This window comes from Helianthus annuus, chromosome 4, assembly GCF_002127325.2.
Source record: "Helianthus annuus cultivar XRQ/B chromosome 4, HanXRQr2.0-SUNRISE, whole genome shotgun sequence".
NCBI classification, from domain to species: Eukaryota; Viridiplantae; Streptophyta; class Magnoliopsida; order Asterales; family Asteraceae; genus Helianthus; species Helianthus annuus.
The window spans coordinates 69782175-69854263 of record NC_035436.2 but is presented as its reverse complement, the minus strand read 5'-3'; the positions used below and the strand labels follow the sequence as shown (position 1 = coordinate 69854263).

The 72089-nt window shown below is 35.7% G+C and overlaps 2 protein-coding genes across 2 annotated transcripts; one reads left to right on the top strand and one right to left on the bottom strand.

Annotated features, from left to right (window-relative positions):
- The first annotated feature begins 60393 nt into the window (after positions 1-60393).
- Positions 60394-65572, top strand: LOC110873021 (bet1-like protein At4g14600). The gene is made up of 5 exons (XM_022121941.2): positions 60394-60784; positions 63064-63169; positions 63383-63506; positions 63583-63639; positions 65242-65572. The coding sequence occupies exons 2-5, from the start codon at positions 63111-63113 to the stop codon at positions 65401-65403; spliced, it is 402 nt and encodes a 133-aa protein (XP_021977633.1). The 5' UTR covers positions 60394-60784; positions 63064-63110; the 3' UTR covers positions 65404-65572.
- Positions 65573-66051: 479 nt separating this feature from the next.
- LOC110873020 (serine/threonine-protein kinase PEPKR2) lies at positions 66052-69401 on the bottom strand. The gene is made up of 4 exons (XM_022121940.2): positions 69218-69401; positions 67983-68830; positions 67019-67315; positions 66052-66564 (listed from the first exon to the last, which is right to left on the bottom strand). Exons 2-4 carry the CDS (start codon positions 68761-68763, stop codon positions 66215-66217), a joined length of 1428 nt encoding a protein of 475 aa, XP_021977632.1. The 5' UTR covers positions 68764-68830; positions 69218-69401; the 3' UTR covers positions 66052-66214.
- Between the last annotated feature and the right edge of the window lie 2688 nt (positions 69402-72089).

Genomic DNA, 72089 nt, shown 5'->3' with positions numbered 1-72089 from the left:
ATCTTTGTTAACCCATCAACAACTGAGGAGGTTACACTCCAGGAGTTACAAGTAACTCCTGTCAGTAGTTCAAGTGGAGCAGCCACTACAAATGTTGAACCCACTGGTTTACATTTGGACAGTGGTTTCATTCATAAGACTCCCTTGAAGGCAATTTCTTCAATAGCACCTCTGAGAACCACCAGTGAGGTTGTATTGCCCACTGGTACACTTAAAAGGCTATCAAGTGCTGAAAAAAGAAGTCCCCAGTACCAAGAACAAGGGGCATCAATGAATGATTTTTGGGATTCAGTCCCTAAGTCACACATTGGTAAAACCACTGCTGGTGGGGATTCAGATGATCCCATTAACTTGGGTGATGATTCAAAATATCAGGAATTGACGGGCAGGGTTGAAAACCTAGAAACCTCAGTTGCTGAAATAAAGGATATGGTGCAGCAGCTGTTAAAAGCTCAGAAAGCCCAATCCACTGCTGCTCTAGCTCAAGCACCTATACAACAGGCACCTGTTGCAAATGCGTTATGGAACATGTTCCCACCACTGCTGGAAAGACAAAAGCAGATGGCTGATCAGCAGCATGCCATACATGTACAAAAGCTGATAAACATGGTGGAGTCAAGATTTAAAGATACTCAGGCAGATATTAAAGCTATCAAGGCTCATATCCAAAGTGCCTCTGGAAAAGTTCCTCCCACTGTCCTCTTCATGGATGAACCCTTCCCAGATAATGCCAAAAAGGGGGAGAAGATCAAGTGTAAGAAGAAAGGAATTGATGATGGCATCTTTATTGAGCCAGAAAATAGCCAAACCAAAGCTACTGTATCAACACACATCACATCACCACACACCATATCACCACACACCACCATAACCACTGCTCCACCATCATCTGAGATCACATCACCAACAACAAATTCACCACCAAAAATAGCCACCCCATCATCACCTCCTGCCAAAAGGCAGAAGACAGCAGATATACAACATCTGCTGTAATGACAACAGTGGTTGAAACAACAGTTGTTCATACTACTATTAGTCAGTCACTCATTACCACTCAAACCCCTGCCATCACAACCCCTGCTCAAAAGCAGAAGACATCTGCTGACATATCAGTAGTTGTAATGACAAGAGCGGTTGAAACACCAGTTGTTTCAACCACTGTTAGTCAACCATCCACCACTGCTCTCACCATTCCCACATCACAACCAGCAAAGCTCTATACCAGAAAAAGAAAACTTACTCAGGCAAATGAGGACAAATATGATCCCATTGCTGCAAAATATCCACTGGAACTAGAAGCTATCAAAAATGAGATGAGGCAATTCTACACTGATGATGATCCTTCAAACAGAAGATTTCCTTCACTCGTTGGCTTCATAGTCCCAGAAGACATGGATGAATACCTTGAGCTTAAAGCAAGACAGGCTAAGATAAGAGCCAAGGTTGAATGTGAAGGTCAAAGTGATGAAGCCATTGCTGAAAGATTGGAATTTCTGCTCACAAAAGTCAAACAGATAAAAGATTTTGCACAAGAGCTGAGCAAAGAAAAGGCAGGTCAACGAAAAGAGATGAGAAGAAAACTTCTTGCATACATCATGCAAGAAAAATTTTATCCTGCTGAAGAAAACCAATTTGAAGAATGGCCAATAGTGGCTTTAAAGCATGAGGCTGATAGGATTGATAGAATCAAGAACGATCCTAGAAAGAAGAAAAATGCTCCAAATTGGAGTAAATACAAAAAGCTCATCACTTACCTAACAACTAAGTACAAAAGAAAGAAACAAGAGCCGGTTGAGGCAAAAGTGGACACTGCCAATGCCATATCAAAATGGTCAAAGCAGCATATTGATGAAGCCTATGAAAGGCTGAAGAAAAGAAAGATAACTGTTTCAGGCACTTCAAAGAAGCATGAACAAATGATGAAGCTTGAACAACAGATTGAAAACCTCCAAAAACTGTTCAAATCAGCAGATAATCCTATTCTTGTGTCAAACCAAGAAGAAGGAAAACAGCTGTCTAGTGAAGAGGTAAAAGAAAAGGAAGCTGAGTACTTCAAGGATACAATCATAAAAATGGGTCTAAAAGAATATACCTCAGCAAAACTTCAAAACCTTTTTAAGAAGGTGTTAACTAAGCCTGCATCACCAGATACTTCAGAATTTTCAGATATTGAGTCAGATCAGCAAAAGAGACAGGAGCAGATAGAAAAAGAGACTGCAGAAGACATAGCTGCAGCTAACAATGACATTGAAATGGCTCTCAAACGAATGTCTGAAAGTCTGCAAGTTTTCACAAAGCCAACATCTCCAAATCATCTAAAAATAAATCTCTCCCAAGAAACCCATTAGGATTAAAAATACTAAAGTGGACGGCTGATCAAAAGACCCACGTATTGACCTTGGTCAGATCCAATGGTGAAGTGAAGTACATATCAAGGAAAGAAGCACTAGGCCTTAGTGTTGAAGATTTGCAGGATCTCCTTGAACTTACACTGTGTAGGGATGAAGATGACACAAGTTCCAAGAATTTTCAAGAAGAATTTAAAAGACAAGCTAAGGAACTTCTGATGAGGAATAAAGGTCCAGAATAATGAAGGGTTTTGGCATTATCTGTTCCAGGGGGAGATTATTGGGATTGAACCCTACCAGAGGAACAGATAATGAAAGCCAAAACCGGATCACAACAGTGGACTCAAAATAAGCAGCTGTTTGCACTAGGCTTTCCCCTTGACAGTGGTAATCTAACATCTGATAGATCTTAAGTACTGCTCACTAGAACAACTGATGAATCAAGCACTGATGAAACTCTAAAGACTGCTGGAGACAAACACTGTTGCTCTATCTACTGTCGTTTCCTAAGTACTGCTGAAGACACAAGCACTACTCATTCAAGGACTGATCACCTTTGAAGAAAGCACTGATGCTCAACATCAGTGCTCAGGCTACAACAGCGGAACGTGAAGCAGTAGTTTTCTCTTGTTATGTATTGTACTTATAATCAGTTGTTAAACATCAGTAGTTTGTATAGAACAGTGTTTATAGGTTGTTAGGTTGTTAGATGTCACTATTATGATGACGTCAGCTGAGATGCCTCAGTGGTTTGGTTTGCCTATAAATGGAGCAGTACCCTGTACTGTTACATTTGATTGACTGAGTGGACTCTTCTTCTCCAGTCCAATCCTTTCATCTTGTGCAACCAACCTTGGAGTATCAGGCTGAGGGGGAGCTTAGTTCTGTAAGCATGCTTGTAATCATTTGATTTGTAATTGAATCATTCAACTTAATGAGAAGCATTTGTTTACTAAACTATTTTCTCTCTTGATTGTGTTTACAAAGTTTGTTTTTCATTTCCGCTGCACTTAATCTTATTTTATATTCATTAATTTGTTAAATTTATACAAACAAGCACAATCATGACAGCCTCCGATCCTAACAGTTTTCGATTGGTCTACGCTTTGACATTTATTTACATGTCAATATATCTTCAAGTTGGTTTACGTTTCAACGTAATGACATTATGACCCTCTTGAGTTTACAAGCTTATTTTTATGTACGTGTCAATATTAATTCAAGTTGATTTATGTTTTGATATAATTTATTTCGAAAATAATTCATGTCAAATAAAATATGTACTTTTTGCTTATCTTTTTAGACGTTTTCCAGTTTGGTCTACGTTATGATAGATAAGCTATTCAAAAAAAAAAATTGATTCGCTCAAATCACGTTAAAAAAAGCAATCCCGCAACGCAGGAAATCAATTCTAGTTTTATAAAAGGCTTCAAATTAAAATATCTTACACAGTTAAACTTCAAGTTCTTTATAACTTACCTTCGGTTTCTAGTCAAAACTAAATATGTAACAATAATTTTGATTTTTAGCTTTCATAATTGATTAGTTCGGTCGTTCGGTCACAAAATGCTTTATTAATTATGGGAAGATAGTTCATTTAATACAGCTAATTGTATCGTGTGTTAACTGGCTAACTGCGAGTTTTAGACGTAAGTTAATTCAAACTCATTCTAATTAATAAATTCAATCATGTTCTCGGTAAAAAGAAAAATAAAATAAAAAATAACAAGCATGATATAATTAAATTAAGTTCACGTACAAACAAAAGGCATGAAAAAGTAAAAAAAAAAAAAAAAAAAAAAAAAAAAAAAAAAAAAAACACGGTGATATTTTCTTAATTATTTGCTCGAAGGGTAATTACCAAAATTACTTTACAAATGATCTTGTGGTGTAATTTTGTAAAATGTTCTTGTAGGGTAATTTTGAAATTTACAGAGTAATTTTGATACACTTGTAGAGTAATTATGATAGTTTACAAAATTACCCTACAAGATTAAAATTACCTTAGACCATGCGTAGTGGTAAGGGTGAATAACGCCCCACTCTTAGGCGTTTTCCGCCATTGACAGTACAGTCAGCAAGGGGCATTATTGGGCGTTTTTTTAAAATGGGTTTAGTGGGGATGTGGGCATTGTGTTAAAGGGTGTAAAGAATTAAATAAAAATAAAAAGACCAACAAAACAAGCTATTGGACTAAAAATTGGAAGATTAAATGTTATTGGCAAAAAAATTGTTCAAATCGTGATTCAAAACACCCCGGGGGGGGGGGGGGGGGGGGGTTGCGAAAACACGCCGGATCACGCCGGTGGGGGTGTGAGGAGGGCGTTTTGGGGCGTGTTTGGGGGGGAGAAAACGCCGGGATCTAGCCCACTACGGGTGGTCTTACAATATCAAAATTACCATACAAGATCATTTGTAGAGTAAGTATGATACTCTACAAAATTACTCTACAAGATCAAAATTACCATACAAGAACATTTTACAAAATTACCCTACAAGATCAAAATTACCTTACAAGTCATTTGTAGGGTAATTTTGATAATTACTCTACGAGTAAATAATTACGAAAATATCATCACATTTTTTACCTTTTCACCATATTCGTATGTTTTATATGATAAGGGTATTTATATTTGATCTTTGCTCATAATTTATAATTTATAAAGGGGAAAAAGAGTGCTAGTAATGTATTATTTGAAAGCCATAACAAAACTTTTACAACCCATAATATATAACTTATAAAAAGAAAATATAATAAAGGTTGGTTTTAATAATTGTTTGTTTATGTTGTTAGTTATAAAGAATTTCTTTTAATGACAAATTTATCATGGTGTCATCAGCAAAGCTGAGAAAAACCTATTTGTGAGAATCAAACTCAAGACCTAATGGTTGTTAAGTTTTATCACATCACTCTTTTGTTCATGCTCAGTCGCCTCAAATATTTGGTGCATGATCAGTAGTTGGTGCAAGATCAGTCCTATTTTCGCCTTCTCTATCCAAGACCTTCTCCTTATTCACGAACACGCTGGCTTAAACAAGGTTGCTAGTGAAGCTCTCCATGGTATTATCATTACTGCCTGCTGGTGTATTTGGTCGGTGAGGAACAATAGGAGATTCAATAATGGAAGAAAAGAAATCCTTGATATTTTTCAAGATATTAAAATTTTAGGCTTTCATTGGTACCATAATAGATCTAAGAACAGAAGTATAGTTTGGAGAGATTGGTGCTCTTTCAATTTAATGTAATTTGGTTCTTTCGTTTTGGGCGTCCCTCGGTTGAGGGTTGCTTGTGAATAAAAGTTAATTTTCAAAAAAAAAAAAAGTTTTATCACATCACTAAAATACCACTAAACTTAATGCTATGTGCGTTAGTTATACACAATTAACCATTACCAAAGTATAACTAAAAAAAGTCATAACTGAACCAAACATTTTTTAAATCCCTATATATTTATTATGGCAAATTGGATTTCAATAATCTCAATTTTTCAATTTGGCCGATAATAATCCCAACTCAGTTATTGGCCGATAATAAATCCGAACTGGTCCACTTTTGTCCGATAATAGTCCGCCGTTAAAAATAGCTTAACGGAGTTAAGCTTTTTTCCGAATTACAAACTGATGTTTTATGGATTTTGATCAGAACGAGGATACGAGTCGATTTATGTAAAACTTACCTCGAAACGATGCTTCAAACGATTTAATTTTTGTCAATTGGAAGTTTAAACACCCGAATTGAAGCACCGTTTTCGTCTTTTTGGGCAGTATTTCAAGGTAAATTTTGCATCAATCAACTGGTATCCTCGTTCTAATCAAAAGTCCTAAAACATCGGTTTGTATAATTTGGAAAAAAAACTTAACTCCGTTAAGCTATATTTAACGCAGACTATTATCGGCTAAAAGTGGACCAGTTTGGATTATTATCAACCAATAACTGAGTTAGGATTATTATCAACCAAATTGAGAAAGCAGGATTATTTAAATCCAATTTGCCATTTATTATTGGTTTCAGTTTTTTATTATGCTTAAGTTATTTCGTCCTCATACTCGAGGTTTGTCCTTTTAGACATCCGATAATATTGGATTTTATTCTAGTATTAGATTATTATTAATTGACTGATTGTAATTTGTTATGTATATCTTTTCCTATTTTACGGTTGTACTATTTTATAGGTATAGTTTTGAAATAACCATGAAAAACCATATTTTTTTATCATTTATTTTTTTTAATAATTATTTTTTCTTTTTTTTAAATTATCTTTTTTTATCAATGAATTTTATATTTATTTAATAACTTATGTATGTTAATTTTTTTCTAAAAATTTAATTACACAGTTGTGTTTAATTTTTACCCTCGATCAGTAAGTTTTATTAAAAATGAATTTATATAAAAAATAAAGTATTTATTTGCTATAGTAAAATGATACGATGATAAACTGAACCGATGCTAACGGTTTGACTTTCTAAACAACATGCTACATTTTCAAACTACATTTTCAAATAACGTTTGTTTTACATTGTCATTTTCTCCGTTTCGCCGCAACGCGCGACAGTAAAAAAATCTAGTTTCTATTTAAAGGGCATTTTTATCAATAGATATGATTAAGAATTTACACCATAAACATGGTTTATGGTATCAAAGCTACGGTTTTGAATACACCTTCTCGTTCCCACAACTTTTTTGATCACCAGATAAGTCTGATAGCTAGGCATGACCAAAGACGGAACTAAGTCTTCATCATAACCTACTCCCCTACACCCGGCCTATTCCGTCACTAATATCCAGACTAAAATCCGAACTTTAGATGGTATGAAGGTGACTAATTAATAAGATTAACTAATCCAAGAGTATGAGAAGACATAGAGATTACAACCATATGAAACACTTTTACCAATGGCGATTACCACATTTCATGATCTTCAAGCTCTAGTTCCAGTGCAAGTATGTGTGCAACAAAGTGTCTCTCATTCTCATTTATTACTTATATTTAGTGAACTAATCTAACGATGTCTTATTCTTATCATGGATGATCAATGGTAGGGTGTAGGATCCTAGCTTTGGATAGGTCTTGGTTGGCATGAAGGCATCCTAAGGATTAACCTCTCACTTCTATGCAAAGGGGGCTTTGGAGTCATCATGATCATGGCATACTTGAATATTGATTAATCAAGCTCCATAGATCATCCACATTTTCTCCAAAGGACTAGAGCCTTTAAGGGTGAGATAACAAGGCCAAGAAGGCACAAGTCTATTAGCCTTGGGGTTGTAATCATGGTTGTAAAAATCCCGACTAGTCTTCGAGTAATCGGTGATTAATCACTAATCGTAGGTTCACCTATTAATCTTTAGGCAGTCAATAATGGTCCTATTCTAGCCAAAATTTGGCTAGATCCTGGCTAAATTTCGACCAAACCTTATAAATTCCCGCCAATTACTTAAAAAGATGGGTCACGAGCGGTTAAAACATGTCTACTTTAACAAACTACATATAAAAATGTTTGTGTACATATATAACTAAAAAATATATATAAATCCCAATCTAGTTAATCCCTATTAATCCCGATAAATCGCTAGTCGGTACTCCAATGACCTACTAGAGCCTACTGATTCTTACAATACTGGTTGTAGCACACTAGGGAACAAAAGATTAAAGAAGGGCATTCCTCAAATGGCCGAATGATGCCTTTATATATAGGTTGGTTGAGGGCCGGTAAGCACGGGTGTGCTTCTCGTTGAATCTGTTGGAAGCTTCGAGATCTTGTCTTTCTTGTCTTCCGATAGCACTTGGGCACGGGTGTGCCTACCCATGCACGGTCGTGCATAGTGAGGTGTCCCGACAGGGGCAACAACGGTTGTATTTTTGGTATCTAGTATTTGTCTTGCCCGGTTTGTCTTTAGCGTAGGCACGGTCATGCATCCTTGTGCACGGGCGTGCCCGTTGTTTTTCTTTCTTACCCACCAAGTTGTTCTGATTCTTCCAAAAGGCGGGCTAAGGCAAGAAGCACGGTCGTGCCTAGTGTTGTGCATGGGGGTGCTTTTTGGAAACTTCGTATTTTTGGTTCGTTTTCATTGTTTTTTGCTTCTTTTTGATCTTTGACCTTTAAATCCTGCTAAAATTGAAAAGGAACGATTTAGGTAGTGTTTTCTTCATAACTTGCCTCGAAACTATTCATAAATGGGGCCAAATTCGTATTATAAATAGGTATAATTGATGGTACATCAGATACCTTGTAGGAAACTGCGTGGAGGCGAAAGAGCTTAACCCATGATGAGGAAGAGTATGGGCATAAAAACGGGAAACAAGGGGGAACAGATGTGAAGGGTACTGCATCTGTAATGACTCTTGTATCACCACTTGTATAAAAAATTAAATCTTGCTTCTTTTCAACTTCAGTTTCTTTCCCACACTTCCCATGTTGCTTTGGCGAGCTTTCACTTTCATTTATATTAGAGTTTGTTTGGTTGGTTTGATCTTTAGAGCTTTCTTCATCAAATTCTTTTCTTTTTCCGGTAGATATACCTGCACCACCTTGACCTTGATTGTCGTCATCATCATCATCACTTTTATCATCGAATGTCCTATCCACATCATCATCACCATAATCAATTTTTTTCTTCTTCATCCCCTTATCTTCATCATCTTGATTTATAACTGGAGGAACAACTACAGCTTCAATCATCACCACTTCTGGTTGTTCTTCTGTAACTACTATTTGTTGAACGGTTTCAACAACTGTTTCTTGAACTTTAGGTGATTCAATATTATTCTTTAACTTTTCTGCTTCCTCATTCTATTTCAGCATCTCCTTCATCATCTTGATTTCATCATCAAATTCACATTCAACTTTTTTCTCTAACACCTTGAAATAATCAGTGAATTTGATCAATAAACTAGCATAATGTCTTCTACCATCTATATTTTCGTCAATCTTCTTTTGTTTTTCTTCGTTTGTTTTCCTTAACCATTCATTTTCTCAAGCCAAACTCTCAACTTTGACTTTTAACATATTGTCTTTGCAAATCTAAGATATTCTCATTGTTTGGTTTGTTGAAGTAATCAAAATCACCAAGATCTTCAAGATTAGGTGTTGGAAATATTTGTTGTTGTTATGAAGGTCCTTCTTGATCTGGTTTAGATGATGTTGGTTTTGATTGTTATGGTTGTGATTGTGATGGTGTTGTTGTTGGTGTTTTGATGTGAGTGTTCTGAGTCTTTTCAATATCAATAACCACCTCAACTAACGGAGTTCCCTGTTTAACCTTAACTCTTTTTGTTTCAACTCGATCATTGGCATATTTATCAACACTGGTTCTTCCTCATCTGGTTAGTCAATCAATCTCATACTTGTACCCTTCTTAGCTTTCTTAGTTAATGGTGATCCTATTTTCTTCATACTTGATTTACAATACTCTTCTATCTACCACCAATTTTCTATACGACTATAGGAGCCTCAACTTCAGGATCATAGTCTTCATCCTTATCCTCTTCAGACTTCTTTTATCTCTCACTTTGGGTAGTGATCTTTCCACACTTCTGATATGTTCCTGTATATTTTTAAATTTCCTCATCATTTTTTGTTTCTCCATTATCAGATTTCTCTTTGTAAGATGTTGTAGAGAACAATTAAGCTTCTTAAGATTCATCTATTTTTCTCTAGCAACAACTTTAATTTTTTGTGATTGTGTTCTTTGTGATCCATCTTCTGATTTGATTTTTTTTTTGCTTTTAGTGTATGTAAACTTCTTCATAGCTTATGTTTCAGAACTAGAATCACTATCATCATGTATCCACTTGTTGTTTTCAGGAGCTTTATAATCTTTCTTCTTCAAATGCCCAAATAAACCTCTAAACTTTGGAATATCCTCTTTAGGTTCATGTGTTCAAGTTCCATCTTATCATATTCTATATACTCCAGGTCTTTGCACTGTACATCCATAAACATTTCAACAGATCTCAGATACATCAACCACTTTCTCCTACTAATATTATCTTTCATGTTGTTAAATGTTATCCTTGACTAGTACATGTAAGAACTATACACACAACTTTTTGTATTATCGGATACATTTATCTCTCTAACATACCCCATTCCCTGAAAACATCCGTTAACAAGCTTTTCGTCTAACATATAAGTCTAGGATTTCCCTGATTAATTCCTTAGTAAAAACCACATGTTGCTTTTCAACTTCAGGATGAATCTCTGGCGGATCAAGTTGACATTCTGTTTTAGCATTCTTCCAAAACTCTCTGATCTATGATTCATACGGCACTCTTATCTCAGTAATAACCTTGAAGATTCTTGATCGTTTCAAGCAAGGCATTAAAACTTTGAATTCCTTTTCCTTTTTATCACTCTCGCCAAGCAAAGCAATGATGTTGTGCTGCTAATCCATATCCTTAATTTGAATAGGTCTCACATTATCTGCACACACAAAATACTAAGCATAAACCCAACTGATTACAAAAATATTTGAACACTTAAATATTTTTCTCAAAAACTGTTTTGAGCGCATCACACCCTTGGCATATCAATAAGTGTGGGCATCACTTGTTTTATTGATACTCAGCACAACTGATACGAGCGTAGCAATCCTGCGCTGGTTCCAAATCCAAGAATTATCAATGTATAACGTACCATCAATACATGTACCACTGTTACGTGCGTATCTGTGCTACCCTGTTCATTAAGAACAATTTTTGGTCCAATTTTGATACTTTTCCAATTTACATGTTTTTGTTGATACACGAAATGGTCGTTGCCTACGTCTTAGGATCGAGTCATGTATAGTATAGGAATACGTGTCGAATGTGTCAGAAATCATGTAAAAGACTCTTTTGTGCGAAGGGACCCTTCGTGCGAATGGAGTTTGCCAGTCGCCCAAAGGCGTTTCATACGAAGCAGTCTCTCGCACCTAAGGCCTCACGCATGAATGGACATCCCTATAAATAGGTGTGTTGAGTGTGTCATTTGTAACTTTTTGGATTTTGGCAACGAAGCTCTGTCAGTTTGGTTTCTCAGATTTGTATCATTAAAACATCAATAGAAACCAATGTTTATACGATTTCTTATGTGTGTCAACATTCCGAATGGATTCCGCACATTACGGAGTGTCTATTTGAGTCAGCCAGAGCATAGCTTGGAGGCCGATTTCAGTGACAAGCAACACAAGAATCCAACAGATTTGCATCAAATTGAAGACTTTTTCACATGTATCTTCTACACCTTCTTCTTTTTGAGCAAATTCAAGATGAATTCATGCATAAATTTGGCTAATTTTTGAAAATAAGATGCGAAACTGACTAATAATCAATTCTTGAACAAATTAGACCATAATTCAATCAGAATCATTGAAAAATTGTGAAAAATGTCAGAAAACGTTACTTGATCTTCGTGAGGAAGGACCATTCGCACGAAAGGACACATCCTTTCGCACGAAACACATCATTCTTTCGCATGAAAGGACCTTATTTCAACTTAATTTGAATTTGTATCCTTTCGCACGAAAGGAGCTCACCCTTCGCACGAGTGGCATCAACCATTCTCACGAAAGGTAGTCATTCCCATTCTCTTGAAAGATTGTTGGACCAAAGTGTTTGATTTTTCAAGTGTTCGTCACGTAGTTCAAGATTTTGAAAATGGATTCTGAATTCTATAACACGTTGCAACGACGCCAAGTTGGGTGGTTCAGAGTTTAAGTTTAGAGAATGAACTTGGAACACAACAGAAACCACCAAGAATGATGAGAATAGATGAGTTTAAAAGTTGGGAAGAACGGTTTATAAATTGGATTCAAGCATATGATACAGATTATTGGTATTCAATCATACGTGAGTATTCGAAACCAGTTGTAGTTGATGGTCAGAAGAAAACATTGATACAATTTGATGAAAGTGAAAGAGATAAATTCATCAATGAAAAGAAAATGATAATTTTTTTGCAGCAATTAGTAAAAGATGATATTCTCACCCTCTTACAGCATAACAGAATTGCATTTTCAATATGGAATGCACTTAAACTTAAATATGAGGGTGGTAAACATATACTAAAAAATAAAAGAGCGTTAGTGAAAAAAGAATTTGAAAATTTTGCAAGTTTGAAGGGTGAATCAATGAAACAGTTGATCGAGAGATACTGTTATTTGGTGAAAGAATTGAAAAGATTGGGGATTGAAAAAGATAAAGAAGAATTAGTTGATAGGTTGGCTGATGCATTGCCTCAGGAGGGTGATTGGTCGACATATCTGATGGTTTTGAAAAATGGAGGTGATTACTATGGTTACCCTCTTGAGATGTTTATTGAAAAGCTTGAAGGACAAGAATTAGAGCTGAAAAAGAAAACTAAAATGCAGAGTTCCACCACACAGCAAGATGTGGGTTTATATTACAAAGGTAATAGTTCATTGAACATTCAGAGCCCGAAGATTCAGACAACATACAGTGCAGATAACTCAACGGGATTTTCTGGATTTTGTTCTAACAGTTCAAACAGCAGTAGTAGATTCTCAACATTTCAAGCTCTAAACCAAATTCTTCAACGCCGAGTTCAAAATCATCACAAGGCTCCAATTAATTCGAATCAAAGCAATTCAAATGCTTATGTGCTACAATGCAATATAGCGGTAAATCTATAAAATGCTCAAGGTTTCGATGAATCCACAGTGAAACAACATATGGGATTTCTGGCATCAATTCTCGAGTCATATGATAGTTTAGTTGCAGGAAGAATCAGGAACTATAACATGACAAAAGAGGACTATGATCAGATACATCAAAAGGAGTTAGAGCTGATCGATATCATGTGGAACATGGCTAGTATTCTTAGATGGATGCAGAGATTTACTGAAATCACAGGAAGATAGTGTTTGGTTGGATCTGATTCTAAACTCGGTTTTGAAAAATCAAAGGTCACTTGTTTCAAATGCAAACAGCGAGGAAATTTTAAAAGAAAATGCACAAATCGGGAAAATCAGGGCAATGTCAATCCTTTTCATAGTGATTACTATAAACAAGCTATATATCACAAGCCTTCACCATAGCCAAGACCTCAAATAGAAAATGGATCTTCATAATCGAAAAGCAAAGCATTAGTCGTCACTCAAGAAGACAAGGGTTTTATTTGGGATAATTACATTCCTAAAACAGAAGGACGAGCAATGCTTGCTGAAATTATTGAAGAACCCATACAGATGGTCGAAGAAATGCTAGAAAAAGAAGAAGAAATTTATTCTGATGAAACTCCTGAGAATTCTGATGTATCTATTCTTTATCTGATGAGATTTAAAATGCTTTTGCAGATATGTGTTACAGCAACATGGAAATAAGTAGGATGCAAAGAGAAGAAGAAAGAATAGAAATTCAAGAAGAAATCATCGAAGTGGCAAGAGTGTTGGACGAAGAAAATGTGCCAAACATAGAAGAAAAAGTGATGATAGCTCAGGTTGAAAAGAAAAAGAAAAGAGATTAGACAGAGAAGAGTAATTAATCAGTTGAGGGACAAAAAGAGAGTGTGAAAATCGAGAAAGAAGATGCTGAAAAAATTGAGAGAAAAACTGAATCGTATCGCAAAAAGTGCACAGAATCATGCAAGTTCTGTGCTGAAAAAGATGAGATTTTAAAGCAAAATTGCACAGAACTTGCCGAAACAAAAGAAATTAACAAAAAACATGAACTAGTTGCAAAAGAAGAGATTTTAAAACAAAAATGTGCAGAGTTAGTTGAAAAAGAGAAAAGTTTTGAAACAAAAATGCAAGGAACCTTATGAAACAAATGAAGTTTAAAACAAAAGTATACTAAAGGATGCACTAAATGTTTTAAGAAAGACGTTGCATGTTTTCAAAAGAGTAAATTACACAAATCGTCCTTTATGTTGACACTAGATTGCAAAGTGTGTCCTTCATCTTCAAAAATGACAGAAAACGTACTAGATGTTTGCAAACCCCTACACATTATGTCCTTTATCCCTAACTTAGTTATTTTCATTCCTAAGTGGGTGTGAAATGAGCTAAATACCCTTATTGTTAAATAAATAACTAAAAAGTTAAAAGAAATATAATTAATATTCAAAAAATATATGTGGGACCCACCACCCACCCCGCCCTCTTCATCTTCCCTAATCTTCACCACCTCCACCTTTCACCACCCACCATCTCACCCCACCGGAAAAAAAGCCACCACCTCACCCTCTCACCATCATCTTCAACCTCATCGACCATTGTCACATCACCTCACTAGAACTGTTGTAAATCAATGAACGAACCTCTAATGTATTGCTAAAGGTAAGCTAAAGATTCAATTCACGTTCAAAGTTTCCAACAAAATGGCCGTGGCTAACCACCAATTTGTACCGATAGTACCAGTTTGTTTCACCTGCAGTTCATCTTTTTTGAGCCACAACAGCGCGGAGCACTGCCACCACCACGTTGATCGGCTATTCAATAAGCGTATATATTCATATATGGTCCATCATTTAGTAACTCCATAATTAACTCAGTTTCTTTTGATTAGCCACTATCGGGTTCTGCTGGTCATCTACGTTCCAACCCCGCACTACCGATCGGGAACCATCATCTGTTAGGTAATCAATATGATAATAAAATAGGCTGGAAGAGACGATGATTAGATTTGATTTTGATGTTTGTAGCTGTAATAATAAGAAAATTAGTTATGTGAGTCTGGCACTTTTGATTATTTAAGTAAGTAATAGAAGTTTAAAACATCTTTAGCTTGAATCATATCAAACTATAAATTTAGAATATGATAATTAATTTGGAGGTGCAGACTGATTCGCGGAGGCTGTTGTTGGTTGACCAATTGAATTATTTTTCGAAACTACATTAACATCTTTGTATTGTTGTTAAGATACTGGATGATGATGAGAAAAGCCAAGTGATTGTCGGAAACTTTGAACGTGAATCAAATCTTTAGCTTACCTTTAGCAATACCTTATAGGTTCATTCATTGATTTACGACAGTTCTAGTGAGGTGATGTGACAGTGGTGGATGAGGTTGCAGATGAAGGTAAGAGGGTGAGGTGGTGGCGTTTTTCCGACAGGGTAAGGTGGTGGTGGTGAAAGGTGGAGGTGGTGAAGATTGGGAAAGATGAAGAGGGTGGAGTGGGTGGTGGTCCCACATAAATTTTTAAATATTAATTATATTTCTTTTAACTTTTTAGTTATTATTTAACAGTAAGGGTATTTAGGTCATTTCACACTCAATGAAAAATAATTAAGTTAGGGATAAAGGACATAATGTGTAGGGGTTTGCAAACATCGAGTACTTTTTTGTACGTTTTGAAGATAAATGACACACTTTGAAATCTAGTGTCAACATAAAGGACAATTTTTGTAATTTACTCTTTTCAAAAAGATAAAAATTTTCAAGAATTGAAAAAACAAAATGATCATTTGAAATATGATTACAACCAAATGAAAGAAGCATATGATATGATGAGTAGCAAAACTAAACAATTTTTTGACCTTTGCCGTGAAAATGATGCTACTATAATGTTGCTTAAAGCTACCATGATGGATAAACAAATTGCAATCAATATTCATCTTGATACAATTGCAGAGCTTAAGCAAGAGTTAGAAAAGACGAGAATTGAAACGGAAAGGGTCAATAAGAAATTGATTAGTTACTCAACATCGTCATATGTGCTTGATCACATTTTCCCAAAACAGACAGAAAAGAATGAATCTGAGGAAAAAGTTGTTGGGAAAAGGGCCAGGGTATCATCGTGTTCTACCTCCCATGAGGGAAGGTTATTTCCAGAAAAAGCTAGGGGTGGAAAAGGCGCTGAACATTAAACTAAAATCTTTTCAAAATCAAATTGGTCAGCTGCCCGATGATATTGATGTTACACACACCAAAGCTGACAATGATTGTGAGTCAGAGTTGGTGAATGATGTGATTGAAAAAGTTTTTGAAGAAGAAAATGATTCCACCAAAAATGAAAATTCAAAATCACATTTTGAAGATAAGGAAAGTTTTCATAAGAATTATCTTCCGAAATCTGATTCTAAGTTGAATGATGATCCAAAAATGGTGATGTACAAAATGTTTGGTTCTGACAAATTATTTTTGGATGATGAATTTCTGATTCAAAATGTGAATTTGAAAAAGCTTGAAAAAGTGTTTAAGCTGGTTTGCTTGAAAAGATTGTTTTATTTTTGGTGTGTTGTTGGCAACTTTTGTGACGATGCCAATGCTTGATCCTCTTGCTCATACCCATCGTCATATCGATCAGAGCCACCCACAACGGCTCCAACGACCGCATACTTTGAGCCTGAGGAGAAAAGTGGAGGAGGAATATCGCTCATGATGATCAAGAAACGAAGAAATCAAGAAAAAGGTTTAGCGAAATGAGATGGCACCAATGAAGAAACTCGAGCCTGGTCCGCAAGGGATAAACCGCGTAGTGTCTCCACTGGGGGTTATCTCTTCTAATCTCTTCTCTGATCAAGGTGAGCTAAGATCTTCCTATAATCGATCTGCAAAAGAAAGCAACACCGTCGGCTTGTTACGAGAATGGGAGGTGGGGGGTTCTTCTCATAACCACCCTCCGGCATGAGAATAAGTAATGTTCTTTCCAGAGAAAAGGAGAACAATTGTGTGTTAAGATTGAGAGTAAGGAAATCGGAATCCTTAAACCTTTTGTGGAGGTTGGTATTTATTGTCGAATAGTTGGAGAAGAAGAGGGGTTGATTAGACGAGACATTGCTTTCATGGAATATTCTTTTGGTTCCCTCTGTCATGGAAGTTATTGCCATAGAGGTGGGATACGATTGTGCACCACTAATTGGCTACACGTCGCTTCCAGGATGTACTTTTTGTGTCATCTGTCATCAGCCGTTAGTGGAGGTTAAGGAGAGGTAATAAGTAATGTTCTTGTAACGCCCGTTTATATTTTCAAAAGTTTTAATATAAAAGATGCCTTGAATTACATAACTACAAAATAAAGTTTCAAGTGACAATTACTAGACAACTACCAACTAGTTTAAAACGTTCAAAACATGAGTAACAAGTTATTAACATCATCAACTATGTCTAGATAGAGTTAAATTAAAGCGGAAGCTTTCAAAATGCGTGTTCGGTTCTTAATAGCGCGCTTGATCATCATCCGGTTAGCTCCCATCATCACCTAAAGTCAAAACCAATCAAAATGTTAGTTTTGACATTTAAATGAAATGCAGAAACGAGATTCTGCGTCAAAATATAAAAAAAAAAAATATTTTCCAATACTGGACCTGCCGCGTGTCGCGGGAGAACACTGGAAGACCATCGCGTATCGCGGCGGCTTCCGCGTGTCGCGGGGTTCCGAATGGGATCTTCCGCGTGGTGCGGGAGAACCCTTTTTCCAGCAGGTGCAGGTTAAAATCCTGCACTTCTGCCCAGCTCCGGAAATTTACCATTTTCCAACTTTAAACTATCATAACTTTTTACTCGCTAGTCCGTTTTTACCGATTCTTTTTCCTATGTGTCCGTAATAAAATTTCGGATCTAACCATGTAAATTTCACATCACGGAAACCGAGATACCAACGATTTATCCCCGGTTTCCCTGTTTCGTTTATCCAACCCATTAACAATGATTGCATTTTAACACTTTTTAGTTTCTAAATACATTTAGCATACTTACCCAATATCCCGGGCTTATAACCTTGGCATATCTACGCCATTCATGGCCTTGTGTTCCCATAGAACTAAGAACTTGTTTCATACGGAATCCAAATGTTCTGTTTCGAGCAACATTTACATCTTATTACTATAGTTTGACCCAAAATCCCGGATTCACAACTAGAAGTATCATGGGCAAATTCGTAATTGTGGTGCAATCCAACACCTTTCAACATTCAAGACTTTCTAGTTATTATCTCTATGGTCCTTTTGATTACATCAATTCGACCCGTTTGACTACTTAGTGAAAATTATCACTTTATTAACAATTCAAATCTAAATCTCAATCTTTACTTTGACCGTTTGATGGTCAAGTGATCTTCGTCACTATAAGACGCATCAAACGTAACTATTACTCTACGACTTTATTTATACTCTAAACCCAAATAGACATGCAGAATTTAACGAGGCTATGTCACGTACCTTTAAAGCACACCTTTTCCACGAGTATCCCCTCCGGCGTGTCCGCTTGACGTCCCGGATTCCTTGCCTTATGATCCCTTTGATGAGGAGATCACGAATCTATGTCCTGATTTTGATTTCACCTTGGATTGAGCCTTCAATTTGAGAATTTAGTAGAATTTTAGGGTTTGAGAGTGGGGTGTCGCCCCCTTTCTTGTTCTGATCGACCAGACCTCTCAATTAAGGGGTTTGGTTTTGTTTTAATTAAAATCAGTAATATAGGTTTCAATTTTTGACAACATTGGCCCCTCACCTTTGTTTAACATAGATTTTTGTTGTTTTAACCCTATTTAAGTTATTTTTAGACTTGTAGTTAACTAGGTTATAAATCCCTAGTTAATTAATTCTTGTTTATTTAAACTTTATAATTCTAATATAAAGTTTTATATTTCCGGAGTGTTACAGTTCTTTCCAGAGAAAAGGAGAAAAAGTGTGTGTTAAGATTGAGAGTAAGGAAATCGAAATCCTTAAACCTTTGGTGGAGGTTGGTATTTATTGTCGAATAGTTGGAGAAGAAGAGGGGTTGATTAGACGAGACATCGCTTTCATGGAATATTCTTTTGGTTCCCTCTGTTGTGGAAGTTATTGTCGTAGAGGTGGGATACGATTGTGCACCACTAATTGGCTACACGTCGCTTCCGGGATGTGCTTTTTGTGTCATCTGTCATCAGCCGTTAGTGGAGATTAAGGAGAGGTGAAATGGTGCACGCTGATTGGCTACACGTCGTTGTCGTCTGTATTGTTTATCCCCTGCACGATTGCACATCATGGGGATTGTCTGGCACAGAGCCTGGCGAGCGTTGATTGGTTGCATATCTCTTTTACCTTGTACTAAGTGTAACCTCCGTGCTGGCATAGTTCTGCGCTCGCGGTTGAGGATATCTAATCTAATACTAATAAAAGAATCCTTTAATGGCACATGGCATTCTCTTATAAGAAAATATTTTACCAAAATGCCATGTGGCAATTTATCATGTCCTCTCAATCATAATAAATAATAAGTAAATTAATATAAAATCTATTAAATGATTGAATTTAATATATATATATATATATATATATTAAAATAATCTTATATTCATGATTATATCTATTCAATATTCTTAATTCTTAATAGTTAATATTAGTTATCTACTTACCTATACTTTAATATAATATCTCTACTTTAGTAAATAAAATCATACTTATTAAAGGAAGATGAGATAACAAAAAATTTATACTATCTATCACTATTTCACGTCAAAAATTTAAAATCTCATCATTTTTATAATTTGCTATTATTGTTTTCACAAATGTTATACACACACATATATATACATATATATATATATATGTGTGTGTGTGTGTGTTTAATATATATAATCTTAGATCATGAACTAATACACTTCCATCTTCTACTTTGATAACACTTTTTAAAATAAGAAACTATTAATTTGAAATAAAATATACTAATCCTTTTGTATTCAAAAACGAAATTCTTACTTTATAAACGCATCATTTAAAATGAGTAATGTTATATTTTTTTTCTTTGATTTTGTATGTATAGTTCATATTAGGGTTATATGTATTTATATCAAAATTTATATTTATTATGTGTGATGCAAGAAATGATATGAAACATAAAAAGTAATTCAAAATTTATGATCGTTATGTCTTCCAAACGCAACCTACCTCAACAATAACATATTTATTTAAAAAAAACTCATTCAAGTTTATATAAATTGAAAACACATTTTTTTTCAAAGAACTCGATCAACTCCATGATTATCTTAAAGCTTTGTAAGACATCCGTTCACAAAATAAATAAAATAACAATTTTATTTATCAATATTCTTATTACAATACATAAAGAAGAAGTGAACTAAACTGAAAGGAAATACAATACAGGAAATGTAAATTAAACTAAGTACAAGTTACAAAAAGAAAGAAGAAAAAAAACATAAAACAACGGTGACTAAGGCACGTGAAGATCATGCTTCCCTTAAAACAGATTTCGGGCCACCCAGGTGAACCGTCTGTTTCCCAGGGTACAACAGCCTAAGCAGGTTGTACTGCCGGGATTAGCCTAGCACCTGAAAGGATACCTGAAACAAGAGTGTGCAGATATGCAAAGTTAGGAAATTCGTTTGATGTGTGTGTTGTATGAACCATACGATTTCAGTATGTCAAAAAACAAAGCTTTGTGCTTTGTATATATACTTGTTAGAATTCGACATCATAACTGTATATTTAATGCACCATTCAATTCTAGAATTCAATAGCACAATGAATTCTGAAACTTATAAAAATAAATTTTAGAATTGAATGGCATAATGAATACTGTAACTCATCATTTGACTTGTGGAATTTGAACAGTCTCTAGCTGACAACATCAGGCCAAGACGCATCTAAAAAATACTAAAGGCGTCTCCAAGGGGCTCGCGGCGATGCGAGCGTGCGAAGTGCAAAGTGCGCCATCAAAGCTCCACATTGCGCCCATCGCCCTCGTCCCGGTCCCGGGCCCGTGCCCGGGCGCGTGTCGGGTGCTTTGCACCCTCCTGGCTACCACTGGGTGTGAGTTGTCACACAAGAATACATTCGTGTAGAGAATTCTAATTATAAATCCACAAAAGATTTATCTTTCCACTTATGTGGGACAAGCTCAATTTCCTACATGTTTATGGTTACAACACACAAACTTAATGCACAAGATCTCTAATTCATCTTCGCTTAATTATTAAATAATTATTATATTAACTCATAATATAAGATTATTTATTAAATTTCCAACAAGCTTTTCATTTTCTATCCTTAAACCCATGTAACATATGAGTCTATAACCTAGTAGGTTACATGGGTCTATAACCTAGTAGGTTAATAGCCAAAAGTATTATTAGTTATAGAGTAAACTGCAATTTTACCCCCTGTGGTTAGGGGTGATTGGCACCCTTACCCCCCTCCCCTAAGGAAATAATTGCAATTTTGCCCCCCACTGTTTGCTGTTATGTTGCAACCTTACCCCCCGTCCTCAAATTTGTTGACTAATCTGTTGACTACCACCTGAAATGACTATAATGCCCTTTCATATTACCCCCTGTGTTTTGTGCACTCTGTGATATTACCCCCTGCCACCACTGCCACCGCCATTCACCACCACCACCACCACTGCCACCTCCAGCCACCACCCTCAACCACCACCGCCACCGCCACCGCCATTCACCACCACAACCATCACTGCCATCTTTTTCCTCCCCCTCTCTCTCTCTCTAAAAAAACCCACTACCCGCCTTCATCTTCAACAATCACCACCGTCATCTCCACACCCCAGCCCCCAATTGTTACCAGAAAGATCCAGGTATTCCAAACGGATAACATTAGTAAAAGAGACAGGTAAGTTACTAGTGAAATTGTTTCTCGAAATGTTAAAGTATTTTAAATGGGTGAGATTCATGAGCGAAACAGGTAAGTTACCTGTGAGTCGATTACCCTGGAGTGAAAGATGGGTGAGCTATAGAAACTTGCATTTTCATAAGTTGATGCAACTCCACCTCTAGAGACACCAGAACTCAAAAGCGGTTCTTCAAGATTATTACTTTGGAACTCTTCCTCTGTTTTGTAGGACAACCCCACAAAACAAAGAAACAAACCCATGAAACTAGACATAGAATCAGAGACAAACAACATAGAAACTAAATCATGGGTTTTTTTGTAGTAAACATAGTCTACCACAAGGGAGTAACAAGAAACTGTAAAGAAAAACACCCACCACACCCTTATCACAGATGGGTATTTTCTTGATCCTGTCGACGAATTCGAAACAAGCGTGTGCAAATAAACAGAAATAAATAACCAAACAAGTGCTCCAAGAACAGCATTCAAAAGGGTCACAATCTTTTCATCAGTCCAGCCATTTCTATACCAATAAAAATTGTTCAAGAAACAAAACAAGATTAAAGAGTGAAAGAACAAGAGAACAAAACAGAGTTTGCTTGTAAAACAAACACCCAGAACTCTGTTTTGGAACCAAAGTTTGATCAAGCTTGAATCTTTTCCATACCCAAGTGATGAATAAGACAATCAAGAACAGAAACTGTAGGGATGCAACACACCCATGTAAGAAAATGGGGTTTATTAAAGGGTTCATTGCAGAATCGTAAAACATACCAAATCTTAAAACAGTAAGAATCTTAAATATGTTATTTTTTGGGGGATTTGGGGGTCACCACTCACTCAGTATAGCAATGAGTCAGAAAGCACGAGTGGTGATGGGGTTTTGGGTTTATGGGTGATCATTATATAGTCATTTTTCAACGATGAAAGTGAAGGTGTCTTACAGTGGTGATTATGTATGTGTATGATTGGGGGCTGGGGTGTGGAGATGACGGTGGTGATTGTTGAAGATGAAGGCGGGTGGTGGGTTTTTTTGAGAGAGAGAGAGGGGGGAGGAAGAAGATGGCAGTGGTGGTTGTGGTGGTGAATGGCGGTGGCAGTGGTGGCAGGGGGTAATATCACATAGTGCACAAAACACAGGTGGTAATATGAAAGGGCATTATAGTCATTTCAGGTGGTAGTCAACAGATTAGTCAACAAATTTGAGGCCGGAGGGGTAAGGTTGCAACATAACAACAAACAGTGGGGGGTAAAATTGCAATTATTTCCTTAGAGGGGGTAAGAGTACCAATCACCCCTAACCATCAGGGGTAAAATTGCAGTTTACTCTTAGTTATATATTTGTTTGTCTATTTCATGTCCTATTAGCAAATAAGATACACATGAATTTATGCCGACAATTTTTGGCAGTTTATGAATAATTTAAATTCTTATATTTTGAATCAAAAGAGAATATTACTTTTTTTATATGCATAATTCTATTTTTTAAATTCTAACTTTGCCGTTTGAAAAGGAATTTATTAATAAGTTAGTAATATTAATATTTTCTTATTTTATTTTTATGTTGTTTTTACAACTTTTAATGAAACAAGTGACATCTGACATGTGACAAATCACCATTATTCCACACTAAGTTTAAGAAACGGTATTTGTTCCCAAAATGCCCATTACCTTAATCCCTAGTCTAATCAAAAGAATCCCAAACAAAAGTCAACGATATAGGTAACAAGTCAACCTCAATCTACAATCTACAATGTATATTGAATATTTATATAAAATATATATTTTTTTAAAAGAACTTTAAAGAAGTCGAAATGATTTCAATATGGCTGAGAGGATGTGTGTTTTCATACTGATTTTGTTTGCTTTTGAAACTTAGATTCACATGAACAAGAAACTAGTAGTGTAATTTCGACAACTACAATAGTATAGTTCGATGAGAGTGTTTGGTTTAAAGTTGTGACATTGTAACATGTGGAACTTCATACCAACTAATATTATCTGTTTTTTCACTGAGAGCCTATGAATTGATTTTTGGTTGCTCGAGTTGAGATTTCCCACGAGGTCAATCATACCAAATACACCTAAAAAATGCTGGTGGTACTTCGGACAATATATATTCTTATAAACTCTACATCTCTTGTGTTCACAATCAATACGGAATTTGTCTAGTATGTTACAAAGTCTAAACACACATTTTTAGACTTTGAGATGAAATTCTCCTTTAGGTTGGGTTTATTGTTTCTGAAGTGTTTCTACTTAAGAAAAATTGTTGATTCACGTCCTTTAGTGACGTTGGTGTCTATTATGATACACATGAAAATATGTAAAAATTTACGTACCGTTAAATTTCATACCTATATATATGCAGGGGCGAAGCCAATGTAGTAATAGGGTCGCATAATTTTTTTTTCGATTGATTAAAAAAAAAGAAATACGATAGTTGATATTATTAAAATCCTATTTTTATAAGCCCGAACCATTTACAACCCAAAAGTTGTAGAATACATTAAACCCAAATTATAAAGTAAACCAAATTAAAAACAGTATAATTGAAAGGAGCCCAATTAGTAAATGTCAAAGCTTAGCTCAAAACCCAAAAACATTAAAATAAACCTTTTTTCATTGGGGGCAGCAATTGGAAAATGGAAATAAAACATCGAACCTAGACTATCGAACATAAGCAAGGTTGAATCGCTGATCATCGTCCCCGCTAAAAATCGAGCATGCTGAAATCGTCCTTGGTCACTCCCTGCTGAAAATCGATTTCGTCTGAAGTCCCTGTGAAATATCAAGCCTGCTGAAATCGATTTTGTGAGTTTTTAGTTTTTTTGGCCTTTGATTGTTTGATTAAATAATTGATTTCTTGTTTGTTTATGACTGCTGAATGTGTTATAGTTTATGTTCAATTATACTTTGTGTATATGTTAGGATTTAAGATTTAAGACTTTAAATGTTTAGATAAGTTATTATTTAAAAAAAAAAACTTATACTTTTTTTTATGTTGTTAAACTATAGATAAGTTATTATTTTCAAAAACTTATACGTTTCTTTTTTTTTATTTTTTTTTATTGTTAAACTAAGGACTTGAATTCTTTGATTTGAAGTGAAGATGAAACTACAATCTAAAAAACAATCTTTAATTGGGAACTTTTTCAAATGAAAATTTGAGGAAAATTTGATTAAAATCGGGTTGCTAATGATACAATCTCGAATGATACAAGTCCAAATGTTGCTAATAATAATATTCAAGCAAATGATGACATTGATGCAAGTACGAATGTTGCTAATGATAATATACAAGCAAATGATAACATTGATGCAACTCCTAATAATACGCAAGAAACTGTTGATATTGGTCCAAGTAATCCTTAGGGATGGCAATAGGTCGGGTTTGGGACGGGTTTAGGTAATCCCAACCCCAAACCCGATTAGATAAACTTGTCCCAAACCCGTCGGGTTTCTGGCGGGTAAATACCCATCAGGTATCGGGTATCCCCGCGGGTTTCGGGTAACCCATTAATTTTAAAAAGTTTGCCCGTTGGGTATACCCGGCCCAAAACCCATCGGATAACTACTAAACAGTTACATTTAGTATTATCACTCAACAAATATATCAAACAAGTATAATGTATATGGGATAAAATACCTATATGTATAGAAAAAAGGATGTATTATATATTTACATATTTAAAAGTATAAAAGAAATTATATCAGGTATACAATCGGGTAAACGGGTTTACTTTATCGGGTAATTAGGTAGGGTAAACGGGTATATCACCAAATCCCAAACCCATCACAAACCCGCGAAAAAAATAAAACCTAGTCCCAAACCCGATTAACCGACCCCAAACCTGTCCCAGATGTGTCGGGTTTTGGGTTTACCCATTGGGTTCGGGTTCGATTGCCATCCCTAGTAATCCTACAAGTTCAATTCCTACAACACGAGGTATTATCAATTCGAACGATCTTCCTTCGTATCCCTATGATAGGCCACTTATTGCTAGTTATCACCCTAATCAAATAGATACATTAGAAGAAGGGCATATCATGTTAAAGGGACTTTTCAACCACATACTCATGAATTTAATTTGAAAGACTATTATGGGAAAAAAAAAAGATGTTTTATTGTTCACTGGTTTAATGATTAAACTTGGTTAGAGTATAGTACTAAAGTAGACAAAGCATATTGTTTATATTGTTACTTGGTTATATGTGGTTAGACGTTTTGTTATTCATTGGTTTAATGATTATACGTGATTATACGTCGTTTTTTTATTATTGTATGATTGCACGGTATATTTTTTTTGATACCCCTAAATTAATTGGCTAGCTCCACCACTATATATATGTATAGTTTTGCACAAACTCTACTAGACAATATCTATATCTATACTATATTATAATGCATAAGGGAGTGGCATTTTAAGATACACAAAAAAAAAGAATTTTTTCTTTCTTAATTTATAAATACACCCCTAAAATGAGGGTAAATTAATCTTAAATGATAATTACATTTTAGCCCCTATTTTATTAGACTTAAATCCCCAAGTTTTAGCATAATTATGGGTAATTAGTTACAGTTTTCCCTTCCACAATAAACTCATAATTCTTTTACGTATCATTGCCATATCATATAAACTATAATTTTTTAAAAAAATCTAAAAGTATCGTGACGACATACTCATTTTTGTCGATGTTTTGATAGTTGTCTTGGTTAGTATTGGCATGTGGATTAAAAGATACAAGTAGATGACGCATTAGTGTACAAGTAATTAGAGCCCAACGTACTTAGTCATTATCCCAGAATATTTAATAGCTACAGAATGTTAAGTCATTAAATACCGTGAATTTAATTCTCTTAACTAAATTACACTTTAATCACACATCTTTAACAAAATTATAGATAATTAGTTAGTAGTTACAATTTATCTCCTTATAAAAAACTAACTCCCTCTACGATCTTTAAATGGTCATAACTTTTAAGTACGTTAATATATATATATATATATATATATATATATATATATATATATAGTCCTTGAATCCTGTAAAAAAACATTTTTCATGAGAAGTGTGAGAAGGCATAAAAATTGACATCTAGGCATCATGTAATGGACTTGGTCATAATGTTTTGAGTTGTTTGGGCAAGAAAAACACCAAACATAACAATTTAAGACACAATGCAATGAATTCTAGGCTTAAAACTTAAAACACCATGCCAAGAATGTTAACTAGTGTGTTTTAGTTGTGTTTTAAATTTCACGCCCATAATACGTTGCATTGTGTTTTAAATTGTTATGTTTGGTCTTTTTCTTGCCAAAGCAACCCAAAACATAATGTCTAAGTCCAAAACATGACGCCAACATATCAATTTCTATGTCTTCTCACACTTCTTACGAAAAATGTCCTTTTTACAGGAACCTCACCACATATATATATATATATATACACATAGAGAGAGAGAGAGAGAGAGAGAGAGTGAGGATCCTACGGAAAGTGTGTTTTTACTAGAAAGTCTAGGAAGCGATCTGGGCCATCCAATGGGTGTGTTTAATGGTTGAGATCATCTTGGTGGCATTTTGGTAATATGTGTTTCTTAAAAATAGGATTATTTAATTAATCAGGGGTAGAGATGTCATTTAGCTTGTTTTAAATATGTAAATAATTGTCATTCCATAACCACCCCACATTTCTTGCGATTTTTTTTCTCTCTCTCTCCCCTTCTCCCCCCCCTCTCTCTCTCTCTATCTCTATCTCTCTCTCTCTCTTCCTTCTATCCTTCATGAAGAAACACATCAAGAAAACACATCGTATTAATCTACTTGCTGTTAAAACACAGCGTCAAGAAATCCTCCAGCATTACGAGCATGGATGGTAAAACACAGCGTATGAATCTGCTTGTTGTTAAAAAACAACTGTATGAATCTAAATGCTAAATCACAACTATATGAATCTGCTTACTATTAAAACACAACTGTATGAATCTGAATGCTAAAACACAACTGTATGAATCTGCTTGCTGTTAAAACACAACTGTATGAATCTGAATGCTAAAACACAACTGTATGAATCTGCTTGCTGTTAAAACACAACTTTATGAACCTGAATGCTAAAGCACAAATGTATGAATCTGCTTGCTGTTAAAACACAACTGTATGAATCTGAATGCTAAAACACAACTGTATGAATCTGCTTGCTGTTAAAACACAACGTCAAGAACATTCTGGTGGTTTCCAGACATAATTAAAAATCGATACAGACCAGATAATAGTAAACAGAAAAAGAAGTGTCTTTGCCATATCCGCAATCAAGAATTGTGTTTGAAGCCATAACTATCTCTCACATAAAAAGTGATTTACGAATAAAGTTGATCAAGATTGTGAAAGGAATGAATGAGAATTTGATTGATATTTACATCCGGTAGTAATTTGCAAATCATGGAGAATCAGTTACCATAAAATCGTGCATAGTTAGTTAATGAGATATAAATTCCAAAAGAGTGAATTTCAAAGATTGTCCTTTATCTTTATACCTATTTTCAGGCGCTGTCCTTTATGTTCAAAATTGATAAGTTTTGTACTTTATGTTTTAAAATCGATCACGTTTTGTCCTTTAGGCATAACCCAGTTTGTTTTTTCAGTTAAATGTGACCATGTGCAGGTCACATGAGGGTACATTTATCATTTAATGTCTCTTTTATTACCAACCTACCATGTGCAAATCATTTCCCCTAATAACTTCTCATTTCCCCCGAAATACAGATACAGAGTATATAAATTTGATCTTTAATCCCCAATATTCAACAAAATTATTCATCAACTCAATCCAAAATTAACAACCCAATCAATCCATTAAGGTGATTAAAAAGACTTGAGTAATTACCCAAAAAAAAAACCCCAACAATTTTATCCTTCAAACCCCACAACCAATCGTTAATCTGTTGAGAATTATTGGAGTCAATCAAACAAAATTAAAGGAAATATAGATGCACGTTCTTAGCTCACCTACCTCATCCTTCACAGCCCCATCATAATCACCAACACCATCACAACCATGATAAGCAACTCCATCACTTCTAGAACCGCCTCTGCCGCCACTCCTACCACCTCGCCTGAAGCTATCCCCTTCATCATTTGAAGAGAACCAAATGCCGCCACTGCTACCCCAACCACCCCTTCTAGAACCTCTGCAACTAATAACATTCACGGTTGTCACTTCGCCCAACCCCCAAATCGCAATTTCAGATCTCAGATCCACCGCCCAACCCCCAAATCACTATTTTAGATCTGCGATTGCAATGGTGGTGGGAAGATGGTGCAGTAGGTGGTTTTGAGATGGGTCTGCGATGAGGTTGGAAGTGGTTTTGAGATGGGTGTTTGGAGGAGATGACGGTGCAGGAGTGGTTTTAAGATGGATATAATTTTGACCAGCTTCAACTTGGGGGTTAAAGGTAGATGAAAGAGAACGGTAATGGTGGTGGATGGTGGCAGGTGTCGATGATGGCGGTTGTTGGTGCAGAGAGAGAGAGAGGGGGATAGAGATGTAAAGAGATGAGTAGATAATATATATATATATATATATATATACATATAATATTAATTTTTAATTTATTTTTGTTTTTTTTGTTAAAACATTTTTATATAAATGCGTAAAAAGACTAAAGTACCCTTCTATAATCTAATTTAACTGAAAAAATAAACTGGGTTACTGCTAAAGGACAAGTCGTGCAATAATCTGAAATATAAAGTACAAAAGTCGTCAATTTTAAAGATAAAGGACAGCGCTTGAAATTGTGTATAAAGATAAAGGACAAAATTTGAAATTCACTCATTCCAAAATTAAAATAAAATGTCAAATTACACAATTTCCCTTTTAGTTAAAATCCTTCAATGCCACATGTCACGTTCTGATTGCTTCCTAGACTTTCTAGGAAAATAAGGCTTTCTACCTAACTCCTAATAAATATATATATATGATAAGGATCATGTGAGAAGTAGTAGGCTAATTGAGAAACTTGAGAAACATTCTGGACCACACATTTTCCCTAAGCAAAAAAATGTAAAAAAAATGCAAATTTTATTTTATTATTATTATTATTTTTCTTTTAGAAAAATTGGAGCTTTTTCTTTAAGGATTTTTAGGGATTTATACACATGTGTATATTGTTTTGAGTTGTTTGGGAAGAAAAACACCAAACATAACAATTTAAGACACAATGCAATGAATTCTAGGCTTAAAACTTAAAACACCATGCTAAGAATGTTAAGTAGTGTGTTTTAGTTGTGTTTTAAATTTCACGCCCATAATTCGTTGCATTGTGTTTTAAATTGTTATGTTTGGTATTTTTCTTGCCAAAACAACCCAAAACATCATGTCTAAGTCCAAAACATGACGCCTACATATCAATCTCTATGTATTCTCATACTTCTTACGAAAAATGTCCTTTTTACAGGAACCTCACCATATATATATGTATATATATATATATATATATATATATATATATATATATATATATATATATATATATATATATATATATATATATATATATATAGGGGACCGCTAAAATGAAAACCACCTCCAGTTGTAAAAACTGAGAGAACCACTTTCTAGCCTTTAGATCAAGAAGATGGATGGATGAGATTGAAAGTAACTAAAATTAATATTAAATAGATTTTGTCTTATTATGTCTTTAATGTTTTAATTTAAAAGGGTAGTATAGTAAAATTACTCTATTTTGTCTTTTTGTCTTTATTATTTTTTATTACTTTTTGTTTTATTATATTACTTTTTATTTTAAATTTTTTTTTATTAAAAGCATTTTTTTAATTCAGATTTTTTAACCAAGCGAATTTTTTTTGCGCGCCGGTTTTTGGCGTCCCATTTTACCGCGACGTTTTTTAGGTCCCGTTTTTTTTCGCGGCGTTTTTATGCGCCGCATTCACGCCTCTTGTTATTTACGCGCCGGTTTTTGGCGTCCCGTTTTACCGCGACGTTTTTTTACGTCCTCTTTTTTTTTCGCGGCATTTTTATGCGCTGCATTCGCGCCTCTTGTTTTTTACGCGCCGTTTTTTCAAGCGTCGTTTTTTACACGTTTTTTAACGCGCCGTTTTTCACACGCCCTTTGTTGCATGTTTTTTTCACGTCGTTTTAACGCGCCGTTTTTTTCACGTTTTTTGACGCGTTGTTTTTTACACTTTTTACGTTTTACGTTAAACTTTTTAAACTTTTTACGTTTTAAGTTTTACGTTAAACTTTTTACGTAAATATTTTTACGTTTTACTTTAAAATTTTTACATGTTAAGTTTTACGTAAAACTTTTTACGTTTTACGCTTGACGCAAAACTTTTTACGTTTTACGCAAAACTTTTTACGTTTTACGCAAAACTTTTTACGTTTTACGTAAAACTTTTTATGATTTATGTTTTACGTAAAACTTTTTACGTTTTACTTTAAAACGAACACACCCATAAATCGCAAACTCGATAGGTGTCTCAGATAGATTGTTATCATCATCGACTGGGTGGAAAAAATTAAAAAACCAACAACATCAAAACAATGTGTATCTCGGAAAAAAAAACACGGTTTGGCTCAGATTTTTTGATAATCAGAGGCTGCAAAGTGGGGTTGCACGTTCAAAAACCTACCCTCCACCATCCTTGCCGCGCCATCGTCATCAAAATATGCGTTTTTTTTTTTTTTTTTTTTTTGCATCATCACTGCCAAAGAACGATCGTCAATATCAATTGTCGGCAAAAAAAGTTTAACGGGCACCACCGGCACCAGCGGGCACCACGGGGCACCACCGGGCACCGCTGTACACAAATCAAAGAACAAATCCAACAAACATAATCAAATCAAACAAGTTGTACAGATAAACAATCCAACAGAAACAAAAATCGAACCTTTGGACCCCCACCAGCCACCTGCACCAGCACCGACTACCGAAGACAGGTAATCAAGCCAAAAAACGAAAAGACTCACCGGAGTCGATGCCGGCGGTGGTTGTTCCGGCAAAAACCCCCAAACCACCTGGGTGTTTGCCGCACTCCGGCAGCCATCAAATGCCACAAAATTAGTGGCTGAGGTGCGTTGTCTGACGTTAGACCAACACCTCCATTTACCTCCGCCCCCACCATGACCCACCACCCCCTGTCTTCCGACCAACCACCTCCCATCACCGTCTTCCACCACCTACCAACCACCTCCCACCATCGCCTCGCCACCGACCAAACAAATTTTGCTTTCTTTATTTGGGAAGGAGACAGAGAGAGATGTGACCGGCAACCACCTAAACCCGGAACCCTCCCACCACCGACCAACCACCTAAACCCAGAGAAACGAGACAGAGAGGGGACGTGACCGGCATCAGCGTCGCCGGAGAAACGTGGTGTGGGTGACCAGTCGGAGGTGATAGGGGTGTGGGTGTGGTTTCATCTTGGATTTTAAGAGAGAAGGTGAGAGATGAATGGAGGTTATAATCTGATTTTAAGAGAGAGAGAGAGGTGAGAGATGATGGTGATTTTAAGAGAGAGAGGTGAGAGATGAATGGTTGTGAACGAATATGAGAGAGAGAGAGAGAGAGAGAGAGGGAGAGAGAGAGAGAAAATAAGGGATTTCAAAATTTGGGGGTGGGTGAAATAAGTCTGTCAGTCAGACTTTAATAGAGATGATTGGATATATATATATATATATATATATATATATATATATATATATATATATATATATATATATATATATAGGGAGCCGCTAAAATGAAAACCACCCCCACTTGTAAGAACTATAAGAACCACTTTCCACCAATCAGAATAAGGGGTATTATAGTCATGATTTTTTACGGCTGTGTTTATAATACACACATCTACTTGTAAAAAAAAATCATGGCGAACGGCGCTCCGTGGGGTGTAGTTCTCGCGGTTCTTACAACTCGGGGTGGTTCTCATTCTAGCAGCCCCCTACATATATATATATATATATATATATATATATATATATATATATATATATAGGGAGGGGCTCATGCGAGAACTCCATTTATTGTGAGAACCGCGAGAACCAATGTGAACACGACCTAAAATAGCTAAAAAAACCTAAAAAAAACCTAACCCCCAACCCCCCCCCCCCCAAGCTAAATGCTAAAAACTAAAACCCCCAAAAAACCTAACCCCCCCAAGCTAAAATGCTAAAAATTAAACCCCCAAAAAACCTAAAAAAATCAAAAAAAATCTAATTTTTTTTAATATTTTTTATGCTCAAATCGCTACTTTTAGTCGCAAAAAAAAAAATTTTTTTAATTTTTTTTTAATTTTCTTTTTGCTTCGAAAAGTAGCGATTTTTATATAAAAAATATTTAAAAAAAAATTTGTGTGATTTTTAGCTATTTTTAGGCATTTTTGGTTGTGTTCACATTGGTTCTCACGATTCTCGCAATTAGAGGTGGTTTTCGCATGATCTTCTCCCTATATATATATATATATATATATATATATATATATATATATATATATATATAGAGAGAGAGAGAGAGAGTGGGGATCCTACGGAAAGTGTGTTTTTCCAAGAAAGTCTAGGAAGCGATCTGGGCCATCCAATGGGTGTGTTTAATGGTTGAGATCATCTTGGTGGCATTTTGGTAATATGTGTTTCTTAAAAATAGGTTTATTTAATTAATCAGGGTAGATATGTCATTTAGCTTGTTTTAAATATGGAAATAATTGTCATTCCATAACCACCCCACATTTCTTGCGATTTTTCTCTCTCTCTCTCTCTCTCTCTCTCTCTCTCTTCCTTCTATCCTTCATGAAAAAACACATCAAGAAAACACATCGTATTAATCTACTTGCTGTTAAAACACAGCGTCAAGAAATCCTCCAGCATTACGATCATGGATGGTAAAACACAGCGTATGAATCTGCTTGTTGTTAAAACACAACTGTATGAATCTGAATGCTAAAACACAACTGTATGAATCTGCTTGCTGTTAAAACACAACTGTATGAATCTGACTGCTGTTAAAACACAACTATATGAATCTGAATGCTAAAACACAACTGTATGAATCTGCTTGCTGTGAAAACACAACTTTATGAATATGAATGCTAAAACACAACTGTATGAATCTGCTTGCTGTTAAAACACAACTGTATGTATCTGAATGCTAAAACACAATTGTATGAATCTGCTTGCTGTTAAAACACAACGTCAAGAACATTCTGGTGGTTTCCAGACATAATTAAAAATCGATACAGACCAGATAATAGTAAACAGAAAAAGAAGTGTATTTGCCATATCTGCAATCAAGAATTGTGTTTGAAGCCATAATTATCTCTCACGTAAAAAATGATTTACGAATAAAGTTGATCAAGATTGTGAAAGGAACGAATGAGAATTTGATTGATATTTACATCTGGTAGTAATTTGCAAATCATGGAGAATCAGTTACCATAAAATCGTGCATAGTTAGTTAATGAGATATAAATTCGAAAATTAAAATAAAATGTCAAATTACACAATTGCCCTTTTAGTTAAAATCCTTCAATGCCAGACGTTCTAATTGCTTCCTAGACTTTCTAGGAAAATAAGGCTTTCTACCTAACTCCTACTCTATATATAAATATATATATATATATATATATATATATATATATACATATATATATATATAGGATAAGGATCATGTGAGAAGTAGTAGGCTAATTGAGAAACTTGAGAAACATTCTGGACCACACATTTTCCCTAAGCAAAAAAAATGCAAAAAAATGTAAAAAAAAATGCAAATTTTATTTTATTATTATTATTATTATTATTATTATTATTATTATTATTATTATTATTATTATTATTTTTGGAAAATCGGAGCTTTTTCTTTAAGGATTTTTTAGGGATTTATCCATATGTGTATATTGTTTATCTTTTAACTATATATATGTGTATATTGTCAATTATGCATATATGTATATACATGTTTAAGATTGAAAAATAAGTGTTATAAATCTTTGATTGAGGTGAATGGTTTAGTTTTAGCTTTAGGATTTAGCATTCGTATTTATGGTTTAGCATTAGGGTTTAGCTTTAAGGTTTTGCATTAGTATTTAGAGTTTAGCTTTAAGGTTTAACATTAGGGTTTATCATTAGTATTTAGGGTTTACCATTAGGGTTTTGCATTATGGTTTAGCTTTTGGGTTTAACATTGGTGTTTAGCATTAGGGTTTAGCTTTAGGGTTTAGCTTTAGCTTTAGGGTTTGCATTAGGGTTTAGCTTTAGGGTTTAGCATTAGGGTTTAGCTTTAGCTTTAGGTTTTAGTATTAGGGTTTAGCTTTAGCTTTAGGGTTTAGCATTAGGGTTACATTTAGGATTTAGGGTTTAAGGTTTAGGGTGGATAACACTTATTTTTCAATATTAAATATCTATATACATATATGTATAATTAACAATATACACATACGTATAGTTAAAAGATTAACAATATACACATGTGTATAAATCCCTAAAAAACCCTTAAAGAAAAAGCTCTTATTTTTCCAAAAAAAAAAAAAAAAATTGCATTTTTTTTACATTTTTATGCATTTTTTTGCTTAGAGAAAATGTGTGGTCCAGAATGCTTCTCAAGTTTCTCAAATAGGGTGGACTTCTCTTAGGATCCTTACCATATATATATATATATATATATATAGGGGGCTGCTAGAATGAGAACCACCCCGAGTTGTAAGAACCGTGAGAACTACACCCTACGGAGCGCCGTTCGCCATGATTTTTTTTTACAAGTAGATTTGTGTATTATAAACACAGCCGTAAAAAATCATGGCGAACGGCGCTCCGTGGGGTGTAGTTTTTTACACCACAAGTTTGGTGTTTTTTAATTTTTTTTCTTTTTTCTTTTTTTTTTCACCAAACTTGTGGTGTAAAAAACTACACCCCACGGAGCGCCGTTCGCCATGATTTTTTACGGCTGTGTTTATAATATACACATCTACTTGTAAAAAAAATCATGGCGAACGGCGCTCCGTGGGGTGTAGTTCTCGCGGTTCTTACAACTCGGGGTGGTTTTCATTCTAGCGGCTCCCTATATATATATATATATAAGGTCAGGATCACGTGATAAGCACTAGGCTAATTGAGAAACTTGAGAAGCATTCTGGACCACACATTTTCCCTAAGCTTTTCGTAATATATACATATGTATAACTTAAAATTGACTATATACATATGTGTATAATTCAAGATTTGACAACATACATATATGTATATAGTCAATTTTATACTATACATATGTGTATATTACGAAAAGCTTAGGGAAAATGTGTGGTCTAGAATGCTTCTCAAGTTTCTCAAATAGGGTGGACTTTTCTTAAGATCCCTACCCTATATATATATATATATATATATATATATATATATATATATATATATAGAGAGAGAGAGAGAGAGAGAGAAAAGTGTATCATACAATTGGCCTTAACGTACACTACGTACGCGATTAGAAATCGCACGTTATAAAAAACGTGCATGGTGAAGATGTTGAAATCGCATGTCGGTGAACATGGTGAAATCGCATGGGAGGATGAAAAGACAAATTTGCATGTTTGTGTTTTATCAGAAATCGCATAGTGAAGATAAAAATCGCACGTTGAAAAACAATCGTGTACGCAATGTACGTTAAGCCATTTTGTACGTTAACTGGCCTATATATATATATATATATATATATATATATATATATATATATATATATATATATATATATATATATATATATAGGGGAGGGTTATCTTGAGAACGCTAAATATTGCGAGAACCGTGAGAACGAATGAAAAAACCATTTTTTTAATACAAACCACATTGTAATTAAGATACAACCTCAAAAAAAGAATTTACAACATCAAATAATTCATTTCTCCTTTCAAAATCACTCTTTTTAGATTTTTTACACATGTGTAAATATAACAGATTTACACATGTGTAAATGGGAAAACTTACACATGTGCAAATTTTCTTTATTTACAAATTCACGTAAATTTAAATATGTAAATTAAATTTCTAACATTTTATTCGAATAATAATGATAAGTGTAGAATTTTGTTTTTGAATTTGAATTGTTTTGACCATGTTCTCACGGTTTTTTCATTTGTTCTCACGGTTCTCACAATCGCGTTCTCATTTAAACATTCCCCTATATATATATATATATATATATATATATATATATATATATATATATATATATATATATATATATATATATATATATATATATATATATATATATATATATATATATATATATATATATATATATGAGAATCGTGAGTTATGAGAACCGTGAGAAGTAGGCCATTCAAAAGGTTTTTCCGAATTTTGTTTTCTCAAAAGTCATAAAAAATATCACTTGTTTCAGCTAAAAAAAATTAAAAAAATGCCGCATACCCACATTTACATGAGGCGTAAAATTTTTTTTATCTTCATACAAAATTTACACCAGCGCGTAAAAAAACTTGCATCAGTCAAAACTACCGACTCCACAATTTTCTTTTATTTTTTTTACAGATGTGTTTATACGTTTGTGCAAAAAAAAAAAAAAAAAAAAAAAAAAAAAATTGGCCAAACTCGCACGGGATCAAAAGGTTTCCATGGTTCTCACAACTCATGGTGGTATTCATTTGAACCGATCCCTATTAAAATTACACCATATAAACGAGTATTTTATTCTATTTAATTTGATTATAGTATTGCTATAGTTTTTTTAGTTAAAAAATTTGATGTGTGACGTGATTAACAGTGTCTAAGGGTGAGTAATAACTAAATCGTTAACCGAGACCGAAACGAAATCAACCAAAAACTGAATTAACTAAACATTGGTTTAGCGAAACCTGAGTTCACCAAAAAAAATATCGATTTTTTGTACCCTTATTTAACCAAAATTAACTAAACCGAACGATTCATATTTTCATATATTTCTAGCTTTTATACCTTTAGTTCATGTATTTCATATTTTTACCCCCATTTTATGTATTTATACCTCCATTTCATGTACATATACATCCATTTCATGTACTTATACCTAAATTTCATGTATCTCTAATCAAAAGTTTTAGCTCAAGTTTGGTTTTGGCTATTAACCGAAATTAAAAGAATCAAACCAAAAACCATCAATCTAACTGAATAAAGCAAACCGATTAACTGAAAACAGATTGGTTAATAAAATAGACTAATTGATGACTTCGATTTCAGTTGAGGATAATAATCTAACCAACCGAACAATGTACACCGTGGTAATGCCTATGTTTACCGCCGCATCGCACGCGCACGTATTGGTTATTAACCAAAATCGGTTATCGGTGAGCAATAACTAAATTGTTAACCTAAACCAAACCAAAAACAGACCAAACTGAACCGAAATCAACCAAAACTGAATTATTTGAAAACTGAATACCGAATTAACCAAAAACTGGTCATCAAATTTTTTGTACTCTCGTTTAACTAAAATTAGCTGAACCGAACCGAATCATTCATATTTTCATATATTTCTAGCTTTTATACCTTCGGTTCATATATTTGATATTTATATCTCCATTTCATATATTTATACTTTCATTTCATGTATTTATACCTCAATTTCATATATTAATTTCTAAGCAAAAGTTTTAGCCCAAATTTGGTTTTTGTTTTTAACTGAAATTAAATGAACCAAACCAAAAACCGTCAATCTAACTGAATAAACCAAAGTGATTAACCGAAAACCGGTTGGTTAATAAATAGACTAACCGATGACTTTGGTTTCGACTTCGGTTGTGGATAAAACCGAACCGACCGAACCATGCACAAATGGATTGCCCGATTACTTCGCTTTTAATGTATATCTATCACAATGATGCTACAATAAACAGTGGCAGACCCAGGAATTTTTCCATAGGGGTGCGGAACATTTTTAAAAATTTTAGGCCCCTAGGTATATAAGTAAAAAAATCGGTTCGTATCGGGTCGGGTCGGGTCGGGTCATGTAAAATAAACGAACATCAAACTAAATTTATATAATCATCAAAAATATGTCAAACCTTTTTACAAACATAATTAAAACGTCGACGCCCTACGGGTTTTCATTTTTTGAAATTTATCCAAAATATCATCTAAAACTAATTTCTTAAGCAATTCTTTCTTTATATAACATAAGTTCATCGCTCCATAATATAATGTTTCAATTTTAGCTTTCAACTATTCAAGCCCTAGAAATCATAACGTAAGTTGTAATCACCCTAAAAATATATAAACAACATAATCACCCTAAAAATATATAAACAACATAATCATCCTAAAAATCATCTAAACAACCATAAACGTCAAAACACATAAAATTTCAAACCTATTTAACAACTTTATTACCCTTTTTTCTCCTATAATATCAACCAAAATCATCAAAATAACAAAGAAACTTACCCGTGTTCGGATTCCGGTTAGATTTGGTGTCAAACGACGGTGGTATGGTGGCTGATTACGGTGGTTGCTGGCTGCTGGACTGTTGTCGCTGGGTGATGTTGTTCGTTGGCAGTGCAGGGACGCAAGAGAGAGAGAGAGAGAGAGAGAGCGGGAGAGAAAAGGTTTTGGGCTTTAATTATTTTATTATAGTTTGAAACATTGTTGGGTTTGGTTAATGGGCTAAGACTTAGTGGGCTAGCTAGTTAGGAATTATAAGTGGGTAAAAGTATGAGTATTTGGGTTTAAAATATAAATTGATAACACTTTTTTCCTAAGGGGTGCGGACGAAAAATTTCAAGGTTGCGGTCGAAAAATTCTAAGGGGTGCGGACGAAAAATTCCAAGGGGTGCGGACGGGATTTTCGATGGAATTTAGCACTAAATTTTTTTTTCCCCGGGGGTGCGCCCGCCCACCTTGGGTTGACTTTAGGTCCGCCCTTGACAATAAATATTATATGAATAAGAAAACTATCAAAAACGAGTATTGCAATGCGATGTATCGCTCCCGTCACATTGTGTTGGCATCCTGCTGATATATATATGTGTGTGTTTGTGCGCGCGGATGTCATCAGAAAATGCATATGTGCATGTTGCCAAAATCTTGTAAGAGATATAAGAGATGGAAGATAATTAATTAACTGTAGAGAATCTATTTAGATAAATCATTATACCCTTTCTATTCAATTTATAGTTTTTGAAATGAAATAAAACGAGTAATCCGAATGAGTTCTTCAAGCTCCCATCAAATATATGAAATATTCGTGTATGAATAAGATTAAGTGTATGAAATTTTAAAATTAACACAACTCATCATTTCAACCAAATTAAAATAAAGTTTTGAATTCACAGCTCAACTGCTCAAGAATACCCACTTCCAAGTTGCATAACCATCTTATCCCAATGATAAATTGATTAAGCAGTAAATATTAAGAGTTATTACAAAACCATCTGCCTACGTTTCAGTTCGGTTCGTCATATGCCATAAACAAACCAGTTTGATTCTGTTACGGGTCTTGATTGAGCTCGACTCGGGTTTGCTTTAGGTTGTGGTTAGAAATGAAGAACTTTTCCTAAACTCTTGATGTTGAATCAGTGTGTTACCAGACAAAAGTATGGGGACATGATTCATATTCAAGTGGTCAAAGGATAATATGCAAGATGTTTTCCTCATGGGTGGGCCATAGTTTGGTCAGGATCAACCTTCCCACCCATGAATCTACATGCACATAATGTGTTATATTAGATAAAGGGACTATAACATAATCCTCCAAATCTTGGGGCTATTTTTTCCAACTATTTGACAAGAAATAAAGCTAAACCCTTCTTTATCACTCAAATAAAGAAAGGGTTTCTTTGAAATAGCGACAGGACTTCACACTTGCTGCTCGGGTTCACCAATTATTGATGTTGGTTGTGCAGATTGTTGGCATCAAAGATTTTGATAGGACCCAGATAATATTTTTACTGAAAATTAAGTAATTACCAATGTAAAGGGAAATATAGTTACTATATGGAATATCGTGTGTGTATATATATATGATTCGATTCAAGGAGGAACAACTAGCAGTTGTAAGAACAATGAGAAATCCTATCATCCAATAAGATTTTAACATATCACTTATATTCAAATTAAATCAAAAGGACAATGTAGTCTTTTACTCTCGATGTCACACCCATTTTCTTTCTTTCTTTCTTTCTTTCTATCTGTCTCTCTCTCTCCTTTTCTATCGAGGTGGTTGTGGTGTTCGAAGGCGGCGGAACCACCGTGGAAGACGAAAGGGGTGGGGTCGCCGGTGATGTTGGTGGATCGGGGAACGGATTCCCGGCAAGATGACTGATCGGGGTGATGTAGACGGTGGCGGCAGCGGTGGTGGTTCTGTGACGGAGATGGTGGTGGCACGGCGATGGTGACGGTGGCAGTGGTGGTTTTGTCGATTTCAAATGTAAAAGTTTTTTTGAAAATGTTCGCATATGTAAAAAATGTTCTTGTGTACGTTAGTCAAACATAACACGCGTAAAAATATTCGACAGCGTACTTAAAAAAACATTCGACACCGTACGTAAAAAACATTTTGCGTTAAAAAAACCTTTCGACAAGCGGGGGGTTTTGTCGATTTCTTATGTGTGTAAATAAATCAAGGTATGGACTTTGACAGCGTGCGTAAAAAATGTTTGACAACATGCGTAAAAAACGTCTTTGCGCAATACAGCACTATGTAAAAAAATAAACAAAAACATTTACGTTCGACAAACACAACGCTCGTAAAAAAACATTCGACAACGTGCGTTAAAAAACGTAACGCGTAAATAGTTTTTTATTTTTTATTTTGTTGTGTAAAAGAATTTACGCTTGGTGTCAGTTTTTAGAAGGGAGCAACTTTCGCGTCGATGTAAAACATCAAACGTTAAACAAGTCGTTGTAAAACATCAAACGTGAAAAATGTAAACCGAATGGTTAGATTGGTTCGATTATTTTCCCCAACCGAAGCCGAAACCAAAATCATCGGTTAGTCTGTTTTATTAACCAATCGGTTTTCGGTTAATCATTTCGGTTTGTTCGGTTAGATTAATGATTTTTTGTTTGGTTCATTTAATTTCGGTTAATAGCAAAAACCAAACTTGAGCTAAAACTTTTGCTTAGAAATATATGAAATTAAGGTATAAATACATGAAATGAAAGTATAAATATATGAATGGAGATACAAAATATGAAATATATGAACTGGAGGTATAAAAACTAGAAATATATGAAAATACGAATGATTCGATTCGGTTCAGCTAATATTGGTTAAACGAGAGTACAAAAAGAATTATAACCGATTTTAGGTTAGTTCGGTTTTCAGTTAATTAAGTTTTTGGTTGATTCGGTTCGGTTCGGTTTCGTTTGTTTTCGGTTTGGTTTAGGTTAACTATTTAGTTATTGCTCACTGATAACCGGTTTTGGTTAATAAACGATAGGTGCGAGCGTGATGCGGCAGGAAACAAAGACATTTCCATGTTGTGCATTGTTCGGTTGGTTAGATTATTATCCTCAACTGAAATCGAGGTCATTGATTAGTCTATTTTATTAAGCAATCGGTTTTCAGTTAATGGGCTTGGTTTATTCAATTATATTGACGGGTTTTTGGTTTGATTTATTTAATTTCGGTTAATGGCCAAAACCAAACTTGGGCTAAAACTTTGATTAGAAATACATGAAATGGATGTATAAGTACATGAAACGGAGGTATAAATACATAAAATGGGGGTATAAACATGAAATACATGAACTGAATGTATAAAAGCTAGAAATGTATGAAAATATGAATGGTTCGGTTTAGTTAATTTTTGTTAATAGAAGGTACAAAAAAATCGATAACTGGGTATTTGGTTAATTTGGGTTTCCGTTAATCAGTTTTCAGTTAATTTAGTTTTTGGTTGATTTTGGTTCACTTTCGGTTAACAATTCAGTTATTACTCACCCTTAGACACTATTAATCACGTAACATATCAACTTTTTAAATTAAAAAAAAACTATAGAAATACTATACTCAAATTAATGAGAATAAAATACTCGTTTGTTTATATGGTGTAATATAAAGAAAATCTATTAACATACCAAAAAGTTATGACCATTTAAAAATCGTGAGGGAGTAGGAGTTAGTTTTTTGTAAGGGGATAAAGTGTAACTACTAACTAATTATCTATAGTTTTGTTAAAGATGAGGGACTCGAGTGTAATCTAGATGAGAGGATTTAATTGACAGTATTTAATCACTTGACATTCTTAAGCTATTAAACATTCTGGGATAATAACTAAGTACGTTGGGCTTTAATTACTTGTACATAGGGTTGTAAACAAATCAAACGAACACGAACAAGGCCTTGTTGGTGTTCATTCGTTAAGGACATAAATGTTTTTATGAACGGTTCATGAACACTTATCAAACGAGATTTTATGTTCATGTTCGTTCATTAGGGAAATGAACGTGTTCACGAACACAAATAAAATCGACGAAAGTGATGGAGGCTAGAGGTGAATGAAAGAGAGAGCAGCGCTGGAACTTGAAGCCATAATCCTGGAATGGAGGTCGATGTGAATATTGAGGACGGAATGGGGAATAATGCCTAAACACAATGGGAATGAGGTTTCCTATTTTGATTGTTAGGGTAATAAATAAATAAATAAATAAAAATTAAAAACTATAAAAATTTAGATAAAATAAAAGTAAAAAAATCATTCATGAACAATGTTTAGATGTTCACGAACATGTTACCGAACGTTCACGAACACAATCGAACGAACGAGACCTCGGTTCATGTTCGTTCATATAATTAAGCGAACGAAACTTGTTGTTCATGTTCATTCATTTATTAAACGAACGAACGTAAACGAATTCCCCATGCCGAATTCTTACCCTGGGCGACATATGCCACTCCCAAGACTCGAACCTGGTACCTCTGGGAAGAGGTGGGTGTCGGTGGCCAACTGGGCTACCCCAGTTGGTTATAGACACACATTTGTCTACACATATATACATATAGGAGGTGTTTATTTTTTCTTCAAAGATCTTCAAGGGAGCTAATGTCTGCCGGCGCGCAGACGTTACCCTTGAAGACTGTTTGTTTTTTTCTTTAAACAGATCTGAACTCAGTTTTTTTCATCTAAAAAAATAAGCTATGGACCCCCTTCTTAAAACATCTTCACAAAAAACCCTAATATACTCCTCCCTCATATACGCTTAAAACATCAACCCCTCCCACATCGCCCTCCCAGACGTCGTCGCTCCTCTTCCTCCCTCGACCAGTTTTCCGGCGATCTCCCTCTTCTCCTCGCCTTCCGACGACCTCCCTCTTCTCCTCGCCTTCCGACGACCTCCCTCTTCTCCTCTGACCAGGTACCTCTCCCCCGACCAGTATTCCGGCGATCTCCCTCTTCTCATCGCCGTCCTCCGACCTCCCTCCTCCTCTGACCAGTTTTTTGGTGGCCTCCCTCTTCTCCTCGCAGTCCGACGACCTCCCTTTTCTCCTCCTACCTCTCTCTTCTCCTTGCAGACAGTATAAAAACAAACAACCTTATATTTTCAGTTTGCAGAGCTTCAGACCACATCTTTAGTAGCAGACATGAAAACAGATGAAATCATCTTGCAGACAGTTTATGTCTGCAAAAACAAACAGCACCATAGTCATAGAGGAGGATTTATTTGAAAATAAAATTTAATTAAAAAGAAAAAAGAACAAAATGTACAATATAAAACATTTAATAGTTTTTATATCATGTTATTTATTATTATCTTTGACTAACTAATCATAAAGACTATCATCCTCCAGATTAAAAGTTTTTTCTTACACACATTTAAATTTAACCTACATATTTCGAAATTTATCCTATACATATCGAAATTTATCCTACACACCTGGTAATTTATCCTACACTAATTTTTTTTTAAAAAATATATATTTTGAAAATCAGTTACAAATTGAATGTAGTTAGCTATTAAAGAGGAAACTACAAATTAGTAATCTATATATGTTTACCAATACACCCTTACAATAACATTAAATACAAATATTAAATGAAGTCAAATGAAACATTTTTATTGGTTGAAATTTCTTCTTTTTTCTTCTTACAAAGAATTTATTCTCATTTGAACTCTCCACTATGGTCATATACATATATGTGTGTATAGAGATAGAACTGCGTGAACCACATATAGGGGACGGTTGAACAAATTTAAGTAGAGAATCGCATCAGCACTTGTATAACGTCCTTCTCACTTATCATGGAAGAGTAAAGCAAAGGTGATATGTATTGTAGTAACAATTGTTTATGTGGTTCTTGCAGTTCTCTACTTGAAAATGGTCTTGAACGACCCCCCCCCCTCTTTTTCTAGTCTCTTTCTATTTAAATATAGGGGTGTGTTCTTTGTAGAACAAGTGGAGAACCGCGTAATCATTTGTATGTGGTGCTTTAAAAGCTATAGTGAGAGAGGAAAAGAGAGGTGGGTATGCAATTTAAAATTGATTATGTATCATGGTACTTTAAAGTTGTAGTGGAAGAGATAAAGAGAGAGTTATGTGGTGCTCGTAGTTTACTACATAAAACTGATTATGTATGGAACACCACTATGTGTGTATGCGCGTGTATATGTATGTGTATATATAGAGAGACGCACTCAATATATACAAAACCATATTCAAGTAGAGAACTGTAATGTCGGATATTATAATTATAGGTAAAGCTTTCATGATTTAATGGGAGAGAGACCGAGTGGGGTAAGCAATTATATAAATATAGAAAAACTAAAAGATACTATGATAGTTTTAGGTGCATTATCATGTAGTTATTTGTATATTTACCTATGCCCTTCTTTCATGTTTTTCTTAAAACATAGATTTATTTATGTTACTTGACATTCTGATTATGCAGAACACATATCAAGATAGTTGAAAAAAAGAATGAAAAAAATGAGCAGTATGCAAGAATGGTGTACTTGGGCATTTCATTGTGAGATATTAAAGTCAAAGTAGGTCAACTGTTATAAAGTTTTCTTAAGTTTGGAAGGTTAATAAAGATGAAGGGCCTGAATGCTTATTCCTTATAAATACAGGGGTTAAAGTTGTCAATCCGGGTCATAGTCCCGTTAACAGTTAGTTAGCTGATGTAATAAAAAGGGGGATTAGGGCTTGTATTAGAGATAGTGAGTTCTTATTGTTTCTTTCAATTCAGTCTTGTAATAGTTTTCATTTCAAGAAAGTAATAGAACAATTGGTGTTGGTGATTGATTATAGTCTGATTCTTGGTGTGTTTTTACAACAATTGGTATCAGAGCCTGGTTGTTGGCTCGATTCAAGAAGACGACGGTGTTCAACAGCAATTGAAGATCAAGATGGTTTCAACTAAGTTCGAATTGGAGAAATTCGATGGCAGAAACGATTTCAGTTTATGGAGAGTGAAGATGCGAGCGTTGTTAGTGCATAATGGCGTGGTAGATGCATTGAAGGGAGAAGATAGGCTTCCGAATGAACTCTCCGCTAAAGAAAAGAAAGAGATATTAGAGAAGGCTCATAGTGCAATAATTTTGAGTCTTGGGGACAAGGTTTTGAGAGAAGTGTCAAAAGAAACTTCTGCAGCCGGAATTTGGGCAAAGTTAGAAACCCTGTACATGACCAAGTCTCTTGCAAATCATCTATACCTGAAGAAGAGGCTGTATACGTTCAAGATGGATTCTGGTAAGTCTTTAGAAGAGCACACAGATGATTTTAATAAACTTGTTTTGGATCTTGAGAATATTGAAGTGACATTAGAGGAAGAAGATAAGGCAATACTCTTTTTGACATCCTTACCCAGTTCATATGAGAGTTTTGTAGATACTCTTATGTATGCTAGGGAAACTTTGTCTATGGAGGAAGTATTGGCTGCCTTAAACTCAAAAGAGTTGAAGAAAAAGACAGCTGATAAAGAAGAGGGTAGTGATGGGTTATATGTTAGAGGAAGGCCTGACAACAGAAGTTCCAAGTCATTCAAGGGTTCCAGTTCAAGATCAAAATCCAAGACTAAGTTTAAGAGGAAATGTTTTGTGTGCAATTCTGAGAAACATTTGAAAAAAGACTGTCCAGAGTGGAAGAGGAAGAAAACTGAGTCCAGCAGTTCTAAGTCATATACAAGTCATTCAGTTCAAGAAGATTCTTCTGATGGCTATGATAGTGCAGATGTGCTGAGTGTAACTTGGGATGAGGTTAAGAAGTTTTGGGTGATGGATTCAGGGTGCTCTTTCCATATGACTCCAAGAAGAGAATATTTTAAAGACTTGAAGATGTACAGTCTTGGAACAGTCCAGTTAGGAGATGACAGACCATGTCAAATTCTTGGCATTGGAACCATTGTGTTCAAAATGAACAATGGTACTGAAGTAGTCTTGAAGAATGTCAGATATATTCCTTCTTTAAAAAGAAGTTTATTGTCTTTGGGAACATTTGAAAGGGATGGTTATCATGTGTTGCTAAAGGATGGGAAGGCTAAAGTGATAAAAGGATCCCTGGTAGTGTTGACTGGCACTAGAAAAGACAATAACATTTATCTTTTGGATGGTAGTGTTGCTAGTAATGAAGTATCTGCTGTGATTTCTGAAAAAGAAAATGAAACCACTCTAAAGTGGCATAGGAGATTAGGCCATGTGAGTAGTCAAGGCTTAATGGAACTAAAGAAACAGCAAGTTATAAAAGAGCTAACTAGTTGTGATGTGGGATTCTGTGAAAACTGTATAATGGGAAAATAGAAGAGGGTCAAGTTCTTGAAAGGGAAACATAACACTAGAGGAATTCTAGATTATGTTCACTCTGATTTGTGGGGGCCTGCCAGAGTTGAGTCACTAGGTGGAGCTAGATACTTCATGACAGTTATTGATGATTTTTCAAGAAGGGTGTGGGTGTTCATTCTTAAACACAAGAGTGAAGCCTTCAAGAAGTTCAAAGAATGGAAGGTCTACATAGAAAATCAGACAGAAAGAAAGATTAAGAAGTTAAGAACTGATAATGGCCTTGAGTATTGTAACAAGGAGTTTGAAGAACTGTGTGCAGAAAGTGGTATAGGCAGACATTTGACAATTCCAGGGACACCTCAGCAGAATGGGTTGGCTGAGAGGATGAATAGAACATTGCTGGAAAGGGTCAGGTGCATGAGGTTAAGTGCAGGTCTACCAAAGACTTTCTGGGCTGAAGCAGTAAAGACAGCAGCTTATCTTATCAATATGTGTCCCTCTAGAGCTATCAATATGAAGTCTCCAATGGAAGTGTGGACAGGAGAGCCACCCAATTATGAAGATCTAAGGGTTTTTGGCACCTTAGCATTTGCTCATACTAGTCAAGATAAACTTGAATCCAGGGCTGTAAAATGTATTTTCTTGGGTTATCAAGAAAGGGAGAAGGGGTATAGACTTTGGAAGTTAGAAGGTGAAAGTCCAAGAATCATCAAAAGTAGAAATGTTGAGTTTCAAGAAAAGGTTTATTATAAAGATGTGATAAATGGAAAGCCTTCAAAGTCAGTGAATACCAGCCAAGAAGATGTTCAAATTGAGGTGGAGACATCAGAGAGCATGTCAAGTGATGTTCATAATGAAGAGAATCCAACTATTGAGACTGAAACAACCAGTGAGCAGAGTGATTACTGGTTATCTAGAGACAGAGAAAGAAGAAATGTTGTTAAACCTTTAAGGTTTAGACAGAACACTAATGTTTCTGCTGTGGCCTTCATAACAGCAGAAAATGAGTGTGTTAATGAGCCTCTTACTTACTATGAAGCAATCAGTTCTAAAGAAAAGGAAGAATGGCATAGGGCAATGCAAGAAGAGATGGATTCTTTGATCAAGAATAAAACCTGGGAATTAGTGAAGAAACCTAAAGGTCAGAAAGTTGTAGCTTGCAAGTGGATTTACAAGATAAAGGAAGGGATTCCGGGAGTTGAAAACAGAAGGTTTAAGGCCAGGTTAGTGGCCAAAGGCTTTACTCAGAAGGAAGGTGTGGATTACACTGAGATTTTCTCTCCAGTTGTAAAACACACTTCTATCAGGATAATGCTAGCTATAACAGCTGCATTAGACCTTGAGCTGGAACAACTTGATGTAAAAACTGCTTTTTTACATGGTTATCTTGATGAAAAGATCTACACGGCTCAACCTTTGGGCTTTGTAGAAGAGGGAAGTGAAGAAAAGGTATGCCTACTTAAAAGATCATTGTATGGGCTCAAGCAATCTCCAAGGCAATGGTACAAGAGGTTTGATGAGTTCATGACAAGCAGTGGGTTTACAAGAAGTTCCTATGATTCCTGTGTTTATTACAGAGAATATTGTCCAGGCAACTATGTTTATTTGTTGTTATATGTTGATGACATGCTTATAGCATGTAAGCATAAAGAACAAATAAAGGAGGTCAAAGAATTATTGAAGTCTGAATTTGAGATGAAAGAGTTAGGAGATGCAAAGAAAATTCTGGGAATGGAGATTTGCAGGGATAGACAACTCAAGAAGTTGAAGCTTACACAAAGTTCCTATGTGAAAAAGATCTTGAACAATTATAGGATGGAAGGTTGTAAGGCAGTTAAAACTCCTATTGGTGCTCATTTCAAGTTAACTCTTCAAGATTCACCCAAGACAGAGCAGGAAGAAAGGTATATGAGTTCAGTTCCTTATGCTAATGTTGTGGGTAGTATGATGTATCTAATGGTCTGCACTAGACCAGATTTGGCATATGCAGTCAGCGTTGTGAGTAGATACTTGTCTTGTCCTGGTAAAAATCACTGGGAAGCTGTGAAGTGGATCCTGAGGTATTTAAAGGGAACTCAGGATTGGGGTTTAGTATTTGGGGATAATGCTAGTGATCAACAAAGGGTGGTGGGCTTTGTTGATGCTGATTTTGCTAAAGATCCTGATAAGGGTAGATCAGTCACTGGATATATGTTCAAAGTACTTGGTAATGTGGTGAGCTGGAAGTCACAGTTGCAACACATAGTAGCTTTGTCAACAACAGAGTCTGAATATGTGGCATTAACTGAAGCTGTGAAAGAAGCTTTGTGGCTTAAAGGAATTTTGAAAGAATTGGGAATTAAAGCTAATGTTCCAGTGGTCTGCTGTGACAATCAGGGTGCTATTCAGTTATCAAAGAATAGTGTTTATCATGAGAGAACCAAGCATATCAATGTTAAACTGCATTTCATCAGAGATATAGTGAATAAGAAGCTGGTTGAGATCAAATGGGTCGAAACAGAACAAAATATCGCTGATGTGTTCACTAAGTGTTTGCCGGGTTCAAAATTTGATTTGTGCCTTGCTGATATGGGAGTTGGTTAATGAGGACAGGTTGATACTTTGGCTTTAAAGGTGGAGATTGTGAGATATTAAAGTCAAAGTAGGTCAACTGTTATAAAGTTTTCTTAAGTTTGGAAGGTTAATAAAGATGAAGGGCCTGAATGCTTATTCCTTATAAATACAGGGGTTAAAGTTGTCAATCCGGGTCATAGTTCCGTTAACAGTTAGTTAGCTGATGTAATAAAAAGGGGGATTAGGGCTTGTATTAGAGATAGTGAGTTCTTATTGTTTCTTTCAATTCAGTCTTGTAATAGTTTTCATTTCAAGAAAGTAATAGAACAATTGGTGTTGGTGATTGATTATAGTCTGATTCTTGGTGTGTTTTTACAACATTCATAACCTGAAATCAAAAGAAAACTACATGCATTAATAAATGTGACGGCCCTTAAAAACTTGACGACTCATTGAGCATGTTGGTTATGGATTGGTGCTTCATAACCTACAGAAGTTTGATTAGGACTAGACCATGAACGGTCCCAGTCCCTAGCTCGGTTATAAATAGCACCAAGCCCCAAACCTGGTTACATACATAACAAGCCTGAACCATAAGTGGGCCTAACGATCATTTATGTAGATGTTTTGTATGTTTGCTCTTTGTGTACCATTTTACCTTTTATTTGGCAAGTTTTAGAGGCAAAATAGAAAAATGAGAAATAATCAAAAAAATTGATTCGAACGAGTCATTTAACATGGAACCACTAAATAAGGTTTCTGGAAACGACAAACCAAACCGTCAAGGCTGGGTGGGGTTTTAGCTTTTGGTGGTTTAAGGGTTCGGTTTTGGAGGTTTGAACCGATATAATTGTTTCTTTTTAATCATTATAATGTAATCAAAATTTTAATAATAATAAACATGGTTCATGGATATAATTTACATAACTGCATATTCCAAAAAATGATAACATAAATAAATAAATAAAAAGGTTATATGGCCTGGCCGGTTCCTAGCTAGCCGATTATATCAGCTCGTAAGATAACAATTGTATAGCATCAAAAGTATATTGCAAAGAGCTACCCCAAGGCACCAACAATGCAAGACAGAAATCCCAATGCCGCGATAATGCATGCTGTAAGCATCTGTTTATAAGTATCACCGAATAGAATAGATGTTGTTCTATGCGCTCCTAAACAACAGAAAAGGAGGTGAGGCATCTGTGGATCAAGCTAAGGCACCATAATTGTTCAACATGTCGTCGTCGAAAAATTTGGGATGTTTAAACAACCCGTTTACACTAGGTTCAATGTTGTGTAGCATGGGCAAACTAACTGCCAAGTCACAAGTATCTACTGACCCCGAAAATTTTATTGATCGAACTCCTTTGCTGACTAGTACAGGAATACTTACTGGCCCAAAACTTTTCATGGGCTTGGATCAAGCTCTCATACCATGTTGACTGGTATAGGGAAGGAACTTTGTAATAGGGTTTGAATTGTATTGAGAAAAACTTGATTTAGGGTTACATAATATAGAACACCATGTTACACATTTAGCCTCTAAACTAAACTATGACACTTTCCGGCATTATTGGGTGATCCCGATTTGATTAAATAATTCACATGGCCCGGAAATGAAGATTAGATGGATAGAATACAGCAAGAGAAACGTGATTTCATAGTTTGCCGGCACTACCGAAAGTGGGAAGCAAGAGGCAGAAAACAACTGTTCACAAATGCAGCAGGATGTGGTCCTGCATTCTTGTATTATTAGCTGCAATTATTGTACTAGAAAGACAAATCTTATGTTCCAGATTTTGTTTATTTTGTCTAGAGAATGCCTTGTAAATTACCTCCATATGTTAAGGGAGTTCGTATATTGTAAGACAGACTTGATGAATATGAAAAACTAGTTTATTCCCTTAGAGATTATAGCAGTGGGTTGGGTTCCTAGGGTTTCTTCGTATTCTTACTAATTTATGGCGGGTAATTCTGTTCTTAATTCTATCTCAAGGTTTATTACAAAACTAGTTTTAAATGGAGAACCACGACGAACGCATAAGCATTGTACATAGCGCTTTAAAGATATTGTGAGACCATGTGTAGTGGTTAAACAATATAATGCCCCCACCATGGGGCGTTTTGCGCCATGTGGCAGCCCAGTCAGCAAGGGGCATTATTGGGCGTTTTTACAAAATGGGTGTAGTGGGGATGTGGGGTATTATGTTAAATGAGATGTAAAATAATTAAATAAAAAAAAACCTCAAAAAATTCTTATTGGATAACATATAATGAGATGGAAGATGATTGGAGAAAAGGATTGGGGCAAGGCATTTTAAACATAACGCTTAATCAAATTTTTTTCAAAAAAAACGCTCTAAAACGCCCCATGTAACGGGTTCCGGGCGTTTTGGGGCGTTATTTTGCAATTTTTTTTAAAAATCACGCCCCACTACGGATGGTCTGAGAGAAAAAGAGATGCAGTTATGTGGTTACATAACTGCCTCATGTGTAACAGTTAATGCAATAAGTACAAATGTCCATGCGTCTCTCTCTATGTGTGTGTGCGCGCACGTGTGTATACATACTTGCATTCATAATTTTGGTTCTTTATGTACTAAATGCACTATAATCCACCTACAGTTAGAGAAATATGCCTGTCCAACGTTGAGCAGGCATGTGCTTAATCCCTCTAAGCCCATTACGGCAATTACCGAGCTTATCTAACAGATGAACGTATGGTATTAACGATAGAAGAATATGAAATTAGATCTTGGCTAGCTTGCCTAACTCTACTTGATGCTTTTTTAAAACATAGGATGCTAATCACATACAAAGCTTGGATTCCTTTCCATGAAATAAATCATCATATTGAAACATAACAATGATAAGACATTGCAAACCATATTATCCTTGCAAAATAGTAAACTGAAGCTGCACTATGCAAGAGCGATTTTGGACAAATTGTAAAGTACAATGATCTACGTTTGCATTTCATATTCCCAAAATTTTCCCAATAACAAATTTTGGTCAAATGATGTTAATCCTTGCCACAACTAAAAAAAATAAATCATGTGTAAGCTTGCATCGACCCTAATATTTCGGTTTTGGGATTGGAGCTTTGCAGCGAAACAAATTATTTTACCATTTTCATTTTCAACAAGTGTCGGCGGGAATAGAGATTCCCACATGTGCGGCAGACGAATAGTGACATGCCTGGCACTCTCGTATTAGCCCAACAAATTTACAATTTTATCCTGCTTTAAAATTACGATTTTGCCATCAGTTCAAAATTATGTTTTTACCCCCACTTAAAAATAAATTTACGTTTTTGCTCCAGCTAAATATTTCAATTTTGCCCCCGGTTCAAAATTACGATTTTGCCCCGTTTCAATTTACAGTTTTGCCATTAGTTTTTTTTCTTTTTAAATTACAATTTTGGCCATCAATTCAAAATTATGTTTTTACCCCCACTTACAAAAAAAAAATTACGCTTTTGCTCCCAGCTAAAAGTTCCAATTTTGCCCTCGGTTCAAAATTACGATCTTGCCCCGTATAAATTTATAGTTTTGCCATTAGTTTTTTTTCTCACTACCAAGTTACGATTTTGCCCTCAACTTAAATTTATATTTTGTCTATCGTTTTTGTTTGTTTTCCTGGTGAAATTACAATTTTGCCCTCAGTGTAAAATTACAGTCATGCCGGCAGCTTCCTGGTAGTCCTCCATTGGTCCATTTAATTTACGATTTTATCCCTGAATAAATTATGATTTCGCCCTCAGTTAAAAATTACGTTTTTCTAATCGTTTTAGTTTTTTTTAGCAAAACTATAAAGGTTTTTTGTTTTAATTGGTTTACTCGATTTAATTTTTTTTCGTGTCAAGGAGCTGCCTAACACTCGCTCATTAGTTCTGAAAAATTACAGTTTTGCCATGAGCCCAAAATTACGGTCTTATCATCGTTTTTGTTTTTTTTTTCCCACCAAAATTATAGTAGTCTTTTTTTAATTGATTGAGAATTATTCGGCCATCGCCACGCAACGCGGGCGGGGCATCGACTAGTTAATTTACAAGCAACGAGTCTAAAAAAACAATAATTGAGACTTCGGGCAACTTTCAGCTCATTCAACCCATTTGACCGATTCATAAGTAAATGGGTCAAAATTGTCACCTTCACTTAAATTGGTCTAGCATTGTTTAAAGGGTTTTTTGCATATTTCCCCTTAAAAAACTTTGAAATTGCATATATACCCGAGCCAAAAATTAAATTGCATATTTCCCCTCTATTAACTAGTAAAATTACAAATTTACCCATTTTGATTTAATTTATTAAAATTAAATTATAGGAAGACTATTTTACCCTTCATTTTACTAGAATTTAGAAAATTACATATTTTACCCTTTCTTTTACTAGTTTTTGGTGATTGAGCCATTCACCCTCAAAATACATCAAACACATTCTGGAATCTACATCTATAAGAAGTCACATTTCAGCATTCGTTGATGACGAGATCTTGACGAAGGCAAAGCTTTGTCTTCCGAGTTCCGGTGACGAAGAAGAAGTCACATTTCAGCATTCGTTGATGACGAGATCTTGACGATTGGATCCATTAGTTGGTAACACAAGCTTGAAAGTGCATTTATATAATAGTATAACAGATGATCTCGATGATTGGGTCCATGAGTTGCAGGTTTTCTCTAAAATGAAGCAAAAGTTTTAAGAGACTTTTATGTCTTTCATTAATGATTCTATAGGTGTTAAAGATTTTTTATTTCAAAATTTGAAGTGACGAATCGATAATTCATATATATTAATTGATAAGTTTCAAGATTAATTTTTTACAGTAACAAAACATAACAAATTACAACAAACTAAAACTGATTAATTTTTTGATTTCATAATTTGATAAAACATTCTCAATTTTGAAAAGGGCAATTTTGTAATTTAGATAAAGAAGGGGAAATATGCACTTTTTAGTTTTGGTTGGGTAAATATGCAATTGTGAAGCATTTTAAGGGGAAATATGCAATTATTCCTTGTTTAAAACCATGCAAAAAAAAATCATATAAGCATGAATGCATTAGCAGAAACATGTCAAGCTCACCTGGCGGTTCAACCATCTTCGTCCCGATAAAATTAAAGTGACACATTAGCATTATCAGATAAATACTTTGATTTTCGGCTTCCATAATTCATGTACCTAAAGTCCTAAATACAAATTATAATGGATACCCCCTTATCCAAAGAAAATTATAATGGATATGATTAAATCAAGAAACAAAGTGTATCTTGTTCTAATATGTAATGGTGCTTGTATTACCACAGAACTCCATGTCGGAAAGAAGAAAATAGATAGTATAGGGGGCTAGTATGTAATTTGGTGTTCTATATAAACACCATTCTTTGTAACCCAAAATTGAACAATACAATTTATCAATACAATTCACAACCAATTCAGAGATTATTCTCTATACCAGACAACATGGTATCAGAGCAGTGTTGATTCTCGAACATGTTGCTCATCATCAATCTAACCTCAAACCAGAAAAAACAAAATCAAAATCAAAGTTCAAAAACGAACCTGCAAGCTACCCTACCAGTGCCGCCGCACATAACCGCCGCACAGTTCTGGCAAAGCTCTACAACCCTCTCAACGAAGACAAGTAAGTTCTTTTAAACAGATCGCAACAACTGGGTCTTCTTCAATTGGGAAGTAAGTAAGGTCGGGATTTGAACTCAACTGTTTCTCTGAACTATCGCCGATCTGGATGCTGACCGTTCCCATAACTCTCCAGTAGTTGCCGCCGCCCAGCAGACCCTAATATCCTAAACCCTAATTTCCTAAAAATAACCAGCGAATTTGTTGATAAATTCGCTAGCGAATTTGTTGATAAATTCGCTAGCGAATTTGTTTCACCGACAAGTGTCTTGGACAATACAACCAGCGAATTTGTTGAATAGTGGGTGATTTTAAATCTTGAACGCGAGTTCAAGTCACCGGTGTTTTTTGATAAATTCGCCGCGTGAGATAACCTTGCCACCTAGCGGCGTTATTATCCAAGTAGCGGCGTTATAACTATGAGCTTCCTTTGCCACCTAGCCAGCGAATTTGTTGAGTAGTGGGTGATTTTATCCCGGTTTTCGTTTCTGGTGAGGGTTTCTGGCGAATTTGATTGTTTATTAAATACGCTCGGTTTGTTTTTTTTTTATCTCTAAAAAAAATGTAAATCAATCATAGTAAGAACAGTGCTTGGATTTTCGATTCTGGTGCCACTGACACCATGACGTTTGAACAATCAGACATACGATCAATGTCCAATCCCCAAAAAACTCAAATCCACACTGCAAACAACGGAATGATGCAAGTGAAAGGAGGAGGAACAATTGAAATTTCACCAACTATGAAATTATCAAATTGTCTCTATGTTCCATCATTATCACACAAACTGCTCTCAATTAGTCATATTACCAAAGAGCTAAATTGCACAGTACTAATGCATCCTACTTTCTGCCTTCTACAGGATATCAGGACGGGTGTAATTATTGGACGTGGTACTGAGTGCCAAGGATTGTACTATGTGGATGAAGTGGCTCAACAGGGTACTGTGATGTTGGCTCATGGAACTGATAACCGAGAAGCCTGGCTATGGCATAGACGGTTGGGACATCCATCCCAGGGTTATTCGCACCTTTTGTTTCCAAAACTCTTCCCTTCAAATGGAAAAATAGATTGTGAAACCTGTCTTCGTGCTAAAAGCCATCGACAACCGTTCAAACCTAGTAATACGAAAGTTGCTTCACCTTTTTCACTAATCCATTCTGATATGTGGGGTCCTGCTCCTGTGATGGGGGGCAGGGTCTTCGGTACTTTATACTATTCGTGGATGATTGCACTCGCATGACATGGGTATATTTTTTAAAAAACAAAGCCGAAGTTTACGAAAAATTTGTCACGTTTTATGCTATGATTCAAACTCAATTTCAAACTCAAATCCAAATCCTTCGATCCGACAATGGGGGGGAATTTGTCAATACATCTATGAAATAATTCTTTAAAACCAAAGGATTAATTCATCAAACCTCTTGTGCTCATACCCCCGAACAAAACGGTGTTTCCGAACGGAAAAACCGTGTTATACTTGAAATGACTCGAGCCCTTTTGATTGAATCTCAGGTTCCTAAATCTTTCTGGCCGGAGGGCGTTGCAACCTCCGTGTATCTGCTGAATCGGCTTCCGACAAAAGCTCTTAAATTTAAGACTCCCTTAGATTGTCTGTCTAAGTCTGCCAGTATTGAACCTCGAATCTTCGGGTGTACCGCATTTGTTCATATACCCAAAAGGCAGCAACGGATTGGGAGGTCTTAAGCTCAGCCTTGAGTCCTTCATTCGCCCTCCTTAAATCATCAATCCGCTGCAACATACCGGCACCCCTGAAAAAGCTCTCACAAAGGGACATACTGTACTGATCCTCAAAAAGATCATCCCTCAAAGCAGAGTTCACGAACTTATGAGAGGGAGGAATATCATGAGTAAGAAAGTCCCTAGCAGCCTCAGGAGTCCCTATCACCGAAGAATGAGATACTTTCCATTTGGGAACATATGTGAGGGGAATAGCATCAGCAAACAGAGGAGCCAAAGGAGACCGATGAGCAGAACCTTCAAGGAGAGTGGGTTTACTGAGTTTCGACTGAAGGCCCGAGCTCCCAATTTATAGGAGCTGAAATTGAGTTTGTCGCGCCCCGTGTAAGAAATGGAAGGGGCTTACGTGGCCCGCTAGCTAGGGTGGGTAGGCCCTAGCTTGTCCAGGTCACCCACTAGGCTTGACACGATTGTGCCACGTGTCGTCACCGGGCTTCGTCTCGTAGCCAAGCTGTCGCGCCCCGCGTAGCCCGAAGGCAAAGCCTTTGCGGCCCGCGGCAGCCCAATAAATTTTGTTTTTATTTAATTTTTATAATATTAAAGGTATTCGGGGCCCGTTTTTACATACGGGGTGTATTTTAGGACATATTGGGGTATTTAAAATATTTTTAGGGTGTCGAAAAATTTAGGAGGGTTGTTATATACCGGTAATGAATTTACCGATCTGGGTACTTTTTCGGTACCGACTTTTAGCATTTTCGGTACTGGTTCGGTACTGGTCCGGTACGGTACCGGTTCGGTACCGGTATTTACCCTCAAATACCAGTACCGAACCGTAGCGAACCGGGTATATTCGGTACCGGTACCCACTTTTGGGGATTTTCGGTACCGGTTCGGTACCGGACGGTACCGAGCTCATCCCTAATTGAGTGTTGAGAGAAAATATAGTTGTTTTTAGTGAAATTATAGGGTAAAAAAGATGGAAGGGATGTGAATGCTGTAAAACCCAATTCCTTAAAGTTAATGATTAGTAGGTATTTTAAATTTAGAAAAAAGTGCCTGTATAGTCCATGCGGTTTGCCCAGATTTCACCTATAGTCTCTACATTTTTTAAATTACAACTATACTCCTCAAGTTTCACAAATTCATTAGCGGATAGTCCCTGAAGCGGATGGAGGTTAGTTTTTAATGTTAAGTGGGTGTAAGTTGACTAAAATGCCCCTACTAATAAAAATATTAATTACCTAATATTAAAAACATGTGGGGCCCAATTTTACACACCCTTCTACCCCTCTTTCTTTTTCCCTTTTCTTTCCCTCTCTCATATCCAGACCTTCACTTCCACCACCACAAACCGCCGCTGTCACCTCCTTTGCCAACCCCTGCCGCCTCCTCCACCATCACCCCCGTCGCCTGTCACCTCCGCCACTAACCACCGTCGCCTGTCATCTCCTCCACCATGAACAAATTCAACACCTTCTTCTCCGTAACCGCCTTACCTCCTCATCTTCTTCACAACCGCCATACATAAACCTACCTCCTTTGATAATGGAAAGGATATATAGAGAGAAGAACAAAATTATAAGTGATAAGCATAGAGTGGTGAAGGAGAGTTAAGTTTCGTGAAGAACAACCATGACCAGCGCTTCGTGGCGTCGCAAATAGGTATCCGACACTACCGTTCCGGCCGATGGACGCCCATTTCCACCGTTCAGAAGAGAGAGAACGAGAAGAAGAAGAGAGATGAGAGAGGGGTGGTGACCGACACCCATAAGAGATAAGAGATGAGAGTAAAGATTGTCGGAAAACAAAAACGCTTGGGCTTGGTCAACAATGGCGACTTCATTCAATCAACAACAATGGCGAAACGGTGAAGCTGAAGATGACAACCATCATAATATTTCTCCTTACTATTTTCGTACTAATTTGTACTGTTTCAAGCTGTCTTGCTGGCACCATGATGCCTGCGCTGCTTAAGCTTGCGCCATTCTGTTGGATAATGGACTAAGTATCAGAACACATCTGATTTGGCTATGGTTCCCTTGTGCGTGACCTAAGCTTGCATCATGTAGTCGGCGCATGATTTAGGACCATACCCCTTCAGTAAGATATATATCATCACATAAACAAGATGATGTGTAGTGGTCTGAGTGAATGTTTGCTAATCCATCTTTAACTCCATTCATTGTCTTCGACTAAAAGTTGTTATTCACTAGCTACTTACAGCATGTTTTAACCTGAAACTCACATTCATTGCTAGACGAGGCACCGACCTATTTTTTAGAATAGATATCCCGATAGCGTCAACTTTCTTATATTAGAGTAAGTACAAGGATAAAAATGCACAAACAAATTAATTTATAGAATACTAAACATCAATTTTTTTTGCTAAAAATATGAAAAATTGAGACGTGAGAATAGTGACGTCAAAGCCAACTAAATGAGAGAACTAATTAACGAGAGAATATTGACGTCAAGATGTTTTCTTAATCCAAAATCAAACATTTCAAGCGGTTAATTAACCTAAATTAACTGAAATAGAACCAAAACTGATTAACCGACATTGAAGTTCGGTTATGATTAAGGTGAAGAAAAATCCATAACCAAGCTAACGGTTATGGTTATGGTTAATAGTTAAAAGTTTTAACTAATAACCATAACCGTTAGCTTTGGTTATGGATTTTTCTTCACCTTAATCATAACCGAACTTCCATTTGCACACCCTACCTTACACACTAAAACTCTAAACTTCTAAGTCACTGTTAAGTGATCTCATGATGTTTAAGCGCTTATCACATTATCAACATGTTTACACCCGACTTTTATACTTTTAATATGTAACTTTCGTATTTCAAATCCATTATATATCCTAGCCTGACGTAAGGTTTTTGTCATATGGTTTGGATGTCATGGGTTCATGAAATTGAAAACAACATTTTGCATATACGAGGTGATTTCAAGATAGCTCACTTAACAGAGACACGTGTTTAGGTCTCAAAGGTGACCAGAAAGTAATTTAACATCGTAAAGTATCATTAAGAAAAAAAAAAAAAAAAAAAACCTAATCTCGTGCATAAAGTTTATTTATTTATTTATTCTTTTTTATGCTCCAACCGCGTTAAGCTAACCAGTAAACGTTAAATCATAAACATACCCGAACGATCACAGAAACCCTACGGAAACCACCACATCTGCACAAATAATCAGATCCGCTTGATCGAATCGGTACTTTTCGTTTCCATCGAAGTTGTTCAAGCAGACATCTGATTTTGATTTGATCCCCGATCTCTTCGGCTGACACGAATCAAGGTTTTAATCGGTAAGAACTCGACAAATTCTATAAAAGTCCATCTGTAATGATTTAGTTTTGTGAATTTCTGAAACCCTAGGAAGCATTAGCCTACGAATTCTTGATTTTACGATATAATCGTCATGTATTTAGATTTTCGGAGGATTTGTGTTTAACGATTGTTACGTTGCTGAATTAATTTGCTATTTGGATAATTTCTGTTAAAATCCGTTTGTAATGAATTATTTTCTCAATTTCTGGAACCCTAGGGAACATTAGCTTAGGAATTCTGGATTTTACGAGATAATCGTCATGTGTGTAGATTTTTAGTAAGATTTGTGTTTAACGATTATTATTAAGCTGCTGAATTAATTGCTATTTGGATGATTTCTATAATAATCCGTTTGTAATGATTTTTTGGAACCCTAGGAAACATTAGCTTACGAATTTCTGATTTTACTAGATAATTGCCATGTATTTAGGTTTTTGGTAGTCGGTACAAGTTTGTTTTGGAGTTGAGATTAAAGATTGTTAGGCCGCTAAATTAGTTGGTTATTTGGATGATTTCTGTAAAAGTTCGGATTTTCGATATTATGAGATAGTCGTCATGTGTTTAGGTTTTTTATAGTCGGTACACCGTGTTGTTTTGGATTTGTGAACAACGATTATTACATTGCATGTTGCCTAACATTAAGTGTTTGTGATTGATTATCTTTGTTTATGGGGTTTGTGTTTGTGTTTGTTCGGTCTTGCGTGAACTAGGTGTGTGTACTGTTTGCCATGATTTGGGAGATTAGGGTTTAAGGTAGAGAATGATCAGAAAAGCCAATCAGCATAGAGGATTGAAGCATTTAGGCAGCTTGGTTTTAAAAAGCGCGCCTGAGGCGCGCTTAGGCGCGAGGCGCACTAAGGCGCAGCTTCTGGGGCTTTTTCGCTCAGCGCCTTGTGTAATTACAAGAAGCGCCCAAAAGGCGCAGATTTTTGGGTTTTTTGGGGGGGCTTTTTGGCCTGAGGCGCGCGCCTCATGTATTTGAGGCGTTTTTCTGCAGAAAAAAGTTGCACTTTGGGTTTTTTTGACTTGTACATGCAAGTAAAATAGTATAAACGCCTTATTTATGGCTATATTTTGGTTAAAAGAAGCTAAAAACCTATGGGATATATAAAAAAAATTATATAAACATCTTGCGCCCCGGGTAGGATAAGCCCACCGCTTTTGCGCTTTGCGCTTCGCGCCTCAATTTTAGACCTCGTCGCTTTTGTGCGCCTATTGCTTTTTAAAACCAAGTTAGGCAGTTTATGGTTCATAGTGGTATTCCTCATCATCTGGGATTGCATATCGAAGGCATCTAGTCAGTGTTGTATCGGATACCGAGTTGATTTTATTGAGCTAAAGATGTCTCCCTTACTCTTGGACACTTCACACCATGCTAAAGACACCAGGAAAGTTTATTTGAGTGCTCTTTTACTTCGTATTTAGCTCTAATGTCTAAATGTTTGTACCCGATCTCATATAGCAATCTTCCATCAAATAGCTTATATACTTAATCTTGAGCATCAAGCTGCTAGCTATGCTTCCTCTTGAAAGTATACAAGGATAATTGGCATGGACCATTACCATAACTCTATCCCATCTTAAACTTTAGGCCACTGGGTAGAAAATATATCACGGGATTCAAGGGAATGTTTTGCTGCCTTTCACTTTTCATAATTGTTTTTGGTTTTGATAATTCAACTGAGGATCAGGGGAGATCAAATGATCAACTAAGCAGAAATAATAGGTTGTAGGGAGAATGGTTGGTAGTATGAACAAAAAGATGAACATTTTTGTGCTTTATACAAATTTTGGATAATAGTTAAACCAGACTCATTGGAAAAGAAAGAGAAAGACAAACTCGATTTTAGGGTCAGTGCATATCTGGAAGGCATCAACTACATTAGAGATGATTAGAAGATTGTGACACAAAATTTTAATATGATTACATACATTGTGATACATAGTTACAAGCATCCAATGCTAAAGTCTGCAGTGGAATTGCAAGTAGTGGGTCAGACTAGAGAAAGAAGCTAATGGGTAGTGACGGTTAGGATAGGAATGAGGAGTGTGAATTTTAAGAAAATCATTGTGATAGTTATTTTGTGGTGTTGGAAGGTTATTATATGATAGGATGTTCGATAATGTAAAATATATATGATTTACTTTTTGTTTGGGCATAAGTCAAGTGAGGAGTGTCATTTATGTCAGGACTTCATTTGACTTTAGTATTGGGATTGTTAGATTTGTCACTGATTTTGTTCAATTGTGTGTTCAGGGTTCCTCAGTTAACGCTTAACACAACCTCATAAATTCTATCGTTCAATGGCGTCCAGTTCAAACAGAGGTGGCGGCTACTATGGTGCTGCTCCATATAGATCAAGGTAACGACTTTATTGAATTTTGTTTTCAAGTTTGTTTCTCAATAAATTAATAGCTGCAAAGCATAATTGTCTACAAAAAATAAGTGAATGAAAAACATTATAACGCGTTGAATGTCAACATGACCATTTCATCTGAATTTTTTTCACTTCTGATGTTTCCATGACTCCATAATACTCATTTGGATATGTTGACTATATATAAATTGTTCACAGAGATGGGCTTAGCACCAGACAAGGAACCGGTTCTGATGAAATCCAACTGCGCATTGATCCAATGCATGGTGATCTGGATGATGAGATCAGTGGCCTCCGAAAGCAAGTTAGGCAGTTAAGGAATGTAAGTATCTTTCTGAGAATTTTACATCCGTTTCGTGTATTATACAAGCATCTCACTCTTTATTGTTGCATTACAGGTAGCATCAGAGATCGAAACGGAGGCCAAATTTCAGAATGAGTTTATTAATCAGCTGGTATGACATTTTTAGTTCTGAACTCGTTTATACGATGTAAAGATGTATATATAATAATGCCTCATCACAATTGCTTATTTTTTAATTACTTGTTGTTCATGTGATCATAGTTATTAAGGCGTTAGGCGCACTCAAGGCGCATAGGCCTCGCCTGGGGCCTAGGCGCAAGGCACAAAAAAAGCGCGGGCCTGAGAAAAAAAAAGCGCACAACAAAAAAAAATATATTATATATAATAGAAATTAATACTATTCTTCAAACAAAATAAACTAGAGCTATTATATTATATAACATTTGATATCGTCTATTTAGTACCAAAAGTTATAAAATGCTAGTTTATTAGTGTAGAAAAGTAGTTTCGTTAGATAAAAGTAGAAATCTAGCTGGAATCTTGCTAGTTTAGAGAATTTGGCCGAAAACTCTCAAAAATCTAGGAATCTTACCGGAATCTGCGCATGAACCATCACCTGGAGAATTGAAGCGCAATTGCCTTGACTTAGGCGCAATTGCCTTGACTTAGGCGCAATTGCCTCCCAGGAAATTGGGCCTGGGCGCAAGAGATGATGGCTTTTAACCTAAGCAGTTAAAGCGGTAAAATAGCGGATAGCGGTCAAGGTCCGCTATACGATATATAGGTTATAGCGGTGGTATAGAGGTGATATAGCGGTAATTTTTATACCATGCATAATTTATGTATTTTTATATATATTATATACATATACCATTAATTTTATATTGTTTATATATAAATTCACAAGTATGAGGACTAAATATAAACTAATGAAGATGGAGGGGGGTTATATGTTAAAATACCCAAACTTAAATAACCCTAATTATCCCTACTTTTATCATACGCCGTTTTCTTTCACTTTCATCATAAGTCTGTAACAGATTCATGATATCAGACCACAACAGATTCATGAGCTCGAGTATCAGACCGAAGAGAACACTATTACACTAATACCTTGGTGACAGGTGACTGTCGAAGACTGAAGAGGAGAACAAAACTCGAATCGAACAGCTCTGATGAACTCGAGTATCAGACCAGCAATCGAATCGAACAGCTTTGATTCGATTTTTATCAGCTTTGATGGACAGCAATTGAACTCTGATGATGATGAACTGCTTCCAAGACCTCGACCAAGGCTGACCGCTAATATCACTGCTTCAGCCGCTATAAAGGACTACATATAGCGGTCAAATAGCGGGCTATAGCGCCGCTATTAGCGGAACCGCTATGCCCAACCGCTATTTGGACCGCTATGATGCCAGACCTCCGCTACACCGCTATAGCGCGCTATAGCACCGCTATAGCGCCGCTATTAACTGCATAGCTTTTAACAACTATGCGTGTGATTAGAGCTAAATAGTTATTGGTACATGTCACCAAAAGATGGTCAAGTGTATGCTAATTTTCAAAAAAAAAAAAAAAGTCTTATTTAATACATTAGTTGTGCATCAAAATAAAATAAAAAATGGACATTTATAACTGGCATTATGATTACTCAACACGCATATTTTGCCACGAGTGGTAATAACTTGGTTGTTACATGGAATTACCGTGTAGAATTGAGACCTTTTCTCTAATCGGTTCATGTTTGCAGCAAATGACACTTATAAAAGCTCAAGCAGGAGTGAAGAACAACATGAGGAGACTAAACAAGAGCATCGTCCAGTCTGGTTCAAGTCATGTTCTGCATGTGGTCTTATTTGCCCTATTTTGTCTCTTCCTGGTTTACTTGTGGTCCAAGTTTTCAAGAAGATGAGGTGACAGGGATTAAAAGAAATTTGTGGTTCCCAAAAAAAAAAAAAAAAAAAGTTTGAGTGAAGAGAAATGGTTTGTCATATGCTACCTTAAAACTGAAGACAGTGTGTTTCTTTGCATGTAAAGATTTAGAACAATTAACAAAGTGAAACTTCTTCCTTTATAATAAATATTGTTTTGTTATAATAAATGTTTAACTTGTGTCAAAAAGTAGTCAAACTATAAGCTGGTCATGTTTTGGGCTAACATTTCTATCAAATGCCAACTTTAAGACTGGTACTTGGTTTAAAAACCACAAGGTGCTAATTGGTAAAAAACCTGTGTAACCATCCACTTTTTTAGTACAACCAAAAAAGCAAAAAAGCTTTTTATGTAACAGGAAACTACATCTCACATCTTTTACATATCATCTCATCACGTAAACCATTCGCAATTTATATACACCTTCAGTTGTTTTTATCTCAGCTTCCCACATACCCTAAAGCCCCAAAGGCGTTTACCCGATTGTCTTGCACGCCTCGGGCATGCCTTTTGAAAACAAGGATTGGAATGGTCTCTCATGCAAGCAACTTGGCATGATATTTGAACACTATACCATGCTAAGCAGTTTTTCATATTTACAAATTACAAGGGCTCATAAGATGACTCATGACCATTATAACACATGAACATTTTATTCATAGCTCCTGCTACAGTTTGACGATTTATAAAGGCTAAAAAGACACGTTATATTTACATTCACTATATACCAATTTATCGACTTTTTTGTTAGGCTTCTACTAGGAATTTTAGGTGAAAGTCAAAGTTGATGGTCAACATGCTCTGCAAAGGTTAGTAGTTGAGGAACACTGCTCTCGAATGGGACTGCTAGGTACACATAACCTGCTCCTTTTTGGTTCCGAAATCCTCACATTAGATATTGCAACAGCAAGTGCATCAACTAAACCTGAATCATCCAGCTCTTCTGAATTATCATGGCTTAAACTTGTTGATGTTGATAATGGAAGTGAGTATTTAGTTAATGAACCGCCATTGACGGTCAACTGATGAGTCAACTCAGCTACAGACGTCTGTGAAGATTGTCCGGCTTGATGTTTTAACTTTGACTTGAATGATAGAGACCTTATGGTGCGTTCTGTGTAGAATATAATCCATGGATGGCCTGAAATAACCCTTTCATTGTCAGTAAACCAAACTAGCACACTTATAATTAAAAGAGTTAAATGTCATTTTAGTCCCTGTGGTTTGGGCCAATTTGCCAGTTTAGTCCAAAGGTTTAAAACGTTGCCATTTTAGTCCAAATAGTTTCAAACGTTGCTATTTTAGTCCACTGGGTTAACTCCATCCCTTTATTCTGTTAACTAGAAGGGCATTTCGGTCATTTTGTATGTAATTCTGTTAACTAGAAGGGCAATTCGACCATATAAAATGATCGAATTACCCTTCTAGCTGACAGAAAAAATGAACGGAGTTAATCCAGTGAACTAAAATGGCAACGCTTGAAACTATTTGGACTAAAATGACAATGTTTCAAACCTTTGGACTAAACGGGCAAAATGGCCCAAACCACAGGGACTAAAATGGCATTTAACTCTAATTAAAAATTAAAAACTTACTTAATACTTCATCAGCTGTTACTCTAGAATCGACATTCCTTGTAAGAATGCGTTCAAGCAAATCACGAGCAGGTTTGGACACGGATTCCCATACTCCAGTGTGAAAATTGAGTTCCACAGTCTTAATCGCCTCAAAAACATCCTCCAATGTGGCTCCTTGAAATGGCAAAACACCAACCAAAAGAACATGTAAAAGAATACCAGCACTCCAAACATCCACTTTCTCCGAGTAGTTTCCCGTTAACACTTCTGGGGCTACATAAGCCGGGCTTCCCGCCAGTCCAGCTAAGCTCTGACCTGTTGTTACGTAAATTCACAAACAAAAATGACATCTCCCAAATCACAAGTGGCTATTAACAATAACTGTACTACAATCATAGGTGGATAGAATGGGTACGGTTAAAAAGCCAAACCGGGCCGAGTTATAAAAAGCTGGTGTGTCAGATAATTGCAAAAAACTGTATTACCTTAGAAATAACATGATTTTAGAATAAAATAACTTACGAGGTTAACCATTTCCTTTTAAGCTATACTTTTTTTATTATTTTTGTTTTACCCTTTTGACCCGTTAGCGATAAAACATAACTAGAATTTACCCACCCATAACCAAATGGGTTGAAATTGCCACCTCAACGACTCTACCTACACAACAAGTGAGACAAAATCATCCCAGATTGGGGTATACTAAAACATGAAACTTATAAGGCAGTTAAAACTCTTATCAGTTATCCCCAAACACAATCTAACTAGATTTCATTTTTCATCAGAATTCCCCAATAAAGTGCAGCAGTTAGTGATGCACAAGTGGCCCTCTTGTTTATAGAATATTTATATTTGTTGCTTTAATACAAGCATACAAATTAAACAGATAAACACACAGATTATGTCTTCCAAAATTGCTTTTCTGGAATTCATGCAAGATAAATAAAGTGAAAAAAAAACTTGGACCAGAAAAGAATTGTACCATTTGTGATCCTCACAGCCAAGCCAAAATCCGCAAGCTTAATTTTCCCGGACGTTGTTAAAAGAATATTCTCCGGCTTCAAATCCCGATGGACGACACCCATGTCATGACAATATTTAACAACCATCATCAACTCCTTAAATATATTAGCAGCTCGTTGTTCAGAATACCGACCTTCTTCCATCATCTGATCAATCAACCTTCCGCCCGAACACAACTCCATCACCAAATGAAAACATTCTGCATCCTCGTACACCACGTTCAACGTCACCACCCCCGGATGCCCCGATAAATGCTGCATTATCTCAACCTCCCTATGCACCGTCTCCTCCCCTTTCACCAACGTTTTACACGCAAACTCGACGCCAGTAACCCTGCACCGACACAACCAAACGGACCCGAACTTACCCTTACCAATCGTATCACCCTTTTCGTAATCCTCCGATATCTTATTTTTCCTTCCCGTTTGCGTCGCTACGTCGATGCACCCGATCTTCCTCTTAATCCCTCTCCCGGATAAAAGCGACGACGACGTCGCACAGGGCGGAGCTGTGGCGGCAATACCGGCAAGTCTGTTCTTACATGATCCGTCAACAACATCGTCACCACCACAAACTACGTCTTCCTTACAACACCTTTTTTTCAACCTAACGTAATCTTCTAACGAGTAATGACACTTGAGATACGATATCAATGACTCCGAATCGCCAGTCGATCCCACAATCTCCATATCATTGTCGGTAACTAATAAGTCACTACCCCCTTTTCTCTTCTTCCTCATCAAACCCTAATAAACTAAAAGTGAAACCTAATTTTCACTTTTGCTTCCGATTGCACCTAACTTGATCCTACAAATCAAAAGAAAACGATTAAATTGTGCACAAAATCGATATAGGTATACAATTGACATGCTATAAATGAATTATATTGATTATTAACTAAAGAGAATGTAAGGTTTTTTTTTACAATCTAAAGGGCTGTTTGGCAACTTTGTAATGAGCAAGTAGGAGGCTTGACTGATTAAGAGGCTTTTCTCTTGTTCCTCATCAAACCCTAATAAACTAAATATTATAATTTGTACCTAATTTTTACTTTTTGCTACCAGTTTTTCAATCTAACACAGGTAATTTAGTAATTTGATCGTAGAAATCATAAGAAAACGATTAAATTGTACGTAAATAGGTATGTTCATTGGGTTATTATAAAGTGGAAATAAATAGGCATAGGAGATGAACCTTTTAGCAGCGATGGAAAGGGAAAATGTTGATAAAGGCGGAGATGTAGGGGGGAAGTAGATGAGTGTTTGATGAGATTGAGAGTTGAAAAAAGCCCTAAAATCCATGGGGGTGAATGATGAATTGGTTGCGTACAGATTTGGAGGTCTTTTTGACGCCATGTAATTGATGCATCTTGATTTGCAAGCGACTCCTAGGTACATCATATTTTATACGAGTAGTTTTTAAAAATAAGATATACTTTTTATTAGTTTTCTTATTAATATAATAATATAATAATGTTCTAAGGGTGCGTTTGGTTTACAGAATGATTTGAAATTGAATTTGAAATTCGAATTAGAATTTGTATAGAAATTAGAATTGGAGAAATTGAATTTGAAATTTAAACATTCTAATTGGAATTGGAAATTGTTGGAATTGGAATCTCAATTCCATTTTGTTGTGTTTTGTTGTCAAATGAATAGGAATCCATCACCCCGGCACCCACAACCACCAGTTCGGGTAGAAACGATACAGGTCGAAACGGTACGGGTCGAAGCGGTACTGGTCGAAACGGTTCGCGTCGAAAGGGTACCCGTCGAAACGGTACTGGTCGAAACGGTACGGGTCGAAACGGTTCGCATCAAAACGGTTCGCGTCGAAATGGTACGGGTCGAAACGGTACAGGTAGAAATGGTACGGGTCGAAGCGGTAAGGGTCGAAACAGTCGAAGATTCCAATGAAGTTACTTTAATTCCTTCATATATACGAAGGATTTTGAATTCCTTTAGTTAAAGGAATTTGAAGGTATTCATGCCTAATTCCAATTCCAATTCCAATTCCAATGTCAACCAAACACATGAAGATTGGAATTGGGATTCCAATTCCATCAAATTTTGTGAACCAAACATCTTAAGAGATGGAATTCAAATTCCAATTCCCTTAAATTCCATTGAATTCCTGCGAACCAAACGCCCCTAATATTTATTGTAGCATTATTGTGATATATATATATATATATATATATATATATATATATATATATATATATATAGGCTAATCCATTTCATTGTGATGTGCATGGTTCGGTTGGTTCAATTATTATCCTCAACCGGAGTTTATCGGTTAGTCTATTTTATTAACCAATCGATTTTCTGATAATCGATTCGGTTTATTCGGTTAGATTGACGGTTTTTGGTTTGGTTCATTTAAAAGTATAAATATATGAAATGGAGATATAAAATATGAAATATATGAACCGGAGATATAAAAATATGATTGACTCGGTTCAGTTCAACTAATTTTGGTCAAACGAGAGTATAAATAAATTGATAACATGTTTTTGGTTAATTCAGTTTTCAGTTAATTCAGTTTTTGGTTAATTTCGGTTCGGTTTCGTCTGTTTTCGATTTGGTTTAGGTTAACGATTTAGTTATTGCTCACCGATAATCAGTTTTGGTTCAATATTGTTTCGCTATGTCGAATTTTGCATTGTGATTTGGATGACCGTATTATTGCAAAACGTTGACTCCTTGATATCAAGTCAACGAACTCGTTGAAACCCCTTTCCTTTCGAGTTACATACATGGTTTTTTTCGTTGTAACCATATCGAAACTAGAGGGGCTGAATATGTAAAGGATGGAAACTTTGTTTAATAAAAATTAAATAAATCAAAAACACACACTAGTGTGTGCGACCAGAGGAGAAAAACAAGAGCAGAACCCTAGTTCATGTTCTTCACTACCAAATCCATCAAACTCAGCCATAAATCAAAACGATTCTGATTTGCATGTTGTTAAATTAGAGTCTACTACATCATCTAGTCAAATGGTATGCTGAAATTTCATAAATTGTATGATTTTTAGTGTTGGGGAAGCCCATAGAAATAAGAAATTGTAGATGAAAGTTGTGAATTTAATGATACTATGACAACACAAATGTTATTGTTAAACAAAATCACTGATTTTGTTGAGTAATTGCTGAATACTATACATAAGTGTTTGTTCATGTCATGGATGAAGTGGGTTTTCGATTCTAAGATGGAAAACCCCCAAATTCTTATGTAAACTAGTTTCATACAACGAGGTAGAAGAACATTGTAGCGAAAAATTGTTGAACACCAATAATGTTATGTATATAATGAGGTAACTAGGGCCTAAAAGTGCATAAACCTAGATAAAGGAGAAGTTAGAGAATTATGCACACTAGATTTATGATAAAATGCCTAAGTGAAATTATATATATATGCTGAAATTGTATGAGAAATACATGAATTAATTTGTCTTGAATATGATGAATATGGTCGCCATAATAATAATTTGATGTATAAATCGGGTTGTGCACTATAGGCGACTCGAAGGATAAACCAGGGGACCAAACCGGAGGGGATAGTCGACTCAAGGGAAAGCTTTAAGGTACGCCTCTAAATGCTCGTTGTTACTAGTTGTGGATGTGATATTAATAGTTTTAGTTTTAGATTTATAGTTGAGAACTTGAAATTTAATATTGTTGGTTTGTCCGAATTAAGGATTTAATAAAGACAAGCCAAACGGGTCAAATAAAGATATGTGTAAACCGGGTAAATGGGAGCACTAATCCGTAGGAAATAAACCCGGGGTTGCGGGTTATGAAATTTTGAACACGCAAGCCGGAAATGGAAGCGTAGTTAGTACATATGTCTGTAGCTTCCGTCTACATCGAGTCTTATTTTGTGCTGTGTATGTAATTTTGTATATGTATGTACTTGTATGTATGTTTGTGTCAGGACAACTCAGGGAACGGTGCATAATTGTAAAAGTGTAATCCGACGGACGACGAATGTCATTCGATCGGATCACCATCCGATCGGGTGACACTTAAAACCTCCCTGGTTATTGCCTATAAATAGCTAGC

Bases quoted from the DNA above. Each gene is read 5' to 3' on its own strand.
- LOC110873021 (XM_022121941.2), top strand. From the start codon at position 63,111: ATGGCGTCCAGTTCAAACAGAGGTGGCGGCTACTATGGTGCTGCTCCA. The intron at 63,507-63,582 runs GTAAGTATCTTT...GTTGCATTACAG, and splicing joins AAGTTAGGCAGTTAAGGAAT to GTAGCATCAGAGATCGAAAC. The intron at 63,640-65,241 runs GTATGACATTTT...TCATGTTTGCAG, and splicing joins ATGAGTTTATTAATCAGCTG to CAAATGACACTTATAAAAGC.
- LOC110873020 (XM_022121940.2), bottom strand. From the start codon at position 68,763: ATGAGGAAGAAGAGAAAAGGGGGTAGTGACTTATTAGTTACCGACAAT. The intron at 67,316-67,982 runs GTACAATTCTTT...ACGTAACAACAG, and splicing joins GGCTGTGAGGATCACAAATG to GTCAGAGCTTAGCTGGACTG. The intron at 66,565-67,018 runs GTAAGTTTTTAA...GGGTTATTTCAG, and splicing joins AACAGCTGATGAAGTATTAA to GCCATCCATGGATTATATTC.